The sequence below is a fragment of the Panthera onca genome, chromosome A2 (genome assembly GCF_046562875.1).
Source record: "Panthera onca isolate mPanOnc1 chromosome A2, mPanOnc1 haplotype 2, whole genome shotgun sequence".
Taxonomy (NCBI): domain Eukaryota; kingdom Metazoa; phylum Chordata; class Mammalia; order Carnivora; family Felidae; genus Panthera; species Panthera onca.
Genome location: NC_138340.1, coordinates 16,095,802 through 16,164,407, shown reverse-complemented (window position 1 = coordinate 16,164,407; position 68,606 = coordinate 16,095,802). Strand labels below are relative to the sequence as shown.

At 52.1% G+C, this 68,606-nt stretch overlaps 3 protein-coding genes and 1 long non-coding RNA gene across 11 annotated transcripts in view; 2 read left to right on the top strand and 2 right to left on the bottom strand.

Annotated features, from left to right (window-relative positions):
- Positions 1 to 7,892: 7,892 nt before the first annotated feature.
- LTF (lactotransferrin) lies at positions 7,893 to 38,767 on the top strand. The gene is made up of 17 exons (XM_060630830.3): positions 7,893 to 8,025; positions 13,905 to 14,068; positions 15,435 to 15,543; positions 15,854 to 16,036; positions 16,362 to 16,509; positions 17,412 to 17,467; positions 20,391 to 20,569; positions 21,036 to 21,210; positions 22,022 to 22,176; positions 23,695 to 23,785; positions 24,819 to 24,866; positions 25,975 to 26,130; positions 27,814 to 27,955; positions 33,435 to 33,502; positions 35,768 to 35,952; positions 36,979 to 37,168; positions 38,576 to 38,767. Exons 1-17 carry the CDS (start codon positions 7,983 to 7,985, stop codon positions 38,608 to 38,610), a joined length of 2,127 nt encoding a protein of 708 aa, XP_060486813.1. The 5' UTR covers positions 7,893 to 7,982; the 3' UTR covers positions 38,611 to 38,767.
- Positions 38,768 to 40,961: 2,194 nt separating this feature from the next.
- Positions 40,962 to 43,019, bottom strand: CCRL2 (C-C motif chemokine receptor like 2). 4 transcript variants are annotated; one of them, XM_078443150.2, is made up of 2 exons: positions 42,373 to 42,751; positions 40,962 to 41,909 (listed from the first exon to the last, which is right to left on the bottom strand). In XM_078443150.2, exons 1-2 carry the CDS (start codon positions 42,410 to 42,412, stop codon positions 41,215 to 41,217), a joined length of 735 nt encoding a protein of 244 aa, XP_078299276.2. In that variant the 5' UTR covers positions 42,413 to 42,751; the 3' UTR covers positions 40,962 to 41,214. The 4 variants fall into 4 exon arrangements, with proteins under 4 accessions (XP_078299276.2, XP_081649295.1, XP_060486817.3 ...); XM_081793169.1 differs by having other exon boundaries at positions 40,973 to 42,323; positions 42,521 to 42,749; XM_060630834.3 differs by lacking the exon at positions 42,373 to 42,751 and adding an exon at positions 42,764 to 43,019 and having other exon boundaries at positions 40,974 to 42,323.
- Positions 43,020 to 43,278: 259 nt separating this feature from the next.
- On the top strand, positions 43,279 to 48,242 carry LOC144615715 (uncharacterized). 2 transcript variants are annotated; one of them, XR_014136785.1, is made up of 3 exons: positions 43,279 to 45,676; positions 47,439 to 47,512; positions 47,985 to 48,242. It is a non-coding gene; the product is annotated as an uncharacterized LOC144615715 (long non-coding RNA). The 2 variants fall into 2 exon arrangements; XR_013554252.2 differs by having other exon boundaries at positions 47,439 to 48,242.
- A 16,905-nt stretch (positions 48,243 to 65,147) lies between these two features.
- Positions 65,148 to 68,606, bottom strand: part of LOC132678481 (C-C chemokine receptor type 5) — a 5,905-nt gene continuing 2,446 nt past the window's right edge. For 2 of the 4 annotated variants that reach the window (XM_078443149.2, XM_060630831.3), the window contains exon 2: positions 65,148 to 66,874. In XM_078443149.2, coding sequence (XP_078299275.1) covers positions 65,805 to 66,863 — 1,059 coding nt within the window. In that variant the 5' untranslated portion in view covers positions 66,864 to 66,874 and the 3' untranslated portion in view covers positions 65,148 to 65,804. Of the gene's footprint in view, positions 66,875 to 67,791; positions 67,943 to 68,222; positions 68,360 to 68,606 lie in introns of those variants that run through there. The other 2 variants (XM_060630832.3, XM_078443148.2) reach the window with 2 other exon arrangements.

Sequence of the window (68,606 nt, the reverse complement as noted above, 5' to 3'; positions counted from 1 at the left end):
ATAGCACCGAGCGAGTGAAGGAGAGGGGGAATCCGAAAACACACACAAGTATTGATCTAGAGAGATTGGGAGCCAGGCCCAGGCCTGCCAGACTGGAGGGAAGAGAAAGCTATAAGGGGGCAGGAGTGCACGGAGAAGGGGCAGGAAGGACCAGCAGAGAGAAGCTCTTTGATTGCTGAGTTTCCTTTACGAATGAGGCAACGTTGGGCAACAATGTTATTGGTCAGAGCCTTGCTTCCCGTACCCCGCCCCCCCCGCCCCCCCCAGCTTCCCCCAACCCTCCCTCAAACACCACACACGCCAGGATGGGGGGTTGGTTTCAGCTCTCTCTTCAAGAGGGCCAAGCAGGCGGCTGAGCTTTGTCTTTTCCCAGATGGATTTCTCTGGAAGTTGTTAATACTTTATGGAGGAAGATTTTGCTTGGGCTCAAGACCCATTTGGTGGATCCGGAAAAGGGGGCATCTTGCTCCCGGCCTCTGCCCCTCCTTTCACTCCACGTGAGCACACAGGAGGTTAAGGAGGAGCAGACAGGGTGACCCAGAGAGAACCCGGCTAGTGCTCTCTGCACCCTTGGCAGAGTGCAAGTTCAGTGATAACATCCATTTGTGGGATTGAATATCGCACCTCACGTGCAGGCACCCCCTATAGGGACCTGGGTTAGTGCAAGCTTTACCTCTGGTTTCAGCTGAACCAAAGTAGGTGGGGGGTGGTGGGGTGGGGAGGAAGGGGACTGACTCTGGAGCTGGGAGGGAGAGGTGGGGGGACGGGAAGGGTGGGTGTCCCTGGAGAGAAGAGAGCACCGAGAAGGAGCTAGAAGGAGAGGTCATGCCAGTGGGCCTCTGGCTGCAAACCAATTCCCTAAAATAAGAGTATCTCTGGCCTGGAGAGGGGGGTGCATTAGAGCTGGGAGGGGTCTGGCCCCCCTGCCTCCGCAGTCCTTTCAGCTCATGTCTGCTATTTCCCCGGTGCTCTCCTGGTGCTCCCCCTGCCTCGTCTTTGGAAGCTGATTCAGGCTGTGGGGGAGGGGAAGAGGGCTTTCAGTAGAAGGGGGTCTTAGCCTCCCTGTAGGAGAGGGGGCCGGGTGCTGGGCATGACAGAGGAATCTCTCCCCCAGCTTTTCCCATCACCCCCCTCCCCCTCACTCCCCCCCTCTCCCCCCAGCTGCTGTCCTCATACTGAGGCTGCTCAGATGCTGTACAGGGCAGGCCAGGGGCAGGACTAGAATGCCCCACCTGCTGGGAGGTTTCTGCAGGGCACAGACTGGGGAGAAGGAAAGATGGGGTGGCCGCCCCCACACCTGCCGCGCTGGAGCTCAGCGCCCCGGTCACCCTCACAGGCCAGCCTTCCTACCTCGTGAGGATGAGAAGGGTGCTGTCAGACTTGTAATTGAAGGATTTGGGGGTGGGGATTTTGGCCTCCCCACCTGCCTCTCTTCACACTCAGCCACTGAACGATCCCCCCTCCTCTCCCTCCCCCCAGCCGCGAGGCTCTCCTCTGGGCCAGGCCGTGAGCGGACCTTTGTCCTTGAGGATCCAGAGATGGGTCTGCTGCGGCCCTTTCCTCCAAGAGCTCAGCATCCGGGGGCAGGTACAGGCAGGTGGGTCAGTGCTACAAGCACCTCGACAGAAGGAGGCTCAGCTGGGGTGGGCAGGGAGGAGAGGGGAAGAGGCCGGGATCAGACAGGGGCGCGGAGAAGAAGCTGGAGAGAAGGGCAGGGTAAGACCCACACTCGAGAAAATTCGGGCAGCTGAGGGCAGCCACGTGCTCTGTTAGAAGGAGGGGCATGTGGGAAAAATAACTCTGCCCTGGTCTCCGCTCCGGGGGCCACCTCCCCTTGCCCGCCTGCTCCCCCCGGATGCCCGTGCCCAGCCAAAGCCCACTCATCGGGGGCTCGTGAGTGTCTGCTGAGCATTTCGTAAGCATCTCAAACACCAGAGTTTAACTCTGCCCACTTCATGAGGTGGGTATCATGTTTATGTCTCTTTGACCCGCGGGGAAACTGAGGCTTAGACAGGTTACGAGACTAGCACGGGTCCAGGTGGCTATTTAGAGTGGAGCCGGTTCTCCCGTGCTTCTAACCGTGTGTCCCTGTGCCCGCCGGCCCGAGAGGCTGTCCGGTGAAGCAGTGAATGGGGGGGGGGGGGGGGGCGTTGCGGAAGAGACGTCTACTTGGGAGTAGGTGGGGCTGGCCACTCCCGGCCTCGGGGAGCTGGGGAGGAGCAGCGCCGGCCTTGCCCAGCGGGATGGAGACCCACAGTGGCTCCTGGCTCCTCCGGGAGCCCGCTCAAGCTCCTTCTCCTTCCCGCCAGAATGCGGCCCCCTGGGACAGGGGGCTGCGGTGGCCTCAGGCTCAGGTGCTTCCTTCCCCGGGGCTTTCTCTGGCAGGGACCTCATTCCTGCTGGGAAGAAATTTGCATGGTTGACGCTGGGCCAGCCCCTGCCACCTTCCAGACTGCCCTTGACTGGCACCTTCCAGGAAGACTTTCCCTGGGCCTGGCCTGCTGCGCATTCTCATCTCCGTGGATACGGTGATTAGGAGTTCGTGGAGTTGGGATTTCTGCCAGGGACATGGGGTTCTATTCTGGCTGGGAGAATGGAAATCTGCAAGTGGAAAAGCCAATTTCCGCTGCCCCTCGGACCATCGGGCAGAACGGTGCAGTGGCACTCAGGAGGTCTGTGGGGTGCTGGCCCTGTGAAGGGAGGGTCCAGAGGGGCAGGGAGGGTCCCAGGAAGGGAGGGTCCTGATTATGAGGGGAGGTAGGTGAGGAGGAGAAGGAGGAAGAGCGCTGTCCAAGGAGACAGAAGCTCTTTGTCTCTGTGGGTTCTTTGTCAATTAGGCAAGCTTTGGCAACAAGACATATTAGTTAATAAAGCCACCATTTTCCTGCCCGCCACCCTTCAGCTCAGCTTCTCTCCCCATAGCAGCCCCCACCGCCCACCGACACACCTGAAGACTCTCCAGGGCCTTCGGCCACATGCAGGGGGCCGCCTTGGGGCCGAACGTTAGGGCCTTGTTCTGGAAATCATGACCATCACACTGGCCAACGAGCAGGGGGTTCTCTGTCCACCTCATCCTCAGTTTTGCTCGCTTTCTGCTCTCCCTTCAGGGTGGTCAGCAAAGGAAGGGTCGATAGCAATAGAGGATCACCGGATAAGGGTCAGGGGTCCGTGGTGGATTTCTAGATCTGACCAACTGGGTGACCGTGAGCAAGTTGCCTTGCCTGATTCCGCCCCGTTTGGAAAGCAGGCCTAATGAGGCAGGTCACGGTGCTTCGATGAGGACCAAAAGCCCCGGCCGATGTGCGGAAGCATCTGGATAGCGCCTCTGCTCCACAGAAGGGGCTCAGGACCTGTGGGTTTTCCTTCCTGCCGAGATCAAGAGCTAGGGGTATCCCCGGATCTCAGCTTGTGCATCCTGAGCTCTCAGGGAGTTCTGGGCCCTTGAGGGTGACGGATTGGTTGTGGGCCTCAGGGGAGACTCAGGGTTTTGGGTTATTATGTTGTCTCTCTCCTGGGATGGCACCCCAGCCCCAGATACCCACGCTAACGTGGGCACTGCATGCCTCCAAACAGGGACAGACCCAGGCAGCGATGTGCTGTGAACTGGCTCTCCAGGAGGGAAAAATGCCCTGATGCATAGCGTTTGCTAGTTTCCATGGTGTAAATCCTCCCACCATGAATGATTTCAAGCTACTGATGGTCCAACAACCCGCCACGAAATTCCTAAATATTTAACAGGTGGCTCTCTGCCCAGCCGGTAACCTCACACATCGGCAGGGGCAGGATCCCTGGTCTGGGGTCTCTCCTGTTGGCCAGGCTGGAGCCCCCGGGTGAGTAGCTATCTCAAGAACTCCTTTTCTCTCGTCTATTCTATCTAGAGTGGGTTCTGCCCAGATCGGGGGTTCTTCCCAGAGCTCCTCTTGGGTTTGAAGCTAGAGGACTCCATGGAGGGCAAGGTGCGGGGCTTACGGCATGCCTGTGGGGAAGGGCTTACCTTGTGCCAGTCCTTGTCCCGGCCAAGGGTCCCCGTGTGAGTTTCAGGGGTGGAGAGGAAGCCAGGATGCGGGAGGATTTAGCTGACTTCCCTCGCCTGCCTGCCAAACACCAGCTCCCGCCACGGCCCAGCGGTTTGTACCACAGCCACCTGGCTTCGCACTCCTTATATTCACGCCATGCCACCGTCTCAGCATTGGGAAACCCGTCCCCTGCTTCCCTGCAGGCTGTGCACGATCCGGCCCCGCTGTTCAACGCCGGGCAAACAGGCAAATTAATGACTCCATGAACACTGGCTCTGGGGAGGCCCTGGCATAGCCAGCTCTGGGCCTCACTGTCTTTCAGACTCGACACACTGCCAACAGGATCCCTCACCTACTTTCTGGCCTTCCTCCCCATCCATTCACTCATTCATTCAACCAGTATTGATCATCAGCTGCCCATCACACATACAGGGCTAGCTCGTCAGAGGATTTGACCAGTATTGATCATCAGCTGCCCATCACACATACAGGGCTAGCTCGTCAGAGGATTTGAGGACCACTCTGAGGCTCTCTGTTTGGAGGGCTTGGTGGGGGGTGGTAGGAAATCCGAGAGAAGACACCGGGCTGGAGGGGGGGTGGATGCGTTTCGTTTCAGACGCACCGAGTTTCGGTACCTACAGGCCCTGTGAGAGGAGTGGTTCAGAGGCAGACAGACACGTGGTGTGGCGCTCAGGATAGAGGAGGTGACTTTGCTAAGCCTTCTTGCGAGACGAGTTCCCGGCCAGAAAGCCCCGAGTATTTTCCCGTTGTTCCTCGCGCTCAGCTAATTGGTCACGGCGTGCTCACGCTCCCGAGCCTTTACTCCGCTGTTTCCTCCACCTGAATATTCTCCTTACAGAAATGCTGTCCTTTCTCCAGGTACCCGGGTCAAATGTTCTTCCTTGAACTCTTCTGGAACCCTCGTGACGGGAACTGGTCGGTCATTTCTCCTGCCATCCTCACCTTTTTTTTTTTTTTTTTAAGATTAAAAAAAAAATGCTTATTTATTTTAGAGAGACAGAGTGCAAGCGAGGGAGGGGCAGAGGGAGAGGGAAACACAGAATCCAAAGCAGGTTCCGGGCTCCCAGCTGTCAGCACAGAGCCTGATGGGGGGCTTGAACTCATGAACCACGAGATCATGACCTGAGCCGGGGCCGGACGCTCAACCCACTGGGCCACCCAGGTGGTCCCCACCCTCACTTTGTTTATGCTGCCTGGTCTTTTCCCAGGTGCCTGTGCCTGGCCCCCGCTCCTTGACTGTGCTGTGGGCTCCTGAGGGCAAGGACAGCCCCCTCTTCTCCGTGTCCCTCCTGGAACTCACCAGTTCTGACATGCATGAATGAATGCTGATAATACATCAGTTGAACCTCGTCGTCTTTTGGGTAGATCCCTCCCTTATTATCAGCTTCCTCTGTGGATGGAGCCCTGCTCTGCGTGTGTGCAGCTGAGCACATGCCTGGCCTGGGGCTGGGCCATTCCCTGCAGACACAGCATAAAACAGTCTGCCCTGTGGCCTAATGGATCCCAGTCCTGCCTCGAGGGCATCCCCGAAACTCAGCCTGCTGGTCGTGGCCACAGGTTCTCTGTGTCCCTGCCAATGCTGTAGCAGACATAAGAGGGTCTAGGGGCCCCTCATCTCACAATCCACCTTTTTTTAGAATTTGCACTCAGGGACAGACACGTGGGATGTGACATTTCTTCATTCTTCTACAATCATGGAAAGGCAGAGCCGAGTTGTTGATTGAGGCACAAAGATGCTTCGGCACTCTCGAGAATTAGTCAATTGCGTGTTTCTTCACCAATTTTGAAATGGCTTATTGCAATTATTGATGAAAGCAACTTTCAAGGTTGTGACACTATGTTTCCAAACCATAGGAGACCCTGGATCTGTCACCCCCAAACCCAGGTGTTGCTTCTAGGGCTGAACCCCAGTCCCCACTCTCGTGTCCGGGCAGCAGGGTGCCCGATCAGACCTTACTCTGTGCCTGGCCAGGATCCACACCTGGGGCAGAGGGGGCCCGCGGATTCCTTGAGGGTCTCACGGATTCGGGCCAGGTCTGCTTCTTCGTGGCCGAGAGCCTGCTGTACCCCCACCCTACACAGTGCTGCCTCCCTAGCTACTGCCCGGCGGCTCCAGGAAATCCTTGGTGCACCACGTAAGCAAACAGCCCAAAGCAACTTGCCCGGATGAGCAGATTCCAGACTAATGTATTGGCAAGATGGACCTGGCAAGAGCCAATGTCCAGGTGCCTCTGATCTCCCTCCCTCCTGCTGCCTTACTTCTTCACTTCATATCTCTGGGCGCCGAGTTCACATGGATACGTACAGGACGGCCCGAACTTTCTGAGGCTGCAGGCGTGTCCCACGGCATGCGTGGCACCACACTCGGTGACCCCGCCCCCCCCCCCCCCCAGGCACGGACATTTAATTTGCTTCCATTTGGTTAATGACACACAGTGCTGCCCCGGAGACCCTTGTATGTGAGCCGCTGTGCATCATGGGGGTGTATTTTTACAAGGTACATTCTCAGCAGAATCCTAGCTTTAGACTTTAAAAGCATCTTTCTGAAATACGGTCCGCTGATGCATGAGGACAAAAAGGGGGATTTATCAAAATGAGGTTCCCACGATAGCCAACTGTGGAAAGGGCCCAAATGTCCATCGACGGATGAATGGATAAGATGTGGTATCCATATATGATGGAATACTACTCAGCGATCCAAAAGAATGAAATCTTGCCATTTGCAACAACGTGGATGGAACTAGAGTGTTTTATGCTAAGGGAAATAAGTCAGTCAGAGAAAGACAAATACATGATTTCACTCATCCGTCGAATTTAAGAAACAAAGCAGGTGAACATAGGAGACGGGAAGGAAAAATAAGATGAAAACAGAGAGGGAGGCAAACCATAAGAGACTCTTAAATACAGCGAACAAACTCAGGGTTGCTGGGGAAGGGGTGGGTGGGGAATGGGCTACATGGGTGATGGGTATTAAGGAGGGTACTTGTGATGGGCACTGGGTGTTGTATGTAAGTGATGAATCACTAAATTCTACTCCTGAAACCATTACTGCCCTATATGTTAACTAACTTGGATTTAAGCGAAAAAAATAAAAATAAAAATAAAATAAAAAACGAGGTGCCCATCTCCCACCTCATGCTGCCACAAAACAAAACAAAAATAAAACAAGAGTTAGGACAGCCTTCTCACTGGCAAATGAGGGGCCAAGGGGACAGCCGGTGGGCAGTGGGTGGCGGTCACTTCCTCTGAGACCGCTGGCTCTGGTTTCTGGGAGCTGTACTGTGTTCTCCGTGGGGCCAGGAGAGACCCGGTGGGCAGCTGGGGTCGGACTCTGGGCAGCGTCTGTCACCTCCGCTAGCTGTCCCAGGCCGCTGACCCCAGGCAGCTGGGTCCTCTGCAGAGTTGTGGGCTGGCTGCTGGCCGGGGTGCCGGGGAGGGGGGGGGGTCCCCCTGCCTTGACCAGCTCCCCCGCGCTTTAGACCCATCTGCTAAAGGCAAGGCGAGTCCCACAGTTTTGATCACAGATGATCACAGATGACCACAGATATTCCCCTTAGGATCCCGGCTCTGTGTCCAACCGTCTAGGAGGCGCTGAGACCAGAGGAAGGACCAGACTCAGGGGCCGCGACTCCTCAGGGCTTGCAGACTGACAGAGGGAAAGACCACCCCAGTAAGCAGGCGGGACCAGCGGCACAGGGGCGGTGGGCTGGGTTTTCGGAGCGGCTTGGCACTGGTCCTTCTCCCCACCCACCACTGTTCCCCCTCACCACTCCCCCCCTCTTGGTCTTGAGGAACCAGTTGGGGGTTGAGCGGGGGAGGGCAGGGGGTGCCGATTGGGCCACAGGGCGGGCCACACCCCGTGAGGTCACCCAGCCCTGGATAAAGGGGTGCAGAGACTGCTCAGGTGGCAGAGCCTTCGTTCGCCGGTCGCCTCCGGAACCCAGAATGAAGCTAGTCTTTCCTGCCCTGCTGTTCCTTGGGGCCCTTGGTGAGTGCAGGGACTTGGGGGTGCGCCCGCCGGCTGGGCGCCGCGGTCGCCATAACCCGCGAGATGGGCGCGCGTGTCCCCGCGCCCTGCGGGGTGGGCGCCCGTGTGGCCGCGTCGCACGAGATGGGCTCCTGTGTCCCTGCGCCCCGCGGGGTTGGGCGCCCGAGTCCCCGCGTCGCACGAGATGGGCTCCTGTGTCCCTGCGCCCCGCGGGATCGGTGCCCCTCTGTCCCTGCGCCCCGCCGGGTGGGCGCCCAGAGCCTGCAGCGTGGGAGGCTGCGGTGGTGCGGGGGTGCTGGGGGTCTTGGGGCCGGGCCCCGCCCACCTGCCTGGGGAGGAGCCAGAGCCGAGCTCCTCCAGGCGGATCCGGGAGTTCCCAGAGCTGCGCAAAGCGTCCCAAAGAGCCTTCTGGGACCCTGTCCCATTGCGTCCCAGCAGGACCTCTGGTAGCCATAGGACTGTTGCAGGCTTTTTGCATGGGAGGAAAATGAGACCCAGAGAGCATGAGCGACTTGCCCAAGACACACAGGAGACGGGAGTCAGAAGCCAGCGCCGGCAGGGCTGTGCGACATGGGCAAGACAGAGCCCCAGTTTCTTCAGTTAAAAAACGAGTCCAGCCACCTGCCCACACAGTTGTGAGGTGGAGGCTGGCTGCCCGCTGCTCAACCGTGGGCCAAGGTGCGCACGATTCCCACCCCGGAAGGGCAGCGCTGGTGGCACAGACAGCCCCCCACCCCCACCCACCCCACGGCCACCGGACCCCACTGTCAGAGGGTCTACGAGAAAGATGATTGATTTCTGTTCTATTTTTAAAGTTTATTTATTTTGAAAGAGAAAGAGTGCGCGCACGAGTCGGGGAGGGGCAGAGAAGAGAGAGAGGCAGAGAGAGACAGAGAGAGGGAGAGGGAATCCCAAGGAGGCTCCGCACTGCCAGCACGGGTCCCAATGGAGGGCTCGAACTCACAAAACGTGAGATCATCACCTGAGCCGAACTCAAGAGTCTGATGCTTAACTGACTGAGCCACCCAGGGGCACCCCCCTCGCCCTGATTTCTGGTTTTCAATGTGCCCAGACGAGAATTATTTGAAACAATTTCTGGGAGTGTACAGAGGGCACTCACCAGTTGTAGACATCAGTGATGTTAATGTGTGAGGGCGGGGCTTCCGGCAGTGGAGGGGCGGAGCTGTGAGGGGCATGAGTGCCTGGGAAGTAAGTGGGGGGTGGGGGGAGAAGGACAGGTGTCTCCCAATTCCCAGGCCCCTGCCAGCCCAGGTCAGCCTCCTCTGAGCTGGGCGCTCCCTGGGTGGAAAAGACTAATAGGGCGCACAGTGACCTTATGCCCCCAAACCTAGGGACTGTGAAGCCATCCCTGTCCCCACCTCTGGTCCCCTTCTCCAAGTTCCTTCCTATGGTATTGTCATCCCTGTCTTCTCTGAGGCAGGATCGGGTCTGCCAAGACCAACTTCCCTTCTGCCCCCTGACCTGGGGCTTGCTGGGTAGCACAGCACAGGGTTGGGGCTGCTTGGGAGAGATCGAGAAGCAGGAAACCTTGCTTTCCTGGATGTGGTCACAGGTCGCAGCCACAGATCCTGGCTCAGAGTTGCACCCTTGGGTTCCACTTTCACTTGAATCTTTGGTTGCCTCGCCCCCTCCCTTCACCCCCTCCCCCCTGCTGAATCTGCAGTTTAAGTCCTACAGTCAATAGAATGGTGGCTAGCATCCTAAAGTGTCACTGAAACCCTGTCGTCCCCTGCGGAAGGAGTGGCACCTGCCCTGGGGGATTCCTGCCCTGCCCCCATGGCTGTGCTGGCTGGCAGAGGCTGGCTGGGCCGAGAAGGGTAGTTCCATCCCAGCCCCTGCCCTTTGAGGTCAGAACACCGCATGTCTGCATGGAAGCAATCACAGGATGCCTACTTTCAAGAAGTTTCCATCCAGGCTCATGGGGGCAGCATCTGAGGGGCAGATAGTTCAGATGCTAGGTTGGGGATACAGGAGGGGCCAGCCCTACACCTGCTTTGGGGAACATATCATCTTGAGGGGGGGGATGTGTGGCTTCAGAGCCGGCTGGTGAGAGCTCTTGGTGGGGGGGGGGGGGGATGAGCTTGTGGTGCACTTGGTGCCCCTGGGGTTTGGGGGGCTGGGACTGTGGATCTTGGAAAACCCCTCAGTGGTCCTTTAGTCTCCTAGTTCAGCCAAGGGAGAAATGAGCTCTACCCGTGGGTTCCCCATTCCTGCTGCTGTTCGTGCCCTCCCCCCACCTTGAAGCATGCCCTTCTGTTTGGCTCTCCCTCTTCACCCCCAGATCCCATCCGTCCCCGAGCTAACTTCTGACACCAGCTCCCTATTCCTGCCCCTTCTCCATTCCCGGTGCTTTTCTGCTTGGTTCCTGGCTTTCAGTCCACTCCCTCCCCCATTCTAGGCAGAGCCCTTATCTCTACTCTCTTCATGAGCGAGCTCTACTCCCTCTGGAACCAGACCTCCCCTGACCAGCTTGGAGGGCTTTCCACGCTCTGGCCCCAAATCCTTTACTCGCTGCATCTCCACTGCAGCCCGCTTCTAACCTAGCCAGCCTAAATAGACTGGCTAGCCTTGTGGCAAGAACAGGGCGAGCATCCTTAGCTTATCCTTAGCTTCCTCTTTTTTGACTTTTTTTTCCTCTCCGGATGGGAGGGGAGATCTTGTCCCGTCTGCTTACATGAGACACAGTGCTGTGTATACAGACTTCCAGTAAATGTTACTGGGTCACGAGTGGCCGGATAGGACCAGGTTAATATTTGTATGGCAGGACAGTTCCCTGAGGGCCTCGGGATCGATTACATCCTTTGGGATTTCCTGGGACGACGGTCAGTGGGGAAGGAGTGTGGCAGCATATGCCCCTGAGCCCCCGCTGACTCAGCCTGGGAGCCGCTGCCCTCCTCCCCTCACCCTCCCAGGGAGCCTCAAATACCTTGGCGGGTCTGACTGCGCAGGGGATGGTTCATGAACAGGAGGTAGCAGAGGGCTGCATGTACCACTCTAAAGCGTATCCAAGTGGGAAAGGGGCTTTTGCAATCACGTGTGTGCACGTGTGTGTGTGTGTGAGAGAGAGAGATGGCTTTATCGAGCTATATTTTACATATCATAAGATTCACCTACTTCGAGTGTACAATTCAATGCTTTTTTTTTTTTAATTTTTTTTTAATGTTTTTATTTATTTTTGAGACAGAGAGAGACAGAGCATGAATGGGGGAGGGTCAGAACGAGAGGGAGACACAGAATCTGAAGCAGGCTCCAGGCTCTGAGCCGTCAGCCCAGAGCCCGACGCGGGGCTCGAACTCAGGGACCGCGAGATCGTGACCTGAGCCGAAGTCGGGCGCTTAACCGACTGAGCCACCCAGGCGCCCCTACAATTCAATGCTTTTTAGGAATTTTACCAAGAGGCACAACCATCACTGTAAAATCTTTTTAGTACATCTCCGCCCCGCTGATAAGATTCTTCATGTCCATTTAGAGTTACTCTCCGTTCCCGCCCCAGCAGCCGGCCAATCGCCAGTTACGTTCTGTTTCATCAATTTGCCTTTTAGGACCTTTCACATACAAACGGAGTCATACAGCAGGTGGTGTCGTGTGTCTGGTTTCTTCCATTTAGCGTGAATGAGGCTCATTCATGTTGTAGTGCATACTGCTGGTTCTTTCCTTTTTACTGCCAAATCATACTCTGTTGTGTGCATGCACCGCATTTTGTCTAGCCATTCACCCGTGGCTGGACTTTCAGGCTGTCTCCACTTTTTGGCTTTCCTGAATAATGCCGCTGTGAATATTCATACAGGAGTCTTTATGCAGACATATGCTTTTATTTCTTTTGGGTACATATCTAGAAGTGGAATTCCTGGGTCAAAATGTTTAACATTTTGAGAAGCTGCCAATTTGTTTCCCAAAGTGGCTTCAACTGACTGAGCACCCCCCCCGCCCCCCCCAGGCACCTCTGTGTTTGTATTTTCTTAACTGACTTTTGAAACACAGAAGTTTTGGATTTTGAGAGGTCACTTTATCAAGTTTTTTCATTTATGGACTGTGCTGTTGGTGCCATGGCTGATTAAACTTTGCCTATCCCAAGCTTGCAAAGTTTTTCCCTGTGTTTCTTTCTAAAAGTTTAATTGTTTTATCTCTTATACTAAATTCTATGATCCACTTTCTGTGTATGGTGTGAGGTAGGGTTCTAAGTTAATCGTTTTTGTATGTGGATATATGTTAGGCTAGGACCCTTTGTTAACAGACTGCCCTTCTGCCAATGAATTGCCTTAGTGCCTTTGTCTAAAATCAATTGAATGTACATATAAGCATTCTATTTCATTGATCTATATGTCTGTCTTTATGCTAATATCACACCCTTTTGATAACTTTGGCTTTATGGCATGTTTTGAAATTAGGAAGTAAAATTTCTCGAGGTTTGTTCTTTTTCAAAATTGTTTCACCATTATATATAAATTATACAAAAATAAATTGTAAATATAAATTATACAGAATTATTTTGGCTAGTTTGCATCAATTTATTTATCTTATATAAATTATAGAATCTGCTTGTCAACTTCTGCAAACCTCCCCCTCCTCCTAGCCTGCTGGAATTGTGATAGGGTTTGTGTTGATTCTCTATCTCAGTTTAAGGAGAATTACCATCCTAACAATATTGAATTCATAAAGCGTGCACATAAACGTTTCTCCATTTATTTAGATCTTTAATTTCTCTCAGCAAAGTTTTAATTTTCAGTGTAAGTTTTGTATTTTTTGGTTAAATATTTCCCTAAGTATTTAACTCTTTTTGATGTTTTTGCGAATAGAATTATTTTCTTAATTTTATTTTTGGAGCATCCAGGGCTTATCTGCAAAAATATAATTGCTCTTTGTATATTGACCTTGAATCCTGTGACCTTGTTATATTTGTGTATTCGTTCTAATAGCATTCTGTGCACTCCTTAGGATTTTCCAGAGGATCGTGTCATCTGCAAATAAAGACAGTTTTACTCCTTCCTTTCTGGTCTGGATGACTTCTATTGCATTTTCTTATTATTATGGCTAGAATCTCCAGTATTTTGTTGCACAGGAAACCTGAGAGTGGAGACTTGATCTTCCGGGGGCAAGCCTTCAGTCTTTCACCATTTTAATTTAATGGTGAAAAACTGTAAGTTTTTCATAGATGCCATTTATCAGGCAACCATGTGTTGGTTAAGAGCTGTGAGCAAATCTGGTCCAGGCTCCTTCCTAATTGCATCGACCCTATCAGCAAGGTAGGAGAGCCAGTCTTTCTGATACAGAGGCGAATGGTGGTAACTCGGGCACATTGACCCATTTGGTACACGACTCGGTGTAGCTACTGACAAGGAGTCTGGTGCGGTTAAGTTGCCTCGGCATCAGCGGGGGGCGGTTCTTGCAGTTACAACCGTCTAGAGACACCTGGATTCTTGGCTAGATTTTGCCACTGTTGAGCCGTCAGTCCCTCAGCCTCCTCAAAAGCCAGATTCCACATTAACAAAACAGGAGCAAGAATCCCTTTCCTGCCTACCTCCCAGCTTCAAGCGGGACAAAGCTCCACCAACTGAGGCAAAGGAGCATCACCAGTTCTTAGAGGTAGGAAATGTGTCAGTTACAGGAAGGAAGATAACCCAGAGTCTCTGACTGTCTCCTTGAATTTGCGGAGAATCAGAGCCCTCTGGCCGGCAGAGAACGCTTGTTAGACAGTCAAGACACTTCCACTTGAGGAGACTGGCCTGACCTAGTGGCCGAATGGGGCAGAAGGAGGAGGAGCAGAGAGATGAAGGAGTCTGGATAAGTCTGGCAGGGGGCGAGGTGGCCTCTCCCATGGGCAGTGGTTGAGCCCTTACTCCTGGGTTTCTTTCTCCCAGGACTGTGTCTGGGCACCTTTAGGAGAAGTGTTCGGTGGTGCACCATATCACAAGCAGAGGAAGCAAAATGCACCAAATTCCAACAGAATATGAGAGAAGTGGGTGGTCCCAATGTCTTCTGCACAAGGAAAAACTCTCGCCAAGAATGTATCCAGGCCATCAAGGTAAGTCAGTACCATGTGTTGGTTGGAACCAAATTGAATGGAAGGGAAGGGAAGGGAATAAAGTAAAAAATGTATTTCCCCCTTCTTCTGCTTTTCTTCCTGGGCACCGATGGGTTGGGAGTGCTCCTTCCTCATAGGACACAAGACTATTTGGAAAGCAGATACTAACATTCTAAAGCGGAAACACCACGTGTGGGGAAACTGTGGTTGCAACACAATTTTTTTTCTTTTTTTTATTGTTTATTTATTTATTTTGAGAGACAGAGGCAGGGAGGAACACAAGCAGGGAAGGGGCAGAGGGGGAGAGAGAGAGAGAGAGAGAGAGAGAGAGAGAGAGAATCCCAAGCAGGCTCCATGCTGCCAGCTGCAGAGCCCAACATGGGACTCAAACACCTGAACTGTGAAATCATGACCTGAGCCGAAACTGAGTTGAACGCTTAACGGACTCAGCCACGCAGGCGCCCCGGAACTTGCATTTTCTAAAGTAATGGCAATAAAATGAATCCTACCTTGCTGGTGATTTTATAAATAAAACGAAAGCCTACCTTGCTGGTGATTTTATAGTGAAACTGATCTTCGTGGTTGGTGGCCTTCCAAATTGGCATTACAAATCTTCTGGAAAGTGGAATAACAAGAACAGCCAGGGCCACGAAGATAAACAAGGTCACTGTCTGAGCGAGTCCACGCTTAGTTGCCCATCCCAAGGTGACAGGCCATCGGAAGGAAAAAATTCTACGAGGACAAAGCTACCCATGAGAGCATAGATTTCATAGCAAAAAGAAAGTGCTGAACATCTGAGGGGTTATTTGACAAACTATGGAACAACCACATTATGATAAAATATTATGAAGTCAATAAAGGCCCTGCAGAAGTATGAAAATGCATGCCATTTTAGAAGAAGAAAGCAGTCCACAACATATTATCTGTACCAGAGAGGGGCGGAGAGGAGAGAGAGAGAGAATCCCAAGCAGTCTCCACGTTCAGCTTGGAGCCTGATATGGGGCTCGATCCCATGACTCTGATCATGACCCGAGCCAAAATCAGGAGTTGGACACTCAACCGACTGGGCCACCCCGGTGCCCCTAGAATAAACAACTGTAAGTATAAATGACCGTGAAGGGCAGGAACGATGAGACGATACAGGCGGGGACGCTTATAAGAAAGAGACAATATGCCAACGTCCGTAGTTAAAGCTATTGCCCTCAAAAGAGGGAACTTTGACTCGTGCCACCAAGCGAACATGAGTGAGTATGCCCCAAAGGAGACCCTTTTGAAGATCCTTCTAGATCTTTCTGACCTCCTGAAATCCAGTTGCCTGGGTTGCCTGGGCTCTCTCCTGAAGCTGGCCTGGCCTCTTTGCTTTCAGGCGAACAAGGCAGATGCTGTGACCCTTGATGGTGGTCTGGTGTACGAGGCAGGCCTGGACCCCAATAAACTGCGACCTGTAGCGGCTGAGGTCTATGGGACCCAAGCGGGTGAGTTCTCCCTGGAGACCCGGAAGCTGGGGTGACCCTGGCCTTGGCCCCGGGCTCTGTGCAGGGTGGATGAGATCTAGAGGTGGGCTCACGGACGGCATCCCACTTGCAGGGAACTGAGTCCCTGGGCTCTTTGGGCCCGATGCTGACCCGCTGGGGGAGGACACGTGTGTGCTCCCTGGGGAAACAGAGCAGGTCCCAGGAAAAGCTAGCATATGGCTTCCTTTTCCACCAGGGCAAGGTCACGTTGGGCTGTTTTTCTCCCTCTGGTCTGGGCTAAGAGCTTTCAATTCTCTCTGTCCCTTTGCAGAGCCACAAATCCACTATTATGCTGTGGCCTTGGCAAAGAAGGGAACCAACTTCCAGCTGAACCAGCTGCAAGGCAGGAAGTCCTGCCACACAGGCCTTGGCAGGTCCGCCGGATGGAACATCCCTATGGGGTTGCTTCGTCCATTCTTAAACTGGGCAGGGCCGCCCGAGCCCCTGGAGAAGGGTAAGATGACTGGAGGACTGTGGGCAGTCTCTGGGCGGGGGGAGGGGGGTCTCCACGCTGGCTGCACACGCAGGCCACTTTGTAAACGTGGGATGAACCCCAGTGGGCCCACCGCACCAGCGGCCCTTTGGGAGGCGGCAGCAGAGTCTGCTGTCGGCCAAGGTGCGGCTCTGAGAGCCCAGCCTCACGTAAGAGGCTGTCCCGCAGGGGTGGAGGAAGGGGCTCTGTCTCCACCCCCCTCCCCTCCCCAGTTCGTGCCCGTCCCTGGGAGATGTGATGAGCTGCTGGCTCACACATCTGTGGCCTATTTCTCTGTGTTCAACAGCTGCGGCCAACTTCTTCTCTGCCAGCTGTGTGCCCTGCGTGGATGGGAAAGAGTACCCCAACCTGTGTAGCCTGTGTGCGGGGACAGGGGAGAACAAATGTGCCTGCTCCTCCCAGGAACCATACTTTGGCTACGCCGGTGCCTTCAGGTGAGTGAGAAGGCCCTCTTCTCCCCAGCGGCCTGAGCACCCTGTGTCCTCAGGCCGGGAGTCCTTTTCTCTGGCCGCAGTCACAGCTCAGCCTGCCAGCAGGGACCGCAGAGCAGGTGTCGTTCTCCTGAGTCCAAAGAGGGCACTGGCTTTGCCCAGTGCACGTGCCCCTCCAGCCCCCTCCCCCCCAGACCCCCCTCTACGGGCCCCTTACCTCTACTCCAGCCTCGTGAGCCGTCACCCCGACAGGGGTCATTCCTTGTCCCCATAGACGAGACCGTGGCTTTGTTTGCACTGGGATGTCCTGTGTTTCCCTGCTGACTTCCGCCCTCTCCCTAGCCACAGAGGGACTGAAGGGGTCTTGTCATGAGACAACCAGTCCCTCGCTCCCGGAAGGACAGCTGGAGCGTCCAGGCTGATGTGGTCTGCCCCGCGCGGGCTTCTCCTCCAGCCGGGAGACAGTGAGCTCTGCCCGACTGCCCCCTGCACCCCCTGCCCCCCCATGCCCCGTGCTGAGGCGGATGCTGCTTCTCTCCCCACATCTGCCTCCTGAGCTCAGGCATTTTTGCAGACGGAGGCCTCCCCGCTTGGCCGCAGCACATTTGCCCACTCGGTCCTGGGAGAAAGGACCACATACTCAGGCATATAGAGGCTTCAGATCCTTTTATATAGAAAGACCCGTTTTGCCCTTTCAGGCCCTAACGCAGGACGTGGGGGGCTCCGGCCAACCCCTAAGCCGTCCTTCCTCACAATCTATCTGGAGGTGGCCGCCTTCCCAGACAGGTGCGCTCCAAAGCCCCAGAGGAGGGGAGCCCGGGGCCCTGCTCCCCTGGGAGGCCCGAGGAAGAAGCTGGGGACAGCCGGCTCTGTGCTGACCCTTCTGCGACTTTCTCATTTCACAGGTGTCTGCATGAAGGAGGTGGAGATGTGGCTTTTGTCAGGCACACTACAGTGTTTGGTAAGAAGTGGGAGGAAAGCTAGGGTACAGCCTCCTTTTCTTTTCTTTTCCCATAATTCTGAGCACTGAGCAAATTGGACTCTTCACTTCCTGGCACGCTATTATCAAGGTTCTCTACGGGGCAGGCCTCTTGTTTGATATTATTTCCTGTTTTACTTTTCTTTAAAAAAATGTTTTACTGTCTATTTGTTTTTGAGAGAGAGAGACAGAGCACGAGCGGGGGAGGGGCAGAGAGAGAGGGAGACACAGAATCTGAAACAGGCTCCAGGCTCCGAGCCGTCAGCACAGAGCCTGACGCGGGGCTCGAACTCACATACCGTGAGATCGTGACCTGAGCCGAAGTCGGACGCTTAACCGACTGAGCCACCCAGGCGCCCCCCTTATTTCCCATTTTAAGCCATCGGTTTTCTCTAAATCCCCCAATACCCACTGCCTTTCTTTTCCTCAGAGACACCCCCACCTCTGTCCCCAACACAGGTTTTTGGGTTCTGAGACCACAAAAGTTTCGGCATTAGAAACCATGCTGCTGCCAGGATTTTCCATTCAGCATCTTGTTTTGGAGATTTATCTGCGTTGTATGTCTAGTTCAGTGTTTCTGACAGCTGAGGAATGCTCATCGGGTTCTACTTATCTGTCACCCTAGGTCACCTTGCCCTTCCCTCTCCCACAAACAGCTCCATGACTCACGTTCTCCTGTGTGTCCTCTTACTGTTGTGCAGGAGAAGATTCCTGAAATACCACATGCTGATGCACCCTGCTGGGTGTGCACGGGCTGAACACATGCTTACCAGGACCACCAGAGACAGACCCACCCCACTGACCTGAGACCTCCGGAGATAGGCTTACATTGATCATCTCAATATATTTGCTAGTCATTTTCTAATCTTGACTATTTTCCTATTGAGTTTAATGCCTGTTTCTTCATGATGTTGATTCAAGGAGAGGCATTCTTTCTTTAGTTTATTTATTTTGAAAGAGACAGAGAGAGTGCTCGCTTCGGCAGCACATATACTAAAATTGAAAGAGACAGAGAGCGAGCCAGCAGGGGAGGGGCAGAAAGAGAGGGAGAGAATCCCAAGCAGGCTCTGCAGTGGGAGTGCAGAGCCTAACGTGGGTTGGTGGAGAGAGATCTCACCCTACACTTGGCTGTTCGTTTTCAAATCTCGTTGAACTAAAAGTGTAGAATTCTTTTGCTGGATTTCTAAAAACGTCATCCTTTAATTTTAATTAGAATTGTTTTGAGTTTAAATTGGTCCATGGGGAACTATATTTAATGTTAAGTTGTCCAATCCCTGATCACGATGAGTTTTCCTCCTTTGATCACACCTCTTCTACGTCCTTTAACAGAACTTACAAAGTTTCTCTTTGTTGGTCTTATTGTGCGAGGTTAGTTACTAGCTCTTTCATGGTTTGGGTTGCCATTACGGTCTGATATTCTAGGTTAGCTTCTGCTTGGTTGTTGCTAATGAGGATAATACTTGGCTTTGGAAGTTCTACCCTGCTGGATACCGTTATTGGTTTTATTCCTTCTTCCTTGGTTTTGTTGGCTTTTCTATATAGATGACCACATCACCTTTATTTTTTTATTTTCGGTTTTTGAGGCGGGGTAGGGGAAGGGCACAGGGGGAGCGCGAGAGAGAATCCCAAGCAGCCTCCACACCCAGCGGGGAGCTCAGTCTCACAACCATTGAGATCATGAGCTGAGCGGAAGTCAAGAGTCAGACGCTCGACAGACAGAGCCACCCAGGCACCCCCGTGGATCGCATCATCTTTAAATAGAGTTGGCCTCCTTCCTTCTGGCGTTCCATCTCGTTTCTTTTGTCAGTTGTGTCCAGCACTGTATTGGCAATATGACAGCTGACATTTTTGCTTTGTTCCTGATTTTGAAGCGAATGCTTGCATTTTCTCCTGCTAGTATGATTTTGCTGCAGCCATTTTGATGAAAGGCATTTCTCAAGTTCAAGAACTTTACCGAATTCTCCATATTACTAGTTTCCTGAAACAAACAAACAAAAAACCCAACCACAACTAGATGTTGAACACACACCTGCTTTTTCTGCATCTGTTAAGATTATCTCATGGTGCTTATTAATGATGTGGAGTACTCTGGCTTTTTAGATGATTGACCGTTCTTTATTAATGAAATAAGCTGATAAACCTTAACCCTGATCTATTAGTTTTTAAAATACTCTGTTAGGTTGAGTTAGCTAATGTATATCTGAGATTTTTGCACGTATGCTCATAAGGAAAATAGGCCTGTAATTCTTCTCTCCTGTACTGCTCTCTCTGATTTTGAGCTCAAGGTTGTACTACCCTCCTAAAAGGACTTGGGCAGGTTCCTGTCACTTTACATATTGTCACTATACATGCTCATATATGGGATACATTGGCAGTTCCAAATTGGGCTGAACTCACTCATAAAAACAGACTTTCCCCTTCTTTTGGTAACACCTCATGTTGGGAAGTGATTCAACTGCACATCCTGCCTTAAAAATGTTTGTAACTTTTTATTCTTTCTAGAGAGGTGGGTAAGGCAGCGCCCCCTGGCTGGTGCGCTGGGATTGCCTCTACCCTGGGACCCTTTTCTAGGAGGGGTTGCCATGGAAACAGATGGGGTCTGGTTCAGCCTCCTTGGCTGGCCAGGCAGAAGGTGCAACAATCCCAGAGCAGCCTGTATGATCCAGAGGAACACTGGGCTAGCCCCCAGGGCTTTCTGGTTACTATCTTTACTTTTTTTGAGTGTTCCGGAGCAATCCACTGCCTTTCTGACACCACCACCCCCCCCCCCCACCCCCCACCAGTTTTGTAGAATACCTATGATGTCTCCTCTAGCTCACGATGTGGGAGAAGGGGAGCTGCAGCTCACGGTTAATGCCTACAGTGGGCTCATCCGGGCTCCCCTCCACCTCCACCTTTCCTCCAGAGACCCTGCCAGACAAGGCCGACCAGGACAAGTACGAGCTGCTCTGCTTAAACAACACCCGGAAGCCAGTGGACGCGTTCAAGGAGTGTCACCTGGCCCGGATCCCTTCTCACGCTGTCGTGGCCCGAAGTGTGGACGGCAAGGAGGACTTGATCTGGAAGCTTCTCAACAAGGCGCAGGTGTCCACCTCCTCCACCCCTCTCCCACCCCCCCCACCCCCGCTCCCAAGGTCCTCCCCGCCTGCCTGGATTTGCCGTGGGGAGCTTCCTTCCTTCCCGAATGTCCTGCTGCTTTACAAGTCTTTCTGCGGCCTCTCTGCACAAAGGCTAACGGATTCAATGGGCTCTGGACAGCAGAAACAATAGAGGTCTCTCCAGCATTACTGATGAACGGTGTCTCAGGGGCTGGAGCAGCAACAGGGGGACGATGAGGCAGTATTCTCAGGACTCTAAGGTGCCTGGGCCCTAGCGGCTTTTGAAGCCACAGCTGAATGAGCCACGGGGCCAGTCCCTCCACACGAGGAAGTGAACCAAGGTCCCCAACGCTCAGAATCATCCCCAAGCTCCGGGCGCTGTGGTTCAACATTGTGCTTTTCTTTCCTGTCTATTTCCCACTGACGCTGTGATTCCATTTTTCCTTAATCAGGAAAAGTTTGGAAAAGACAAGTCACCTGCGTTCCAGCTCTTTGGCTCCCCTAACAAAGAGAAGGATCTGCTGTTCAAAGACTCTGCCCTTGGGTTTTTGAGGGTCCCCTCGAAGGTCGATTCTGGGCTGTACCTTGGCTTCAACTACCTCACTGCCATCCAGGGCCTGAGGGAAAGTGAGTGAGGCCCGGGCAGGCCCTGCGGGCAGGGTGGTGGGGGTGCTAAGCCAAGGGGCAGGCCTTCCAGAAAGTACTCTCCCTTCTCCGGCAGCAGAGCTCTGCTCTGGAGAGGCCCTTGTCCATTCGAGGCAGATGCCAGTGTGCTGTGAAGCAAGGCAGGGCATTTTAACATGCGGGAGAGTCTCTAGACTAATGTGACAGACACCCAGTTAATGCGGTTGTATGTCCCCGGCTCCCCGGCCTGGACAGAACAATCAACTTGCCTCTTTATGAAGTAAGAACTACGCACATGAACCGAGAGAGCCAGGGCCCCTCCTGGGATGAATCTGGAGGCCTGGTGAACGCAGTTCTGGACTGGGGCCCTGGACTTGGCCGGGATACCACAGGGGGCCAGCTCAGCCATGGCTCCTCCTCTCCTGGGGGGCTGAGATGGAGTCAGCCTGAGCGAGGACACTGCACTGCAGTTAATGGTGGTGCCTGACTGAGGGGAGGTCAGTCCCCTAGGCCATCTCTTGGGGCTGCCGCTGTCCGTGTCCTGGAGCTTTAATCCCGCGGGACCCCGATACTAGGCAAGTCACCGCACTAAGGCTTGAAGGGTGGGTTAGAAGCCAGGGAAGCCTCCAAAGGAACCGAAATAGGAAGCCCGGGGTTACGCGCGCCTGGCGAAGGGGTGGGGCCCCGGAGAGTGGAGGGGGAGAGCGGCAGGGGGCAGCGAGCGCAGGGCTCCCGGGCGGTGGGCGGCGCCTGGGTGTCCCCGCCAGGCACTGGGCCCCACGACCGCTGTGTCCCTGTGTGTCCCTGTGCGCAGCGGCTGCCGAAGTGGCGGAGAGGCAAGCGCGCGTCGCTTGGTGCGCGGTGGGCGGAGAGGAGGAGCGCAAGTGCCAGCAGTGGAGTCGCGCGAGCCTCGGGAAAGTGACCTGTGTCTCGGCGCCCACCGGCGAGGACTGCATCGCCCTGGTCCTGGTAGGGGCGCGGGCTCCGCCGGGGGTGGGGGGGGCGATCGGGACCGGGAGACACCGTGCAGGCGGGGCACGGGCCCAGAATGCTTGTGGCCTTTCCACTCTCCTGCTTCGAGGAACAGTCGTGATTGTTGCAGGGCGCTGGGAGGACATAGAAAGGTAGCTCGTAGAAAAACAAACAGCAGAGATACACCACGGCTAAAGTCCTGATAATTTCCTAGCCCCGGATTTCTCCGGACACCTGTGCGCGTGCCCCCAACCGTCCTGGATCGTGCCAGTTTCGGTTGGTTTTGAGTCCTTGCCACTTAACGGTACATCGTGGCCATTCTCCCACGTGAATATCTCTTCCCTGAAAACACTGAAAAATGATTTGAGGATGTCTTTCCCGTGGCTGTGGCTGTTCAGCCACGAACCTATTCTGCTTTGGCCCGTTATTTTGTTACTACCATTAGACCCCCCACCCTGCCCCCCGTGCTGCATCCCTGAATAGAAATTTTCATCCATATCTTCATATCTCCAGTTTTTAAAAAAATTTTTAAGTTTATTTATTTTGAGAGAGAGAGAGAGAGAGAGAGAGAGTGTATGTGTGTGTGTGTGTGTGTGTGTGTGTGTGTGTGTGCAAGTGGGGGAGGGGCAGAGAAAGAGGGAGAGAGAATCCCAAGCAGGCTCCACACTGTCAGCACAGAGCCTGATGTGGGGCTCGAACGCTCAAACTGGTGAAATCATGACTTGAGCCCAGATCAAGAGTCAGAGGCTTCACCGGCTGAGCCACCCAGGTGCCCCTCCAGTTTCTTTTTTAACGCTTATTTATTTTTGAGAGAGAGAGAGAGTGGGGAAGGCGCAGAGAAAGAGGGAGACATAGAATCCGAAGCAGGCTCTGAGCTGGCAGCACAGAGCCCGATGTGGGGCTCGAACTCACAAACTCATGTGGGATCGTGACCTGAGGTGAAGTCGGACGCTTAACTGACTGAACCACCCAGGCGCCCCCCAGCTTTTTTTTTTTTTTTTAAATAGAGTTGTAAGAAAATTATTACTGAGCCGAAGAGCGAGTTTGCAGTCTTGATGAATCCATAGTCGAATGTTGGGGTGCGGGTGCGTTCATTCCCCTGGCGGGGCAGCTCAGTCGTTTCTGCTTATTTGTTGAACAACTTCTGTGTCGAACTTGAGCGTAACGCCAAGGGGCTGAGACCAGACAAGGCAGCTTGTTCGATCTGTCTCCTCACTGAGTGAGGCTGGTCCAGGAGGGCGTCCCAAGAGCGTTTGGGGGACAGAGGGTCAATGCAACCTGTGCCTGGTCTGTCCCTTGGGAGCGACCGCACGAAAGGTGCACGGGGCTGATAATCGAGAGTGTGCCAAGTGTTTCCTTGGGTGCTCAGTTCAAACAGGCCCTGTCTCTTTCTGCTACCTCGTCAGAGCACCTGACATTCTCTGACCTAAAGCCATTCTCTCAGACAGCCTAGAAATAGGCGAGACGGGAAAGCGCCTCTCTGTATGGTGCCGACGATTTGCTTTGGTTTTACAGAAAGGAGAAGCCGACGCCCTGAGCCTGGATGGAGGACTGATCTATGTCGCGGGCAAGTGTGGTTTGGTGCCTGTCCTGGCCGAGAACCAAAGTAAGTCGGTGTTGAGGGGGGGCGGGGGTGTCCTCTCTGGTTTCTTCCGTCTGGCCCATGGGAGCAGTAACCCCACTTGGTGGGTCCAGGGGCAGATGCTGAGATGGACGGATGCATTCAAACAGGAGAATCGGGGAGGGTGGGGGGCAAGAACGGATGAAAGGGGCCTTTACCCACACGGCCTGTGTGTTGAGAAGTGACAAAGCACAGATTGGTTTCCTCTTCTTCATGTAAAACGGGATTTTAGTCAAGTACAATATACATACAGAAAAGTGCCCGTAAGTGCAACTCAGTGACGTTCACAAACTGGTGGGTCCCCATGCCCTAGTGCCCCGATCACGGCAAGTTCCAGATGGCCCCCGGCGCCCTCCTGCCACCAGCTGCCTTACTCAAGCGAGGGCAGTAACCCCTGACTTCAAACGGCACAGATCAATTCTGCCTGTTGAAAAAAAAAATTTTTTTTTAATTTTTATTCATTTTTTGAGAGAGAGATGGAGACAGAGCGTGAGCAGGGGAGGGGCAGAGAGAGAAGGAGACACAGAATCCGAAGCAGGTTCCAGGGTCTGGGCTGTCAGCACAGAGCCCGTCGCGGGGCTTGAACTCACGAGCTGCGAGATCATGACCTGAGCCTAAGTCGGACGCTTAACCGACTGAGCCGCCCAGGCGCCCCAATATCTGCCTGTTTTTAAACCTTCCGTGCGAGACACGTGCTTTGTACGTCTGTTGCTCAGTGTTATGTCCGTGAGATTCATCCAAAGAGTATTGAATCTCGCTGCTGTATGATATTCTGTCCATCTATGGGGGAGAGGCGTTCGGGTCATTTCCAGTTGGTGGCTGTTGTTTGGGTCATTTCCAGTTGGTGGCATCTGCGTCTGTGTCTTCTGCTGAACACACGCATCTATGCCTTTCTGCTGCATGGGATTGCTGGACGGTCTCTTCGGATTTGATCCCGCATCGCTGAGATTTAACAGTTTGTGGCTTCTCAGTAAAGCTGAGTGTTTAATGACATTTTGCTTGTTTTTGCTCCTTTCAGAATCACAGACCCCTAATAATGAACCTTGTGAGGATAGACGAGTGGAAGGTGAGTTGGAATCTGCTAATTTCAGGGTCATGGGTAAGTTCTCATTGCTGGAGGAGGAGGAGGAAGCGGCCAGGAACTTAAAAGAAAAAAAAAAAACCTCACAGAAAGAGATACAGCCACAGAAGCCGTAAGTTCTTTTGAAGAGGCAAATAATTCATAGACGAGTAATTGTAATTAATGTTGTATTGACCTTCACACTTGGCAGAGAACTGTCAGAGTTCTTCACTGTTCTCACAGCCATGGACGGTACTGCGGCAGATCCTGGCCTTGAACCGGGTCTCCCGGGCTAGATCCCGTGCTCTGAGCGTTACCCCCACCCTCCCGCTGGAGCCTGGGCTTGCTCAGCGCCAGAGGAGCTCTGCACTTGTCCACGGCTGGAATCCGTCAGTGACGCACCGTCAGGAGAGGGATTGCCACCATGTGGACCCTCTCACGGTGCAGGGCTGGTTTGGACTCAGCATGGGGGGGTCCTTGCAGACACGCTCCTGCACCTACACAGCACTTAGTCTGGTGGCCATCGTGGCTGTGGCCCAGTGTCTGTTGCAGCTGGTGATTTATGCACTATTGGGGTCACGCTTGTTCAGTGGTTTTTTTTTTTTTTTGCCTTAGTGGCTCACGTCTAATTTAGTAGCTCACAATGTGTGCCTGGCCAAGGACAGTCCCTAGCAATCACTTAAAGGATCCGCTTTTCCTGGGGCGCCTGGGTGGGTCAGTCGGTTAAGTGTCCGACTTTGGCTGAGGTCACGATCTCCCAAGTTTGTGGGTTCGAGCCCTGCCTTGGGCTCTGTGCTGACGGCTCAGAGCCTGGAGCCCGCTTCGGATTCTATGTCTCCCTCTCTACCCCTCCCCTGTTCATGCTTTGTCTCTTTCTTTCTCAAAAATAAATGAACATGAAGGATCAGCTTTTCTTATTATTTCGTTTCATAGCCTAGATCGTTCTCACCTTCCCAAAGAACAGCAGCCGAAGCTTCAGGCAGTGGCCGGATACCTGGGGGCATCATCGCCTGGCGATGCTTCTTGACTTATTTTGGCTTGGGTTGCAGAGGGATGCGCTAGAGTCCCATGCCAGGCACCCTGGAGGTTAAGTCCTGCTCTTCTGTTGCTCAAGGGTACCTGGCCGTGGCAGTTGTCAGGAAATCAGATGCGGATATCACCTGGAATTCTCTGAGAGGCAGGAAGTCTTGCCACACCGCCATGGGCAGGACTGCCGGCTGGAACATCCCCATGGGCCTGCTGTTCAACCAGACAGGCTCCTGCAAATTTGGTGAGGCCTGAGGGCGTCGTGGGTGGGCCACCCTGGGCGGTAGGCACATCGAGCTGTGGAACCTCAGGGAAGGGCAGAGGCGGGGATGTGCAGGCTGACTGCGGCCCGCGGGCCCCTTTTGGGGTAAGCGTGTTCTCTGTGTGGCTGAGGAGGGTCTCTGAGTGGGTCTCTACCCAACACGTCCCATGCCCCAGCCACCCCAGCCCAAGATAAAAATTCTGGAGTATCAGTCTATTTCTCTGCACCCTAAGAACGGAGGCAGGTTCTGAGAAGTACGGATGTTATTATTATTATTATTATTATTTTTAATCTCTTGGAGCTCTGGATCCGAATTTCTCTTAGGCGCCGGCTTTCTAACTTGGGGAAAGGCACCTGCCTGCCTCATGAAGCTGACTTCTTCCTCCACATGGCAAGGAAACCAAATTAGACCTCCAGGGTTCTGGCTCACCTGCTTCCGGGGCCTTCTGTCCCGGCCGTACCCCAGGCTCACACCCCGTGCCCTACCTGCTGTGGGCCTGGTGACGTGGAAGTATGTGACATGTTCCCGCCGGGGCTCACCTCTCGTGCAGGGGTCTCCTCGAGTGGGGCCCTCCTGCATTTTGGATGGGTTAGGGACCCTGGTTCAGGCAGCTTTCCACGTGGCTCTGCTCCTCACCGCGAGCACTCGCTGTGGTTGCTCTGCACAAGCCCCGCGGCCTCCTCCGAGCTGGGGGGAAGCCGCCAGGACCCTAGCGGGGTGCTCCCCAGCCTCCTCCGGAGTTTGGCACGCGGGGTGGCTCTTCCGGGGGCGGGGGCTGCACACGTCTCAAAACGGGCTCTAGCTGCTCATCGAGGCGGGGCTTTCTTGTCCGCATCGTGTTCTCTTTCCTCAACCCACATTAATCCATGTTGGCTCCCTAACGCGGGTTAAATCACACGATGGGCTAGTGCAGATTACGTTTAAGCTGGCTGGGAGAGAAAACCCGGACTGGCAGAGGCTTATTTCCCTCTCGTGCAAGTGCGATCCAGAGGTGGATTGTCCACAGCTACTGGGACAGCAGCACATTGTCAGCAACCCGGGCTCTGACAAGGTGGCTTCCATGCTCAAGGTCACCTCATGGCCCGTGGAGGTCTAGTTCCCGCTTCTGCTTTCCATGTGCAGAATGAAGGAGGGGAGGGAGAAGAAGAGGCAAAAGGCAGGTGCCAACTGTCTTTTAAGGGTGTTTCCAGGACGCTGGCACACAGCGCTCCTGCTTGATGCTCACTGGCCTGTCCCTAGCCACATGGCTCTACTGGGCACGGGGTGGCGGGGGAGGCCAGTCTTTATTCTAAGGGACCAGGAGCCCGGGTCGAAAGCTGGCTTTCTATTTCGGAGGCAAAGGAAAATCAGGTCCTGCAGGGTGCCACCAAGTTCATCAGCTGAGTCCCCAGCTCGAGGCTGTCATCGTGGGACCCTCTGTCCAGTGACAGACTCTTTTCTCTGGCCTCGGTCAGGTTTCCCGTAGGTGCCTACAGGGAGAAGTTTCTCCGATTTCCGGCGGGCCCTCGGTGGGTGGGTCCGTGTTGCCGTTCGCGACGGTGAGCGTGTTCTGTCTGTCCTGGGCCGTGTAATGAACCCAGACCCAGTGGCATCGCCTGCTGGGCGAAGGCCTCTTACATCGACGCAGGCAGGAAGAGCTGACTCCCGGTGTTCCTTCCCCGCAGATGAATTCTTTAGTGAGAGCTGTGCCCCTGGGTCCGACCCGAACTCCAATCTCTGTGCGCTGTGCATTGGCGACGAAAACGGTGAGAACAAGTGTGTGCCCAACAGCAGTGAGAGATACTTTGGCTACACTGGGGCTTTCAGGTGAGTGCCGCGGCCGAGCCTCCCCAGGACAGGGACTTGTCCTTCGTCCGTCATCCTCTGGCATCTTGGCAGTGCATTTCTAAGGGGTCAGATATGGCCTGTCACGGCAGAGGCAGGGAGCAGCCTGGAGGTCCACTGATGGACTGTTCCTCCCCCACATAAGCCACGGCAGACAGTGGAGGCTGACAGGGTGCCGCCTGACCTCAGCTCAGCCGGGCGCCTCCCTGTGGCCTGGGGCCGACGTCGGCCCCAGTGGGCCTCAGGGTCCTCATCCTCAGAATCAAATGGGGAGAGTACGTGGCCCCTTAAGTCCCGTCTATAATTCAATTTTAGGGGGAAGACTTCTCTCTCCTGTAGCCGCCACCCTCTAGGCCAACACCAAGAGTCGGCCAGTTAACCGACTGAGCCAGCCAGGTGTCCCTGAGCTTTTCAGTATATAAAATTCAGTAGCCAGGGGCGCCTGGGTGGCTCAGTCGGTTAAGCGTCCGACTTCAGCTCAGGTCACGATCTCGCAGTCCGTGAGTTCGAGCCCCGCATCGGGCTCTGGGCTGATGGCTCGGAGCCTGGAGCCTGTTTCCGATTCTGTGTCTCCCTCTCTCTCTGCCCCTCCCCCGTTCACGCTCTGTCTCTCTCTGTCTCAAAAATAAATAAAACATTAAAATAAATAAGTAAATAAAATAAAATTCAGTAGCCTTTTCTCTAGTGATGGGAGGATACAGAAGTAGCTTTTACTCTCGTCTCAATGGCCCATAAAAGTATTTTGCAGACGGACAAGAATATCTTTAAGGGTTTGCAAATGGAAGAGTTGTGATGTGATTCCGCTCAGAAACATTGAGTAGACACGTTTCTGATAAAAACCCAAAGGAATCATGTGGTTTTCTCTCTTAAACCTGTGGGAAGGTATTATTTCACTGGAAACACTTACACCTTGGTATTCCTGTTTATACTGGAAGGGGATGGTTTGTCTTTTGTTCACACTGAGAGCTGGGACCAGAAGTCCTGTTACCACTGTATTTCTAACCAACGTCCTTATATTGCTGGTTCTTAATTTTCAACCATCAGCTATTTTCCGCGGACTTTCTATTCTGGAAGAAGAGGTTCTAGCCACTCCTGTGCCTGTTCCGCTCACAACCACAAACTTCACCTGCTTTTGGCCTCCCACAAATTTATGTCACGTTCAGTGCTTACATGACCATGGATATGTAAATATTATTCTCCTATTAAATATGTGGTATAATAAGGTTGTACTTCCCTTATTGTACAAAGTTCCTGTTTACTGTAGAGTTAACCGGTGTCTCATTTTTTATTTGCTTAATTTTCTGTGCTTAAAAAGAAAAATCACTAATTCATCTCAAAACCCCTAGCCAGGAGCGTAAACCTCCTAACAATAACATACCCAGAGTGAGTGCTGGCCGGGCTTCATCAGGTGATGGGGAATATTGCTCCTGCCCAGTCTGGACTGGTTTTCTCTAGGCCCCCTGGATGTCTGTGGTCCTGGGATCCCCCTTGATGGTCCTTCTGGGATTTCCTTTTGTTGTACTTCGTGTTAAATTGCCCACTTCCCGGATCCCGTATCTTTCACTTTTTTGGTTTTGTTGGCACAGAACACATCTTTTTGAGAAGGGGTGGCTTGGATTTGCTGTGTTTTGAGTATTACATGTCTGGAAACGTCTTTCTTCTATCTTTGAAATGATTTCTAGTTTGGCTGGATAACTAAGTGGGGGTTGAAAAACATTCTCCCTAAGGATTTTGACAGGATTTCCATGTCTGGGAAATGGCAGTGTTAGCTGTTTTGACCGATTCTCTCACTAAAAACAAGCAGAAATGCTGGATTAGTGCACATGTGCGCACGCACACACACACACACACACACACACACACACGTTCTTTTTTAAAAAACATTTTTAAGAAATATTTTTATTTATTTTTGAGAGAGAGAGACAGAGCACCAGCAGGGGAGGGGCAGAGAGAGAGAGAGAGAGAGAGAGACACACACACACACACACACACACACACACACACAGAATCCGAAGCAGGCTCCAGGCTCTGAGCTGTCAGCATAGAGCCTGACACGGTGTTTGAACCCACAAACGGTGAGATCATGACCTGAGCTGAAGTTGGACACTTAACTGACTGAGCCACCCAGCTGTACCTTCACACGCGTGTTCTTAAGAGTATTGAATAACTGACAAAGTAGTAAAGGATTATTAGACTAAAATCTAAGGGAGACTAGGAATTCAGAGAGAGCTAAGTGCCCACTTTTTCCTCAGGACATTTACCTCCATGACAGACATGAACCTGGAGGTTACCTACACCTTTAAGGTAGGGATGAACCAGAAGTAACTTCCACTCCTACAGGGCATCAAGTTGCTGGATGCCGAGGAGAACAGGGAGGGAGAATGCATACCACCCCCCTGAGAACCTGAAACCATGAGCCAGCTTCTGCATGGATTTGTAGCTCAAACTTGTATCCCCTAGGATGGTCCAGAAATTCTCGACTCACAAATATCTTTAAAAATGATCCCAGGGCACCTGGTGGCTCAGTCGGTTAAGTGTCCAACTATTGGCTCAGGTCACGATCTTGCGGTTTGCAAGTTTGAGCCCCGCGTCGGGCTTTGTGCCAACAGCTCAGAGCCAGGAGCCTGCTTCGGATTCTGTGTCCCCCTCTCTTTCTGCCCCTCCACCGCTCGTGCTCTGTCTCTCTCTCTGTCTCTCTCTCTTTCAAAAAATAAAAATAAACAAATACACATTAAAAAAGAAAAGATCCCAGACTAGTGGTCCCTCTAGAAACATGCCTGGAAGACAGCACTTTCATGGTGGGCCTCCAAAGACTGCTCAGAAATCCTGTCTCAATAATGATGAGCAGTACACAATAAAAAATAATTATAATAATATTAACCAACACACCAGGCTACCAAGCTACCAGAAGCAAAATCCAGCAGAAAAAACAAGGTAGTATTTCTTTTAATAGAAGAATAAACAGAACTTCTGGAAAGGGAAAAAACACAGCAGCTAAAATTAGCCATGCAATTGACCAGATTAACAGCATAGACACAGTAAAAGGAGAATGAAGATTTGTGAAAAACCTATCCAGAATTTAGCAGAAGGACAGAATATACAGCAAGCTCAAAAAATTAAATGCGTTGATCCATTGTCTTCTAAGTCTAGAGTTTCTGTTGAGAAATCGGATACCACTTTGGACTTCTGATTCTTTGTATAGGACACTTTCATCTTGAAAACACTCTGTTTTTGAATTTGGAATACTTTGTGTATAATTTCCCGAGAGAATAAGCTTTAGAAGGCTTAGAAAGCCTCCTGGACACACAAGTCTATGCAAAGGATATTTTGTGAAGAGTGAAGAAATCAGACACCTAACACATCTCTCTTATATGTGTATTTCTCTCTAAATTTACAGAGATTTAGCAGTAATGAAAAATACGTTTAGGAAAAATTCATCTGAGGTTTTATCCAATGTAACATGTTTCGAAAACGACTTTCTTACAAAGTTTCTGAGTTTTTAAAAACATGATTTCTTTTAATCTCCAGTATTCTGAAACTTCACACTAATATTTCTGTACGTGGGTCTCCTTTTCATCCTTTGGGATTGGGCCATTGGTGGGCGCATTTCATCTGGAAGCTCAAGGTGTTCCGTTCTGGGAAATTTTACTTCATTATTTTTTGACGATTCCTACGCTGTTTTCTCTGGTTTCTCTTTAAACTTTGATTCGTAAATTACAGACTCCTGGGTTAGCATCTCATTTTCTTCTTCTTTATTTTTTCATAATTGCTTTTCTTTATCTCCCAGTTTCTGGGATATTTGCTCAGCTTAACCTTCTAATTGTTCTATCGTTTTTAAGAATTTTTATGATGATGTTTTTTTCTTTTTTTACTTTCTAAGAACTCTTTGTTCCGACTGCTCCTTTTTTAGACTTTGCATTCTTGTTTCATGAATGCTGCCCCTTCTCTCATCCCTTTAAAGACATTCATTGTCGTTTTTTTTAAAAAAGTGTTATTCTCTCTCCCATATTGTCTCTGTGTTTTCTGAGTATTGCTTTGGTCTCCATTTATTTTTTCTGGTATTTCTTCAACTATCCAGCAGTTTCTGGCCCTTTGTCCCTATTTAAGAAGGAAATAATGGCGCTGTCACAGTTCTGCATCAGTTACCACATCTTGGCAAGTAGGGGCCTCACCTGTGGTGCAGTTGGTTTGTGTCATTTCACTGTGGGGCATCAAATATCAGAATCGATAGGCGTTTTTCTTGGGTTGATCAGCTTCTCCAGAGAAAGAATCAGCCTGTATGCTTCTCGGGAGGCTGAGTGGGGGAAAGGGGCTATGATTTAATCTTCCAGAATAGAGATTTTCAATCCCCTTTCTTTTCTTTTCTTTTTTTTTTTAAATGTTTTATTTATTTTTTGGGAGCGAGAGACAGAGTGTGAGCAGGGGAGGGGCAGAGAGAGAGAGGGAGACACAGAATTCGAAGCAGGCTCCAGGCTCCGAGCTGTCAGCACAGAGCCCAACGCGGGGCTCGAACCCACAGGCAGTGAGATCATAACCTGAGCTGAAGTTGGATGCTTAACCGAGGAGCCACCCAGGCGCCCCTTTCAATCCCCTTTCCGATTTTAGTGTTGGGCCTCTGGCCTCTGCGGTGCTTGGCTGTCTGTCTGTAGTGTTGTTCAGGTTCAAGTTCCTGTGAACAAACCTTCAATCTTCTGCTGGGTGGGGGGAGGGGGAGTGCTCTCCCGGGTGCATGGGATAGGAGGGTACCTGCCCAGTCCTCCTGTGTCAGCCACTCTCAGGTGTGCCTGGTCCTTCTAACTGATGAGTCTTTCTGGAGTTCTGCCGTGCACATCCGTTTTCTTCTGGGCTTCCTACACTTCCGGCTTATGGTACCGCTGTTCTCTGCTCTGCTGGGGAAATCACTGCTCATCGATTTGCTCTCCACCTTCCAAACATGGTCATATTATCTTCTCTCCCTCCTGCCCTCCTCTTGCTCATGGTTTATGGCTTACAAAAAAAAAAAAAACTCACTACTGTAAAAAAAAAAAAAATCTCGCCAATGGTATTTTATTGGGATCTTAGAAGCAGGGAAGGTTCACATGTGTGTTCAAGCTACCATTTTATTTATTTATTTAAAAAAAAATTTTTTTTAACGTTTATTTTTGAGACGGAGAGAGACAGAGCATGAACGGGGGAGGGGCAGAGAGAGGGAGACACAGAAGTGGAAACAGGCTCCAGGCTCTGAGCCGTCATCAGCCCAGAGCCGGATGTGGGGCTCGAACTCACGGACCGCGAGATCGTGACCTGAGCCGAAGTCGGACGCTTAACCGACTGACTGTCCAGGCGCCCCTCAAGCTACCATTTTAAATCCTAAGTTCCAGGAATATTTGTTTTCGTCTGTGCCACACATATGACAAATATTTATGAAAACCCTAATAGTTTTTCCTCTTGGGCAATGTGTTTCTTTTCTGGAACATTTTAGGTGCCTGGCTGAGAAGGCTGGAGACGTCGCCTTTGTGAAAGACTCCACTGTCCTGCAGAACACGAATGGTGGGTGAATACATCCCAGTATTCAGATGTGCAGTCAGGAAGCTATTATAGAACCTTTTCCAGGCTTTGGATCAAGTTCATTCCAAAATCCTTTACCTCATATGCAACATGGTGCATCTGTGAGTGTCACGTTGACTTTGAAACCAAGTTCCCTCTGTCTCACTCTCTCTCGGACACACACACATGCACACAAACACGCACCAGCCGTGCTCAGTAACAAATGTCTCCCTGGCGTTGTCTAGTCACCCACGAAGCACACCATCTGCCTGTTCCTACGTGGACAACTGAATGTGGATGCTACCAAAAAAAAAAAAAAAAGGAAGAAAGAAAAATTGATATGCGCAAATACAATGAATACAATTTCCTTTTTTTAAATGTTTATTTATTTTTGAGAGACGGAGACAGAGTGTGAGTAGGGGAGGGGCAGAGAGGGAGACACAGAATCCGAAGCAGGCTCCGGGCTCCGAGCTGTCAGCGCAGAGCCCGACGCGGGGCTCGAACTCTCGAGCTGCGGATCTTGACCTGAGCCGATGTCGGACGCTTCACCGACTGAACCCCCAGGTGCCCCAAACTTCCCTTTTTAAAAAAGGAAGTAAGGGCCTTCATTGGGACCTCATGGGAGCCCTCAGTCTGGAAACTCCTTGGGAGTCACTGGAGACAAAGTCACAGGCAGATAGAGATAATGGAAGATGAATGGTGACAATTGCCAACTTCCGCACCCCTACATCCGGCTGCCTTCCGAACGGCAGCCCCACTCGGCCCCCACGGCCCCCAGCAGATAACTTGCCACTTCATCCCCTGAGGAAGAGCCACCTGGACTTCCTGCCTCTGTCCTTCAAACATCGGCACTCACAGCCGCTCTTCCCTCCTCCTGCCCCTCTCCATGTCTCTTGGGAGATGGACTGAGGACAGCCATATAAATTTGGAATGATCTCAGTATCAAATAGACAAAGCCAAGAGAATGGATGAAGTGTTTTAAAAATTTTTTTTTTTTAAATTAGACAGAGAGAGAGAGAGCATGCAAGCTGGGGAGAGGGGCAGAGAGAGAAAGAGAGAGAGAGGGCCTCATAAGCAGGCTACATACTCAGCACAGAGACTGACGCAGGGCTCGATCCCATGACCCTGGGATCATGACCCGAGCCAAAATCAGGAGTCCCATGCTCAACTGACTGAGTCACCCAGGCGCCCCTTTTTTTGAGGGGAGAGAGCGGAAAGAGAGACGCAGGGGTCTGAGCAATGAACCTGTATTTGCACACACTCAGACGTGCATACAATTACATTTTGAACTTGTGAACCGTCACTCTAAGTGATGTCCAAGGATCAGATTGATGTCAGCTTTTTTTTTTTTTTTATACTGAAGGATAATTAACATCCAGTGTGATAACAGTTTCAGATACACAGTATAGGGATTCAACACTTCTGTATACTTCTCAGTGCTCTTCCCAATCAGGGGACTCTTGATCCCCTAGAGTGATGTCAGATTTAATTGTCTGTAAATTTCTTTGGGATTTCACAACGGCGTTTTATTGGAATTGACTGAATGTTTGAGAAATGTATAGAGGTTCCTCACCTTTTCTTAGTGACAGTAAGACCATCCGAACACGAAAGGAAGGAGAAAGCAATTTCTTCTTGGACATCAACCAGATGGTTCTTTTTCTGGAGCTCACTAGAAAATATGGCATAGATGGAAGGTTTTCTTTTTAAAAAATCAACAGCTCTATTGAGAGATAATTCATGCCATGAAATCTGTCCGTTCAAAGTGTGCGATTCAGTGGTCTCCAGCACATTCATGGAGCTGCGTGACCCACCCACACAGTCCGATTCTAGAATACTCACACAAGCCCGTAAAGTGACCCTGTGCCCTTCCCCTCTCCTCCGGAGCTGGCAACCTTCAGCTTGTTTTCTGTCTCTGTAGATTGGCCTGCTCTGGACATTTCACACAAATGGAACCATGTGGCCTTCTGAGACTGGCTTCTTTCACTTGGCATCGTGTTTTCAAGGCCCATCCACGTTGTAGAACGTGTCAATGATTCCCTCTCTTTGGTTGTTGACTCCTAATTCCCTTGAATGGAAGCAGCACTAACGTTTGATATGTTGGAAGTTCGTATCGTTGGTGCCGACAAAGCTTCCTTCCCTCTCTCTCGCGTCACTGAGACCCGCCTGTGCGCGTTTCAAGAGGCCGGTGGACTCGTCCAGCCCACCCAGGGCGGACCTTTGACTAAGCTGGACAGCCGTGGCTGATGCCGCCTCTTTTTCTCTCCCCAGGAGGGAGCTCTGAGGCATGGGCTAAGGATTTGAAGCTGGAGGACTTTGAGCTGCTGTGCCTGGACGGCACCCGGAAGCCTGTGAAGGAGGCGGAGAGGTGCCACCTGGCCAGGGCTCCGAACCACGGCGTGGTGTCTCGGGAAGATAAGGCCCAATACCTGGAGCAGGTGCTGCTCCAACAGCAGGTGCGGATCCCCAGGGCCTCCGGCCCTTTCTTAACTGGCCGGGCTCTTGGGGGGCGGGGCGGTTGTAGGTAAAGCCGCCTACCCACGGCCCTTCTGTCTTGTCCCTCTGCCTGGCGCCGGTGGCTTCATGTGTTGGCTTCATGCTGAGGAGCTGCCCGGAGTCTCCGTGAGAACAGCAGAGGCATCTGCCTTTAAAATCTCGAAGGACAACAACAGACCCAGAACTCCCATAGATTGAAGGCTGTCTGTGGAAAGTGGTTTGAAGCAAACTGTGCAATTTCCTTAAAGTCTGGGATTCTCTTTTGTTTTTTTAAAAGTATTTTGTAATGTTTATTTATTTTGGAGAGAGAGAGACAGAGACAGAGCATGAGCGGGGGAGGGGCAGAGAGAGAGGGAGACACAGAATCTGAAATAGGCTCCAGGCTCTGAGCTGTCAGCACAGAGCCCGACGCGGGGCTCGAACTCACGGACCGTGAGATCGTGACCTGAGCCGAAGTCGGACGCTTAACCGATTGAGCCCCTGATAAGAGGTCTTTAATCATCGAGGTGTTTTGCTCTGATTCCTGGGCATAGAGGAGGATCTATGGCCACGGGAGGCTGAGTGGCCCGCCCAAGGCAATGACCTGCTCAGTGGCAGAGAAGATTTCCGATGCAGACAGTTTCTCTAGGAGAGCTGGCCTGTGGGAATGCCGTAGGTGATCTCAGAAATCCTCAGCTGTCACCTGGCCACCCAGAGGTTCTAAGGGAAGAGACCACAGATTAACAAGGAGGGGACGATGGTGGGAGGTGGGTCAGAGGTAGTGGGGGGGCCCAGGCCCTGCCCGGTGGGTCGGCCACCCGGGGCACAGGCTGTGGGATGACACGGGGGTGGCAGGAGGCTCAGCTGAGGCAGTTGAAGGACTCCAGAACTCAGCTCCAGAACTCAGGGCTGAGCCTGGCTGGAAGGAATGTCCTTGGCCTCTCCTGGTCCACACGTTCTCCTGTTTCCCTCGGCGACTCGCTTACTTGTCTGCCCTTTTGGTACAGACTCAGTTTGGGACAAACGGAGACAGATGCCCGAGTGAGTTTTGCCTGTTCCAGTCCGAAACCAAAAACCTCCTGTTCAATGACAACACCGAGTGCCTGGCCAAACTCCAAGGCAAAACGACGTATGAAGAATATTTGGGATCGGCATATGTCACGGCCGTTGGTAATCTGAGACAGTGCTCAACCTCCCGTAAGTAGGGCGTCCCGGAGACACCACTGCGCGTGAAGGGCAAGGTTGGAGGGCCAAACAGCATTCCAGGAGGGAAGATGGGAATAAAAATGTGAAGGCAATGCGATATCCCCCGACCTTGGGAAGTTACAGCCTCACTGATGGGGTGGAAACACTCAGGAAAAGTAAAGCAGTAGATAATATGCTAAGTTTTTATAATCCTGATTGTAAGTGCCTGTCAGGGAGGTTTTAGACACTGAGAATTCATTGTATTCAGTAGAATGAAGCGTGTGTATATCTATATGTAAGTATACACACCTGCACACATATATATATATGTGTATATGTGTATGTATTCAGAAAGGACAAACCCCGGTCTCTAGACAATTACCATAAATGCCAACTGTCGAGGCTGCAAATTCTCAGAAAGTATCTTAGCCAGGAAAACATATTGACAAATAACTTGGCCCTCCAAAAACATTTCTAAGACATCGCAGAGCGTTGTAAGGCTCCAGGCGGTGATTCTAAAATTTCAACGGGCACTGCCTCCCCTGTGCCGGGGGAGGCCGGGCGGGGAATCACCCAAAGTCTTATTTCTGGCACCTCGTCCAGACAGCTGGAGGCATCGGGTGGTGGTGGTCCGGGGGTGGGGCGGGGCCAAGAATCTCTGTATCAGCTGTTCCCAACCAGGCACAGTTCCCCTCCCCCGCACCGAGGGGACATCTGGCAACGCTTGGAGGTGTTTTTGATTCTTACAACTTAGGGGGGTGCTGCTGGTGTCTGGGGGGCAGAAGCCAAGGATACTACCAAAGCACAGGACGGCCTTCTCGATGAAGAATTGCCCGGGCCCAAACGTCAATAGCGTCACTGTCCTTTACCACCCGGTGTCCCGGGATCGTGGTCGGGTGGTCCTAGCACTGACGACATTTTGAGAAAGAGGCTGTAGGGCTATTCTTGGGAGCAGCCAGCTCAGGATTGCACAGACTGCCTGCCCCTTGAGGGCGGGGCCTGTGTGTCCCTGCCGAGCCCCCAGCACTTAGCGCAGTGACTCACGCAAAGCAGGCCCCCGCGAGTATTTGTGAAGGGCTGGGCGAACACGAGTGGGGACAGATTTGCACAAAGACGAGGGCGTGGGTTGCCCACATTTCAGAAGTGAGAGGACCATCGTGTCACGTGAACTTGAGGGTGACAGTTGGTTCCGTTAGAGACAAATGGGGTGGGGGCGGCGTCCGTCGGGCCAGGGCGGGACATCACCCGGGTTAGCGAGGGCCCGAGCGGCTGGGCTGGCGTGAGGAGGAAGGCACAGGGAGACAAGTGAGCCAGCACCGCCGAAGGCAGGGGAGGGTCTGTTTCTTAGTGCCCTCCTTGACTGATCTATTGATTAAAAGAAATCAGTTACTGACTCTTCTGCTTTGGTGTGTCCCACAGCGCTTCTGGAAGCCTGCGCCTTCCTGAGGAGGTAAACCCACCCGCAGACTCCGTGGCCTCCCCTCCTGCGGCATCCCAGGCCTGCCCCGCTCTCAGCCCCGCCTGGGGCGCTGGGCTGTCCCCCTTCCCAGCCAGTCACCTGCTTTCGCGGCCCTCAGCGGTCATCCCAGCAATAAAGGAAATGAGAAAGGCTGTCGGTTTTCATTCCTTAGAAGGCGTCCTTTTATCTTCTCTAGAATTTTATACTGAAATCCTGTGTCTGATCGAATATGAGCACAGCTGGGCCTGTCCTTGCGTGTTTTCCAGGTTTAGCGCCTGGAGTTTTGGGTTCGGGGCCTGCTGGTCTGGAGCCAAAGGACAGGCCCGGCAGCTGGCTTTCTCAGGGGCATCTGGCTGGTCGTTCACATGATCGGTGCCATGTGTGTGCGTGTGCTCGTGTATGCGTGTGTGCATGTGTCTGTGTGTGCACTTGTACCTGTGTGTGGGTGTGCGTTTGCGTGTGCATGTGTTTCTAGGGCAGAGCGAGGGAATAGGGAGTAGGACTGGTGAGAAAAACTGGGTGTCACAAAGATTTTTGAGTACTTGGTATTTTAAATAAATTGCATCAGGTACAGTGAATGGACAACTACAAGGGTCATAGGGAAAGGTGAAAACCTTTAAGACATTTTAAAAAAATATTTATTTTTGAGAGAGGGAGAGCGCAAGCACAGGAGAGAGAGGGGGACAGAGGATCCAAAGCAGGCTGCAGGCTCTGAACTGACGGCAGTGAGCCCGATGCAGGGCTCGAACTCACAAACCTCGAGATCGTGACCTGAGCCGAAAGCAAGAGTTGGGCACTCAACCAACTGAGCCACCCAGGTGCCCCTGTTTTGATTTTTAGATTCTACTTATGAGTGTGGTCCTATAACATTTGTCTTGAGTCTGACTTATTTCACTTAGCATAACACTTTCTAGGTCCTTCTCTATCTTTGACTTAACTTTGATAGCACATGGCAAGTATATAAAGTGTCTTGACGTTTCTTGTGATTCAAACATTAGCTGTCAAGTGACTTTACTCCAGTGTATGCTTCATATGGAAGTGCTATTTTGCCTCGTAACGTCAGGTTGCGTTTATTAAGAACCATAATGAATTCGGCAAGAGAAATTTAGTTTTCAAAGCCATTCCGTGTTCTATAAAGTAGATACGGACCATCCTTCTTTTGTTCAGAAAAATTTCCGTCGTGGCCCTGAACTCAATCTGCCACTGCTAAACCACAAAACTGCTGCGTGGTAGGGTGAGTCACGATATGAAATTTTTATTTCTGAAAAAAAAAAATCCACAGAATTAAGGATAGGTAAGCCCATGGCAGCCAATGAACCTCACTGTTGAGACTGCTGGTTTAATTCACATCGTAAATTCCAATTATTTCCCACAAAGATCCGGTAGCGAATGACCATTGACTTTACCATTTTTACAGATTTTGTAAATTTGGCCAACTGAGCCTTTTCCTGCTCAACACAGACTTGAACTCCCATCGCTTATAACACGTATTGGCAGATCGCACTTCAGATTGTACTGAATTAGTGTTCTCTCAACTTCCTTGAAAATATTTTTGCCTGTAGTTACTTTGTGCAGGCTATTCACGTAGCAAGAAAACCTAGTGAATTCCACAGATCAGGTCGCTTTTACCTCTTTACCCATAGTTCAGCTGGCCAGTTCTTTTAATTACCTGCAAGAAAATGTGCCTGAACAATTGCTTCTATATGAACAGGTTGCTTCTAATTTGGAATGTGGTCTGGTTTTAAGAGTACATATTTGGGGCGCCTGGGTGGCTCAGTCGGTTAAGCGTCTGACTTCAGCTCAGGTCACGATCTCACGGTCCGTGAGTTCGAGCCCCGCGTCGGGCTCTGGGCTGATGGCCCAGAGCCTGGAGCCTGCTTCCGATTCTGTGTCTCCCTCTCTCTCTGCCCCTCCCCTGTTCATGCTCTGTCTCTCTCTGTCTCAAAAATAAATAAACGTTAAAAAAAAAAAAAAAGAGTACATATTTATTTCATGTGTTTTCTTGCCTGGTGTTTGGAAGTTTGGGGTGCTGGACAAAGCATAGATTCTGCAATGAGTGGCAGTCATATTTGGGTCCCAGCCTTGCCACTTTCTAGCTGTGTGAGCCTAGACCAATTTCTGAGCCTTAGTTTCCTCCTTGGCGAAATGAGATAAATGCCGTCTACACCCACGGACAAGCACTGAGCCGCGGAGGAGCTCACGTTTGCCAAGGGCCTGCCTCGCACGACACCTAAGACAAATTCAGTGCTCCCCACTTGTCTTCTCATATCTTATTTTTAAAAATATTTTTAAGTTTATTTTTTATTTATTTTGAGAGAGAGCGAGGGAGAGAGCACACGGGAGGGGCAGAGAGAGAAGGAGAGAGAGAGGATCCCAGGCAGGTCTGGCACTGGCAGGGCAGAGCCCGATGAGGGGCTTGAACCCACGAACCATGAGCTCATGCCCTGAGCTCAAGAATCTGACGCTTAACCGACTGAGCCACCCAGGCGCCCCTCTTCTCGTATCCTATTTTGTACACAGATGTGTAAAAATAAATACACACACGATGCAGCAATACAAAACCCGATGTTTATTTATCCCGCCGTTGACGGAAGCCTGTTTACACTCTGGTGGAATCGTCATGTTCTTCCACTGACGCGTCTTGTGCGGAGCCCTCCGTGCCCCGAAGCAGACTGTCACCCCGCAGACGGCACAGGCGGCAGAGGGGTCTTCGGAACGTGGTGTCGAGGACCGCGTGGAGCACGGGGTTGACGCAGCAGTGGGTGGCGGCGACGATCCTCACGATCTGAACGCTTCTGTCCAGATGGTAGTTGCTCTGACAGTCGTGCAGGGAGAAATGTTCTCTGAACGCGGACAGGAAAAGTGCGATATTGTAGGGGCCCCACATCAGAAGGAAAACAACCACTACGGCAAACACGAGCTTGTGAGGGTCATACCTCCTCCCCCTAAAGCTCAGCGTTTTTCGCAAACGTGTGTAGCAAAACGTGAGAGCGCACAGTGGGAAAAGAAGGCCCAGGATGTTCATCTTCAGGGTCAGAAAATGCTTCCAGAAAGTCTCATCAGCTGGCAGGAAGGGAGGGCTGCTAACAAAGCACTCGTATTTCTGGCTCTCCATCTGAGGTTTGTAAAACACGGATTCAGGCAAAATGACCAGCGTGGCCAGGCCCCACGCCAGAACAGTCGAGGCGATGTTCCAGTGCATCGTCCTGGTCCGGGGAAACCTTCTCGTGTTGCAAGACACCAGGTACCTTTGCACGGTCAGAAGGACATTGAAAAGAGCCTCACTGTACAGGCCTATAGAGGAAAATACGACGAGAGTTTTACACACGGGGCTGCCCAGAACCCCCCCATGGGACCCGGTGTAGGCCCAGAGAGGCAAGGAGAGCGAGAAACATAAATTCGAAACTGCCAGGTTTAGGAAATAGACATTTTCCGTGCGCCTGAGTCCTTTGTGCTTCGCCAGGATGAGCACAGTCAAGATATTGCCCAGCAGTCCAGCCAGGAGCACAGGGATGAAGAGCTTGGGGACCACCCCGCTCAAGAGAACCTTGGCGTCGTATGGGTGGCATGTTTCTATTTCGTCGTCATTCAGGTCCCCCTCTATGAGGACGTCATAGTTATCCTCCGGGGCCAACGTGTAATTAGCCATCATCAGCCTGCCCTGTGGAGAAGTGAAGGATTATCTTCCCTTCATACAGCTGGGTGGTCCTGCAGGGGGAAAAAAAAATTGGATTAGCATCCACACAGCCATACTTACCCTCTCCTGGTGCTTCCTTGTACCCAGAGTAGGTCTGCATCTCAGGAGACTGAAACCAAACAGAGTGTGCTGACACCCCCGGGGGAATAAAAGGAAGCCTTCCACGTCTTGAGAGAACTTCAGCTCTCCTGGTGGAAACAAGACTTGCCTGTCCGAAGACACCATCTGAGAAAACAGAGCTCTAAAGAGAGCCGAGAACTGTGGTCTAGTTTCCTCGAAGTCGGTCCCGGTCCTAATTTCTACGTGTGCAAAAAGCCTGCTCACCCTGTGAAGGAGCTTCCTGTGACGGGCTGGCTGATGACTGAGTCTTTCTCTCCAAGGAGAGAAACAAAAGGTTTGCAAAAGTGAAACCGTCCCCAAGCACCAACAGGAACGTCACTGGATGACTTACCACTTGACCGAGTTCCAGGGGGGCAGGGCACAGCCTCTTGACCCACCATCCGAGCGGCTGTGGGAATGGCCTGGGGGCAGCTGGGAGACCGGCTTTCTTCTGAGCAGAAGGTCCTGACCTTGAGGGGCAAGAGAAGCCACTTTTAGCCCTTGGTAGGTCTGTGTCTACACCACAAGTGCCCGGTCGCGGGGAGTAACCCAAATAAAGCAGCTCGAAAGCTCCTCCAGACCCCTAGAGTGTTTCTCAAGCCTTTGAGCCAAACCAGGAAGTTGTTTTCTCCTCCCGGTTCCCCCCCAACCCCGCCTTTGATTTCCCTGTGGCCTTTAGACAGGCGTCCGGCTGGCTGCCCTAGATAAGGGAACTGAGTTGTCACTGCTCCCCAGTGATACTAGGTGGGGTGGCAGGAGGGCTCTTCTGAGCAGGTAACAGCCAGCAGCGGAGGAGAAAGGGTCCTGTGGTAGCTCTATGTCCGGACCCCAGGGCCCGGCGCTCCCCTGCAGCGGCTCATCCACAGCAGCAGAAACCACTGGGCATCTAGAACGCTCGGGGAGAACCACAGTGAGTGGCATGTGCTTGGATTCTCCTTGTCATTGTTGAGAGACACTGAGCTGTGGCTGAAGGGGAGGGGGGTCCCGAGGGAGAACTTGGGGGACAAAGGAAGCCACGGAGGGGTGTCACTAGGGACAGGGAAGGGCGTTTCTGCCGAGATGCTCAGTACCGGTGGGTGTGGGGCCGCTGTGGGGATTTGAAGAAAACTGACAGTGGGGAAAACCCGGAGTTAGGCAAGCCATGAGGTGCTGACCCTGCTCTGAGAAGATGCCAGGAAGTTCCACAGAAGCAATGCCAAGTCTGGGCTACAGAGGCGGCGAGGGATCGTGCTACCCCCTGACTGAGGCAGGGGTGGGGTGAGAGGTCTGAGGCCAGAGAGGAAGGAGGCCGGGAAGATTCCAGATTTGGGAGAGTGGGAGGAATTAGCGGGCGGGGGGCTGCACGGGGGTGGCTTGGAAGAAAGGTGGATGGAGAGGAGGAACGTGAACCAGTTGGAAAGTCTGTATGAACTTCCTCCGGATCAAGTCCCTGTACCTGTGAGTGACCTAATTTGGGGACCAGACCTACACCGTGGTTTAGCATTCACAGAGTTGGTTAAATGACATCCCTGTCAACGAATGCCAGAAACGTGTCCGAGGTGAGCATTCACTACAGAGAGTGGACCTGTGGAGATGGAAATAGAAATGAGCACACTATTAAAAGAAAAGGAAAACAAAGATAAAAGAGCTCAGACGAACATGTGGTCGAGCATTAAATTTGCCTCGAAGATGATGTTCCTCTGCATGGAGGGGTTTGGTGCCACTGGGAACCCCTCTGTGAGCACTTCCCAAGCAAGGCTTGCCCCACTCACTCCCCCCCCGCCCATCCCCCAGGCTTCTGTGAGTGAGTGGGAGTTGCCCATCCCCGGAAGCCTTGCCCCCTGGGCACAGCTCTGGGACCAGCAGACACGCCTGGGCTATTTGGAGCCACACCAGCCCTACGACCCCAGGACCTTGGTGCCTTACTGTCTGATGCTCACTGATCCATCCGGGGTGAGGCAGCAAGTAGTCAAGTCAACTCTGAAACCTAAAAAAGCCCCGTGGATACACACACACACACACACACACACACACACACACACTACATGATTAATGATTATTTCCTCTATTTAAAGGAAAATAGCAGCCAGCAGGACCGCACATATGTCACAGAATTACTTGAAATTTGAATTTCCCCAGGAAAAACACTAGAAATTCAGGCTCACCCTAACTTCCTGATATTAGTACAGGCTTCGCTTTCAGTATTATTTTCTTTTGGCTTGACTCCCAACATTCTGCTTATTCACACTCAGGCCAGGGAGCTCTTCCCTTTTTTTTTTTTTTTTTTTAAATTGAGATATAATAGACATATACCATTGTGTAAGTTGAGGGTGTACAGCGTATTGATTTGATATGTTTATATTGCAAAAGGATTGCCGTTGCAAGGTTAGCCAACACCTCTGTTCCCATCACGCGACCATCATTTCTTCTACTAGGAGTGGGAACAATTCAGATCTACTCTGCCAGCAAGTTCGAGGTTTATTGTACAATTTTGTTGCCTCTAATCACTGTACTGTGTGTTAGATCTCCAAGGCCATGGGATTCCAGAAACTTCTAAATTGGTAGGAAGGAATGGTTTGGAGGTCTGAAGCGGAGGCAAGAGGAGAGTTTCGTTACCATTCCACTGGCTGGAACCATAATAGGGTCTCTTCGCTATTTGTGAAACCTCACCACATTCTGTGGCTTTGGCATGTGGCTCACAAACCTTACTTGAGTTCTTTATCGCTGTCATTTAACCCCGATTTCAGTCTAAGAGAGTAACAAACTAGAACTCTTGTTTTCCTATACACGCAGATCACTCATCTATTCAATTCGTCTTTTCCGCAAATACGTATATGGAGTGCCTGGCGTGTGCCCAGCGCCATCCTGGGTGAACAAGGTGAACATCAATGAACGAGGTAGGCAAACATCCTGAATTTCACGGAGCTTACGTGCTACAGACAAAAGCAGAATACGTAAGTAAATTGTAGGGTAGTGGCAGAGACGTGCTATAGGGAAAAAGCAGGAAAGAGGGTAGCAAGGGCCAGGGGGGTGCAAGAGTTCACATTTTACACAGGACGGTTCAGAGAAAGCTTGGCAACAGGTGTGCACAGGAGCGGCACATGATGGGGCCCGATAACTAATGCTCGCGATCTCATTTTTCCCTCGTTACTAAGGGACGTTGGAAAGCACATGATTCAGTCGGTTGCAGTCATACCACCTCGAATCTCAGCTCTGAATCTCAGCCTTGGGAGGGAAGGCACCTTCCAAGGGTGTTCCTTCTGGGAACTAAACTGAACTAAAAAATGTAAGCAAGTGTCTTTACTACAGGACTTCTCAGAACTCGATACGCTAATAAGTATAGCGATTCTCCCTGAGGAAGAGAGGGTCTGCGGTGTTTCCCAAAGTGGTTTGATCGCGGAACCCCCTTTGAGGTTCGCAAACAGGTCCTTACGGGCCAACGGTTCTGTAGAACACAATTTGAGAAGTGTTGCCTTTGACATACACACACTACAGTGTCGTGGGGCGGCCATGGGGACGGGCCGCCGCCACTCTGAAGGGGGTGTAACTGAGGGTCCCTGCTGCCTCACCCTGGAACACATCCTCGCGCGCCCTCCAAAGGCCATGCTTACCGGGGGCTGCTCCGGCCAGTGACCCTTTTAGGGACACCGGAGCAGGCCCAGTCCTGGGAGGTCGGCTCCTCTGACGGTGACTTTGGCCGGTGCTTCCCCTCACCCCCAAGCCTTGACCCTCCTTCTCTCCTTTACTTGAGGCTCAGATCCGCTTTGTGACCTGGGGCTTTCCCAGCTTCTTCCGGCTCCCTACGATCTCTCAGAGACATTTCCTCTAATGCATTTCTTCTATGCCACATCATCCCACCTCGAAGGAGCCAAGCTAACACAACCTCAGAAGGGCGGCATCCGTCTCTAGGGGCTTGAGCCCTTGGCTTGCTGGAGAAGAATAATGCTTTGCAACACTTCTTTCCTCTCTGACCATCTTGCCCACCCCCCATCTACCTGTGGCCTGCCAGGCTCGAGCTCTCTGGAACACATGAGACCAGGGATTGCCATCATGGCCCATCCTGCTCAACTCCTCAGGTCATGTGCCTTCTCTGGTTCTCATCACCATCTCCTTCGTGCCCTCTTTGCCTTCAGCTCACTTCTCCGTGCTCCCTTTCCCCCCCACGCTCTTCCTCTGTGCCCTCTGGAACCTGAATTCCGTGATAGACACTCCTGCTGACCTCCTTAACGTATCCCAGAATATTCCTAACGTTTCTCATCCCTTGGGGGTACCCCTTCCCTCTCACACCTATCTTGGGGGTCAGGAGGTGACATCCCTGGCCCCGGTGCAACTTGCCGACCCTTGTTCCCAGGTATGTTTCCGGTCCCCAGTCCTGTAACTGTATCACCCTCTGCTCCCCTGCATCCCTGCCACCGCCTGCCTGCCTGCTCCCTCCCCCACCCCACTTTTTAAAAATTAAAGCCATGGATAATGAACTTCGGTCCATTCCAATTTTTTCCATGTCCCTGGCGACTTAACCACCTGTGTTGACCCTCGTCCTGTACCAGCTCGTAACTTCCATTAACTCACGAATTCGACTTCCCTCAGGTCCGTAGACGCTGATTCACCACCGAAGCCTTGCAGTACATTTGCTCACTTTCCTGATTACAGCTTCCACTGCTTTGACCCCCTCCCCCTGTTCACTTTCTGCTCCTGCCCGTGCTCCTTCCTCGAGCCCCCCAGCCTCTGCCCGCGAGCCCCTCGGGTGGTCACATCCCTCCTGTCTCGCTGGGATCCAAGTCTATCACTTAGCCACTCTCTCTGGTCAATATCTGGCCCTCCCTTGAAGCCCTGGCCTTAGATCGACCCTCCCCACCTGCTTCTCCTTTTCACTCCTTCTCTGAGTACGTGAGTCTGAGGGTAGCTGGTTGAAACCACCTAAGCCACAAAGAGAAGACCTATCACTAATTTGTGGTCTCCCATCTCAGCTAGCTTCCAGAAACTTCTCTAGTCTCCCTAGTCACTCTTCTGAGTGTCCCAAATTGTCCCCTTCTCCTATTTTCCATCAGCTGTTCCAAGCACCCGAAACCTCTTCCTGTGCCTTCGAACGCCCACCGCCACCGCCCACACTTACGCTCAGGAGGTGACCCCATCTCTGTTTTTGTCCACCCCCTGGGCTCCGGCTTCAAATGCATGGTGGCATCTCCATTCTTCCCTCCTCCATAGAAAGAGTTGTTCCTCTGATAGTAAAGGTTCATTTCTCCTCCTGCACTCTGATCGCCAGCAGCCGGAATCTATTAGATTCTTCGCGATATTGAAATGCTCTGGTGTCTCCCTTAAAGGTTTTTTTTTTTAATGTTTATTTATTTTTGAGACACAGAGAGAGACAGAGCGTGAGCGGGGAAGGGGCAGGGAGAGAGAGAAAGACACAGAATCCGAAGAGGCTCCGGGCTCTGAGCTGTCAGCACAGAGCCCGACGCGGGGCTCGAACTCACGGACCGTGAGATCACGACCTGAGCCGAAGTCAGACACTTAACCGACTGAGCCACCCAGGCGCCCCTGGTGTCTCCCTTAAATAAAGACTGTAAACCCATCTTTCCCAATGTTTACAACAGCAGTGTCAACAATAGCCAAATTATGGAAAGAGCCTAAATGTCCATCGGCTGATGAGTGGATAAAGAAGATGTGGTTTATATCTACAATGGAATACTACTTGGCAATGAGAAAGAATGAAATCATGCCGTTTGCAGCAATGTGGATGTTACTGGAGGGCATTATGCTGAGTGAACTAAGTCGGTCAGAGAAAGACAGGTGTCATGTTTTCACTCATATGTGGATCTTGAGAAACTTAGCAGAAGACCATGGGGGGGGAGGGAAGGGAAAAAAATAGTTACAATCAGAGAAGGAGGGAGGCAAACCATAAGAGACTCTTGAATACAGAGAACAAACTGAGGGTTGACGGGGAGGGAGGGGTAACTGGGTGATGGGCATCGAGGCGGGCACCTGTTGGGATGAGCACTGGGTGTTGTATGGAAGCGATGAATCATGGGAATCTACCCCCAAAACCAAGAGCACACTGTATATACCGTAGGTTAGCCAACTTGATAATAAATTATATTAAAAAAACAAAAATTTAAAATAAAAAAAAAAACCAGAAAAAAAATAAACCCATCCTTAACCCCACACCCCGCTCTAACGACATACCCTCCCTCTTCTTGGGGAGCCTTCATTCGTCGTCCAAACCCACTCTTCCTACATTATCATCGTTCACTCCCCACTCAGTCCCCTCCAGCCTGGCGTCTGTCTCCACCATTCCCCTGAGATCGGCCTCCCCAGGGTCACCAACAGCCTCCCGTTGAGAAATGTCATCCACTGCTCTGTGAAGCTGGGGCAGCTGACGCATCGCGTGCCGGTGAGTGGGAGGTGTCCACTCTCCCCCTACTCGCGATACGGTGGACAACACGTAGGCACCGTTACCTCCTGGGCTGCCCCAGCTGAAGCCACGCTTGGAGTTTCTGAAACCCTCACGCAATCTAAAAAGACATCCGCACAGGCCTTTCCAGTAAAGGTGGCAGAGGGAAGCAGGGTCACGGCCTCTCCCCCCATCGGTACCTTATAAAATGACCACACGACAGCTTCACCAGCAAAAATTCTCAAAATCTGCCAGTAGCAACCGAACACGAAATAAGGTACAACCTTGTTTCAAAACTTTGAGCGGTGGGCATTACAGTTATGCCTAAACCTAATCCTAATACAGGCACAGCATTGAAGAAAGAGGGAAAATCAGTGAATCCTGAGAGTTATCCTAATCCGAACACTCTCCCGTTGGGAGACAAGTGGGTAGAAGGGGAATGTGTATCCCTAGGAAAAGACAGGAAAAACACCTACTGAGTAAAAGCCCTCCTGTTCCAAAAGGGTTTCTTGGGCTTCTCACATTCTGGGGCACTGTGTTGAGCGAGGGCCAGAGGACACATTGCACAAGAGTCACATACACCCTTGTACACACTGAGTGGCTCCTGGTAATGATATTCCGGTTTGTTTTTGTTTTTAGGATCTGGATTCCTTATAAAAATGTTTTTTTGCGGGGGGGGGGGGGTGCGGCTCCTGGGAAGCTCGGTCGGTTGAGCGTTTGACTCTTGGTTTTGGCTCGGGTCACGATCTCATGGTTTCTGGGGTTTGAGCCCCACGTCGAGCTCTGCGTCGGCAGCGTGGAGCCTGCTTGGGATTCTCTCTCTCCCTCCGTCTCGGCCCCCTCCCCGCTCACGCTGTCTCTGTCTCTCTCAAATAAATAAATACACTTAGGGGAAAGAAAGGTTTAAAAATACTTAAAAACATTTTTTAATGTTTATTTATTTTCGAGAGACAGAGAGAGACAGAGCATGAGTAGGGGAGGGGCAGAGAGAGAGAGAGAGAGAGAGAGAGAGAGAGAGAGAGAGAAGGAGACACAGAATCTGAGGCAGGCTCCAGGCTCCGAGCTGTCAGCACAGAGCCCGATGCGGGGCTCGAACTCACAAACCGTGAGATCGCGACCTGTGCTGAAGTCAGACGCTCAACCGACTGAACCACCCAGGCGCCCCTAAAAATACTTTTTTAAAAGTTTGTTTATTTGTTTATAAAAGACAGAAAGCACAAGTAGGGGAGGGGGAGAGAGAGAGCGAGAGAGAGAGAATCCCAAGGCTCTGTACTGTCAGCTGGAAGCCCGATGTGGGGCTCGAACTCATGAACCGTGGGATCATGACCTGAGCCAAAGCTGGACGTTCAACCAACGGAGCCACCCAGGCACCCCTGTAAAAATACCTTTAATCTACGAGTGACTTACTGAAGACTTTCAGGGTTCTAATCCGAGGGGCCGTTAGGCCTGCCCACTCATGGTGACTCATCTTCTCGTGTGTTTTGTAGTGCCCGTGTGAGTTCCTATTTATTGGGGGTTTCCTGGCTCCGCAGCAACGGTCTGTGGCCCTGCAGTGGAAACAGTCCCCTCTGGAGCACCGTTGCCTTTGTTTCTTCTGGGAGCACGAGGGGGCATCTGTGGCCTGAGCTGAATCTTAGTTTGGGGGTCTCCCATTTTGAGGGTATTATAAAATTGAACTTCATGTTTGCATGAGACACAGGTTTTGGGGTCTCAGAGATGGTCCCTCTACCATTTCGAGTCCAGGCAAAACCAGACGAGCCTCCTTATTGTCCCCGCCTGTGGGCGCATTTCCTCCAACCCCCTCCTCCCCGGCTGCTAGCTTTCTGTGGGGACCTCTCGGCACCGGGTCCCCGTTACTCGTGGCCTGAGGCCTTGCTGTCTGCTCCCGTGTCAGAATGAACGCTCCGTGGCCTTTTTTCAACGCGTGTGCCTTTCGTTTACATCAGACAGTGATCAAAACACTAAATACCCATGGAGCGAAGGCGCAGTGAGTTATTTGTTGAGAGGTGTTATTTGTTCATTTCACAGACATTTCACGTCTGCTGTCTGGGAAATCGCTCCCCTTTGCCCTTCTGTATGGACTCTCCACCGCCTTCCGACCCGCTTTGGGTCCTGGAGGCTCATCTCCTTAACAGCAGGCTCCTCTGCCTTCTGAGTCCAAGGCGGGTTTGGCCAGTGGGGGCTTTGGGCGGGAGGTGAGAGACTGAGGTCAAGGGGTTTAGCTCCCCGGCTCCTTCCCCGGGGGGGCTGGTGTGTCCCTTGACCTTGACCTAATGCAGCTCTTGTTACAGAGAGCCCCTCCCCGATCCGTGACTCCTTAATCTTAGCGGTGGGGATGGCGGCCTGTTCTCTCCCTCACCAGGGACTACGCTATGCACTACGCTTTCCCTGCACCGTGGGGAGGAGTCCTCTCACCGATCTTCCTCAGTGGCCTTACTTGAGTGTGCCGTCGGTTTCTTGCCAAGACTCTGCAGGACACATGTCCCGGGTTCCAGGAACTTTGCCAGGCCCCCGGAGAAGATGGTGAGCAAAGAGTCCCGTCCTCTGCCCTCCCGGCATCGACGTCCTAACGGGAGCCGGTCAGGTGCATAAGTGATTATAATCCGGGGAGTCTCGTGCTGTCCCGGGGGAAGCACACGGGAGCTGGGGAGCCGTCAGCAAGGGTGCCTGGCCCGGTCCAGAGGGACCGGGGAAGGTGTCCGGCTGGAGGGGCCATCTAAGCAGAAAGCCTGGGTGGGAGTTAGCCAGGTGGGGTGGCCATGGCCTCTCCTTGCCTCCCTTCTCCTCCTAACGTCTTCTTTAGTCCCAACCTCAGAGATGGGGCCAGGGGGACACATTTTCTTACTTATCGGCGTCTGGGGCTGAGCTTCTGTGGAAGAGGAAGTTGAAACCAGGAACCAGACCATTTTAGATGCATTTTTTAAGAAGTTTATTTATTTATTTTGAGAGAGAGTGAGCGAGAGCGAGTGAGCACACAGGTAGGGGAGGAACAGAGAGAGAGGGAAAGAGAGAATCCCAGGCAGGCTCTACACTGTCAGCACAGAGCCCCGATGTGGGGCTCGAACTCACGAACCGTGAGATCATGACCTGAGCTGAAATCGAGAGTCAGGCTCTTCATTGACTGAGCCACCCAGACGCCACCTCCCTTTTTAAAAAAATGCATTAAAAAAATTTTGCTTATTTATTTTGAGACAGAGAGACAGAGAGTGCAAGTGGGGGAGGAACAGAGACAGACTATTTTAGATCTAATTCCCGGGAGTCCAGAGCTCAGCGGGACAGCTGCAGGGAGAGAGGCCTTGTTGGGGAGGGCTTCCAGGAGGCATCCCTGTCAGGGAGTAGGCGAGGCAGGACCGGACACAGGGTGAAGCGGACCCCGAAGCCCCAGCTGACCCTGCGAGGGGCTCTGGGCCTGGGATGTCCCCGCAGTGCTGTCCCACGAGGAAGAAAGGAGGCCGGGCCTTCCCAATCACACACCAGACAGCTGCTGGCCTCAGTTGTCTCCGGGAGGGGAAGGTCCCAGTGGCTGAAGGTGGTCCCCGTCCCCAGCAGCCGGGAGGGTGAGTGCACTGACCCTGAAAGGGACATCCGGGCAGAGCCCCATGGCACCCACTGCAGGGGCGGGGTGGGCAGGCCCTGGGTTTCCCACAGATTTCATTTACCCTGCATAACAAGAACCAGAAACTAAGATTTCTGAAACCTCCGTGTCATAAGACCACAAGCCCCCCGTGTGCACAGGAGGGGGAGTCACGTGTCCCGCGAGGGCACAGGGCCCACTCACTCTGCGTGACCATCCTGGTGTAACTCACCCGTTGTTGTCTGAGAGTGAAGAGTCGAAGAGGAACTTGACCTTGCCATCCCCTGCCCCTGGCCCCATCCTCCACCTTTTTCTTTCCTCTTTCTTCTTCCCCACCTACGTGGCCACACTCCTGTTTCCATAGGGTCAGGCGGGTTGGACAGTCACTCGTCTGAGAGCAGCCATATTTAAAATAGATTTTTAAAAATCTCTTTTTGTGAATAGAAGCAAAAGGTAATAAACCAAGGGGCATTCTCCTTTTATTTTATTTTTTAATATTTTATTTATTTTTGGGAGGGAGTGCAAGCGAGGGAAGGGCAGAGAGAGAGAGAGAGAGAGAGAGAGAGAGAGAGAGAGAGACAGAGGATCTGAAGCGGGCTCCATGCTGATGGCAGAGATCCTGATGCGGGGCTCGAACTCAAGAACCGTGAGATCATGACCTGAGCTGAAGCTGGATGCTTAACCGACTGAGCCCCCCAGCGCCCCCCCCTTTTTAACAAAATCAAATCATGACAGATTTTATGTGCATAGGACAGTGTTTTCCCTGGTGGTTGTCGGGGGACCCTTGTAGGGCCTAGGCCCCTGTGAGCCCCTGTGGTTGGACTGAAGGTCTGCCGCCTCCCAGCCCAGTGCTCCCCCAGGGACGGGATGGCCCCTGGGGCTCCTATCTCCGCACCAGAGTTCAGAGCCCCCATCACCTTCCCGTCCCAAAGGATTCAGCCACACCCTCTGGAGGAGGTGGTTGAAAGGGACCCCTAACCAGCTGACCGGGACCTTCAAACCACATAGGCTGGTGCTGTCCCTTCTGGAGGGTCTAGAACTTGGGCACAAAGTGCGCGATTTTCCACGGGGAGCGAGGAAATACGATTCGGCGTCATTGGCCGTGAGTCGGCGCAGGAAGAGACGAGGCAGGGGCCATCAAGTGAGTGATTCTGCCTTTCTGATTGCATCACGGAGTCAGTGGATGTTTTTTCCGCCCTCACCTTGCTTCATATCTCTGCAGCCCTTGCCGCTGCGGACACTTCCTGTCCCTCCCAAGGTGGCCTCCTCTCTGCACGGCCCTTCCTTTCCCGGCATCCCTTCTCCTCTTTGCTGCCCTTCCTCCTCTGGGTTCTGTCTGGAGCCATTGGTCCTCCCCCATGTCCACTGCCTGTGACTGTGGGTCTCCTCCGCGCATGTGCTCTGCTGGGCCCAAGGCAGCTTCTCCTGACACTGCCCCTGGGTGTCCCCCGGGATTTCTACCTCAACCTGCCCTGAAAATTGCACCTGAAGCTGGTACTTCCATCTGCCTGGGCTGCAGCCCAGGCCCTGGCCTCCCCCCTCCCTTCCACCCTCAATCCAAGTCCTGATGAGTCCTTGTCCCTGGGAGCTTTTGGATCCATTCGCTTGTCTACACCCAGGGCTTTGTACCTTGGCGGGGGCCTCTGCTGTGTCCCAGAAGGAGCACAGCCAAACCTCTGCCTGGGGTCTCTGACTCCATCCCTGCCTTCCTCTAGTACATTCTCTGCAAGGCGAGGCCAATCAGATGTCTTGAGCACCCTGGCTTCAAACCGCTCCTCCCACCCCCCACCCGGCCACGAGCCGCACTCCTCGGCACCCTGTGTGAGCCTCGGCCTCATTTGCCCTCTGCAGTCCTGTCTCTTCCCGCTTTCTTCTCTCCTTCTGCTCTCACAAAACCATTGACGGTTCCCTGCATTTCCTCTGTGTTTCTCATACACTGTTTCCACTGAAATTTCCTCCCACATATACACACTTGTCCTTGTACTTCCTCCTTGTATGACCACCCCCCACCCACACACACAAGCTGGGTCACTGAGAAAAATGCCTGCCATGGCTATGTTCCAAGGGCACCTTGCCGGGGAGACAGGGGACACACGCTCACAAATGTGGGGTCAGAGGGCATTGTATGCTGCCCCCAGTGGGACTCAATGTGGGTGTGTGGGCTCAGAACAAGGAAAAGTTCGCGGGCGCCTGGGGGGCTCAGTTGGTTAAAGCACCTGACTTTGGCTCAGGTCATGGTCTCGTGGTTCGTGGGTTGGAGCCATACATTGGGCTCTGGGCTGAGGGCCTGGAGCCTGGACCCTGCTTCGGATTCTGTGTCTCCCTCTCTCTCTCTGCCCCTCCCCTGCTCACATGTGTGCTCTTTCTCTCTCTCAAATATAAATAAACATTAAAAAAAAAATTAAAAAAAAAAAAAAGAACAAGGGAAAGTCGGTTGGGCTCTAGACTAGTTTCGTTTGTGCCTCTGTGTACGGGCCTGATGTAAATAACCCTGAGACATTGGGTGGCTCCTTCTTGTTCACAGGCTGCAGCCAGGAAGCCAGTTCTGATAGGGCAGCACTGGGCGGGGTGTGTGGGGGGGAAGGGGTAGAATGATGGGGGGGTGGAGGCAGGGTCAGGACAAAGACACCTCCTCGGCGGGGTGGGGGGGGTGCGGAGGGCGCCACTCCCCGCCCTCCTTCCCTCACTCTCCCTGGGACTGTCCGGTTGGCTCGCTGGCTCCTGGCTCTAGATTCCCTCATTCCTTGATCACAGGACTCAGCCCACGTTGTGCCCTAGCAGCATGGGCAGCTTCTCACTAAACATTAGGTAAATAACTGAATGATTTAAAATGCAAGTCCCGAATTCGTGACCCTTTCCACTGTCATCTGTGAGTTAACTCTGTGCCGGGTGAAGGGGGGAGAGGAGCAAAGACGAGGGGTACCGTGGGGGGTGGGGGCAGTACTTTGAGAGGGGTGAAAGGGCTCGTCTTCCAAAAGCCATAGTCTAGTGTAGTTAACATAAGGTCCCCTAAGAAAGCGATTTCCTAAAGGACGCACACCTCGTAGAAGAGAGGGCTGGTGTCGCAGCTCCGGCTCCCACAGACCGGGGGGGGGGTCTGAAAGAACAGAAGCTCTCCTCACGCTCCTGGAGGCTGGAAGTCCAAGATCAAGTTGCCAGGCCATGCGGTGTCCGGTGGGAGCCCACTTCCTGGTTTGCAGATGGCCGTGTTCTCACTTTATCCTCACAGGGGAAGGGCAGAGAGAGGGGCAGGCTCTCGCGTCCCTTCGTACAAGGGCACCGATCCCGTTTGTGAGGTTCCACCCTCACGACCGAATCGCCTCCCAAAGCTCCCCCCGCAGCACCGTCACATCGGGGGGCGGGATTTCCACATAGGAATTTTGGGGTGTCGCAAACACTCAGTCTACGACAGCTGGCAAACAATCTGTGCGTGAAAACCCATCAAGTCGTCTGGAAAAAGAAAAGGGCAGCTAAAAAATATGGAGTGGAAAACCTTGTTGAGTGTGGGAGAAGCGGGGACTTTATGCCTGCACTAGGGAGGGCTCAGGCTCCCCTAGCAGTGATGGGGACAGCCGGGACACCCCCGGGGTTGATCACAGGAGAGAAGGAATTGCGAGGTGTCTTCTCTTGGGAAAGACGGGGCCCCAGGTGATGGGGTTTCGGGGTGATGGTGGGGTTCAGAGCCGAAGGCCAAGAAGGAATTCTTGAAGACATCTTTGGTGCACGTAGGTGATTTTATTAAAGCATGGGGACAGGACCGTGGGCAGAAAGAGCTGCACTGGGGTTGTGACAGGTAACTGATTACATACCTTCAGGCTGGGAGGGGGTTAGAGACAGCCTAAGGGTCTAAGGAATTTTCGAAGGGGGGGGGGTTTCCAGGACCCTGAGGGCCTCAGTGTTGTTAGGAAAACGTCATTTATTACCATTCAGTAAAACCTCAGTCATGAGACCATTCAGATGTATATCAGGGGCCATATGCTTGGAGTATGATTGCCAGCATATATCTTGGGGGAGTTGAGATAAAGGAAGTTTCCAAAGGACTTTTTATATGTTAAAGGAGACTTATAGGATGGGGGGGGGGAGGGGTCAGGATAATGTGAAGCCAAGATTCCTTTTTGCCCCCAGCAAAGTGTCGTCACTGAGGCAGCTGAGCTCCTGGAGGGAGGTCACGCTGTCTGTTTCAAGGACTCGCCAACGGGCTGCAAGCAGTAAAGGAATTTCATTTTTCATTTGCCTTAGTTTCCCACATCACCATGGCAAGCACTGAAACCCCTTTCCTTGGCTCTTGGGTAGCCAGGAGTGTCCGAGGAAAATCACACACATTCCCCTCCCCGCTGGGGGCGGGGGCTGTGCTGTTAGCCCGGACTTTGCCCGCAGCTTACCCCAAGGTCCCTCATCACCAGGAAGCTCTGCATTGGGGCATCGCCCCCGGCGGTCTCCAGTCCCCCCTCCGGGGCACTGCCGGCCACTCTGGGGTGCATTCGTGGTCATCGCTTTTAGGAGCAAGAATGTGATTGGCTCGCCTCGGGCAGCACACGGCACACACCTGGACTTTGTGGGACCAGGCATCCGCTCTAATTTGTGACCACTGCAATGACAAGATCACCAGTCCGGGGTGGGGGGGACTCTGACTCCCTGGCTCCACTGGTCAATGTTCACATCACGGAAACGGTGGCCGTGTGCCCTGTATGGGGCACCAGAAGGACTCGCCCCACGCATTGAGGGGCCTCCCCGAGGAGCAAAGCACCTGAAATGATGCTTGGGCACGCAGTCATTTAACTGGAAATACAGAAATAGGGCCAACCCTGGGGGCAGGAGAGAAAATATTATAAAAACGGCATTTAGGGGGCGCCTGGTGGCTCAGTTGGTTAAGCATCTGACTGCGGCTCAGGTCATGATCCCACAGTTGGTGGGTTCGAGCCCCGCATCGGGCTCTGTGCTGACAGCTCGGAGCCTGGAGCCTGCTTCGGATTCTGTGTCTCCCTCTCTCTCTCTGCCCCTCTCCCCACTCTCTCTCAAAAATAAGTAAATAAAATGTAGGTTAGAGAAGACATATGAGTCTCAGAACGGGAAACGGGGAAAGCATCATTTCCACTCTAAAAAAAAATGGCATTTTAAGTTAGTAGGAAAATAATTTAATAAACCATCTTGGGAGGATGGGGTGCCATCCGGGGCAAAAACCTTGGATCCCCGCTTTACTCCGCGCTGCAAGATGAATTCCAGAATACAAATTGTAAAAGATGAAGCCATAACAGCTTTAGAAATAAAAACGGGAGAGTTTTGCAATCTCAGCATGGGGAAGGCTTTCCTAACCATGTCATAAAACCCAGAAATCAAAGAAAAAGTTGATAAGTTCCTTTGTGGGGCGCCTCGGTGCCTCCGTCGGGTAAGGTCCGACTCTTGATTTCGGCTCAGGTCATGATCGCACGGTTCGTGGGTTCCAGCCCAACATTGGGCTGTGGTGACGGTGCAGAGCCTGCCTGGGGTTCTCCCTCCCCCTCTCTCTACTCCTCTCTGCTTGCGTGTGTGCGCACGCATGCTCCCTCGCGCGCAAAATAAATAAATAGACATTACGAAAAATAAGTTCACTCGCATGAAAATAAAATCTGCCTGGCAAACCATACGAAATACTAATAGCCAAAATTCACTGGGTGGTTGTCATGTGCCAATTAGCCTATTAACTCATCTCCTCCTTGGAACAATCAGTGAGGTTGGTATCATTATCCCCATTCCACAGACGGGCAAAATGAGGCACGGAGCGCTTAAGAAGTCTGCCCAAGATCGTAAAGTGGAAAAAACCAAGGTGCGGTAAAGAATACTACGAGCATTTGTGATTTGTGGAAACACAGGAGATAAGGGGATAGATGTGATTTTGGTTAGATGCGCAGGAAGTACCTCCCAAAAGATAAGAGACTGGTAATTATTGCCTCCAGGGCAGACGACCTAGCAGGCAGAAGCAGGGGTGGGAAGGAGACGTTCCACTTATTTCCTGTGGTACAAACAAACTGAAAGCAAACGCGGAGACAGGGAAACTACAAAACCAGCCCCAGGAACCCAAGGAGGCTGGTGTCTCGGTGTGTAGACAGGTCCTCTCCCCACCCCTCGATGACCGCCCCCCCCAAAGGGCAGCGGGTGCCGGGACAATCAGAGACAAGAACATTCTGTTCAGCGTAAGCTATTTAAGGAGGCACGGAACCGAGAGACAATTGTAGCCAGGCTTTCTTTACGGAATGGTCAGAGGACGCACTGACTGTCCGTCTGTCTGTCTCACTCACAAGGCTGTGCCGTTTTAGGCACCTGGATGGTGCCTTGCCCCGTTTTGCCTCTTTTCGCTGGCATAGTTGTGCCTTCTCGTAGCCTCTACCTACGGTGCTTCTATGCAGCTCTCACTCAACCACACAGTGCCTCCACTTACCCCATGGGCAAGCTCCCTTACCCCATGCCCCGTGTCTTGCACAGGCCCTCCACGAATGTTCACTGAATGAATGAATGAATGAATGGGCTGCCCACAGTCAACGCACATGAGAACTGTGTTCCCACCTTGCTGCCTCTGTCAGAATCCCAGAGGGAGGGGGTGGGGAGTTGGCCTGCCTCCCTCATTTCCCAGTTTGCTTAGAGCTGCATGCCAGACTTAGCCTTGTCCGTTCATAGATGCATTGAATGTTTTAAAATGAAATGAAATTAAAAATCCAGTCCCGTAGTCACATTAGGCACGTTTTGCACCAGTCTGGAGTCATCTCCGTCGTTACAGAGCGTCCTTCTGGTCAGGGCTGGTCTAGATACTATACACCGATATAACTTTCAGATGTTAATAGACGTGAATAGTATCCAGAATGACAGGAAAGGACTCTGAGGTCCACAGAGGGACTCTGAGTCACCTCCCCAAGCTCCTACAGCCTCAAGGCTGGACCTCAAATCAGTCTGACTTTGAACTCCCCACTCTTTTGTCCACCAGGCTCCACTTTCCACCCTTTGGAAGGAGTGAGATAATCAATCAACAGAGAGTCCCGATTTGATGATCTGTTGGAAAAAAAATCATAATTGTCTGGGGCAGCTGGGTGGCTCAGTCGGTTGAGTGTCTGAGTTTGGCTCAAGTCATGATCTCGTGGTGTGTGAGTTCGAGCCCCCACGCAAGTCTCACTGCTGTCAGACTGTCAGCCCGTTTTGGATCCTCTGGCCCCCTCTCTCTGCCCCTCCCCCGCTGATGCTCTTCCAAATAGAAATAAATATTTTAAAAAAATCATAATTTTCTTAAAAGGGGTTTTTGAGGAATATTAGCGAGTGGAAATAAACCAAAGCACAGGAATTCTAGGGTGAATACAGGCCGTTGCTGTTTTGAGGCTGACTTGTTGCTTTCTCTGCAGGATTATCGTCGCCTTACCCAGGGCTCACACAGACTTCCAGAGTTTTCCAGGTCTTCAGGGATAATGCTTTACTGGACGCAGTTGAAGGGATGGCTCCCGGAGGGACAAGGAAATGGGGTGGGGAGGGGTGGGGGGAGAACTCTTTTGCCAACATAAGCAATACCAATATTCATTTGTAACACATCGCAAACAGACCTTTTCTACCCGAGAGACTTCTTCTGTCTTGAATTTGAAGCCACCAAGCTCCGCGTGGGCAACAGACACCCCATCTTTATTTACTCTTCACTTGGAAGGGACGGGTTAAAACATAATCCGAAAGCAGATATACATTTAGATATTTTACGTTGCCAACTAAAGCCAGATGCATATGCTTTAAAGACCAGCTTGTGGGAAGACGCAGTTAATGTTCTGCTGGGACGATCGAGGAGTCGAATCCGGACCCTTCCTGGCCTGTGTGCCACCCACTTCTAGGCCGGCAGGATTCTTCCTCAGACAGCAGCCCGCGTCCAGCAGGCTCGGTTTGATGGGCTGTAAGCAGTGGTTTCCGAAGTTGGCTGCGCTTAGAGCTTCCTAGAACTCCGAGCTTCTGCAGACCCATCAAATCGGAGTGCTGCGGGTGGGGCTGGGTATCACTATTTGTCCAACTCCCCCAGGTAACTCCAAGGAGCAGCTAAGATTAAGCCAGCGGCCGTAAGCACGGTCCCCACGAATTCCGGATCCCGCTCTCCCTCATCGACGTGGGTGCCGGCTGTCAGGGGAGTTAGAACGGCTCCCACCTGCTCTCCTCAATGGCGCATCGCTGGCTGGCAGGTGCAATGGAGGGAGCCTGTGAAAACTGAGGCCAGGCCTGTTATGTCACACACCTATTGTGTCAGTGCGTCTGGCACTGGGGGCGGGCTCCGCTCTTCTTCCATAAAGTGAGGGGTCGGGCTGACTGGTCCTCAGCAACCTTCCCGTTTTCAGACGATGCGATACCATCAAGAGGAATCGAAGTGAGGGGAACACAGTAATAGAGAAAGGGAAGTGTGAATAAAGAAGAAATCCACCCACACCGCAACCGTATTGGATCGCTTCGAATACTAGGTACCCGCAGCCATTGCTGGATACACATGGGAGTCACGCGAGACGGGCTCGTGGCATTGGATGGCGAAAAACGCTTTGTCACAAAACAGTTTGTGACTTTGTGGCAAGGCTGTGGGTTCAGGGATCCGCAGAGTTTGGCCCGAGAGAGCTGGGACCTTCAGTTCACCGCAGGCATCGACTTGTGTCCTCCACTGGCGTTCCTTTTCCTGGTCAGTGAGTCGAGCATTATCTACCCTGAGCTGCTGTGGAACCACCTCTCGTCCACAACAGGAATGGTAGCAGCAGAGACCAACATGAACCAGCCGAATGTATAACCACCCGAGGCAAGGCTGGCTGCGGGACGCCCTTGTTGGATACCAAGGTGACCACAGGGAGGCAGTATAGCCCAAGATTCTCAATGGCCTGGAAGGCCTTTCCGTTGGTTCCTTTGAAAAGACTTTCAAGCGTTTAAAACACGAGTTACCATCGTAAGAAAAAGAAACTCAACCAAGTTCCTGAAACATGACGGAACCACAATGCCACAGAACTTATGATCAAATTAAAGTAGTGACAATATGAAGCCAAAAATAAGTAAGCCTTGGAAAAAACGCTTGTAGAAAAAAACCTAAGGCACGGCGCGCCTGGCTGGCTCAAGTCAGTTGAGCGTCCGACTCATGATTTCGGCTCAAGTCATGATCCCAGGGTCGTGGGATCAAGCCCCAGCGTTGAGCTCTGCGCTGGGCATAGAGCCTGCTTAAGATCCTCTCTCCCTCTGCCCCTCCCCATATGTGCTCACTCTCGCTGTCTCTCTATCTAAAAAGAAAAAGAAAAGAAAAGAAAATATGGCACCGTCGCAACATCTATCTACAGAAATATTCAAGTTTGACTGTGTTTCAGGAAAATACCAAGCAAGACTTTCATAGTGAGTTTTACCTAAAAGCAAAAGAACTCTGTTTCCTCCCGGGAGCGGCAGCATCTCAGGGTGTGGGAGCTCTCCACGCCCTCAGGTTAAGCAGGGGGGTGCGAACAAGCTATGAAGGAGAGCAGTCTGGTAGTTCACGGCCACGCCCCTTGCTCACATCTCCACATCTCCCCTGCCTTCATCAGAAAGTCAACAATGAAACTCCGATGTTCCTGTTGAGGAGTCTGTCCTTCCCTTGGATAGGAAAGCAGTGACCTGATTTAATCACAACAGTGGCGAGACTGGTAGCCTTTTAGCTGGAGGTATTTGGAACCTTGGGATGCACGTGTGAACGGAATCCTAATGTCTGAATTTGCACATTTTCCCTCCTCGCTCGGGGCGTCCGCTTTTCTTGGACTTTATCCGTGGCCCGTACGTAACTCTCTCCATGACAGACGCCCCTGGGCCGGGGAGCAGGTGTCTTCACCCAGGACGTGATGAGTGGAGGCGGAACCTGAACGTCACGATGAGTTCAAGCCTGTTTGTCAGTCGAAGGACTGGGGCAGAGGAGGGGTGGGCCCAGGAGGGCCCACGAAGTGAGGGGCGTGGGGTGGATGGACCCTTCCTCTACTCCGACTCAGTCCCCTCCCTCCCTTCCTTGGGTCACGCCTCCCGTTGAAGGAGGCGGAAGGCAGTCTTTCCGGTTGTTAAGGAAAAGCTGTCCTAAAACTGGCTCCAGCTGCCCTTGCCGTCTGCTCATTCCCCGGATGTCCAAGTGGGACCGTGACCTACCTGGGCTCAAGACCAGCCTGCGCCAGGCTGTAAATGCCACCTGGACCAGTCGCCTCTTCCCGGAGCACCTGTTCTCTCTGGGGATAAGAGACACGTGCACAGAAAGCCAAACGTCAAGGACAAATCCATGGTCATCACTGCAATTACAGGCAAGTTTTTAGAAGGGATTTGAAATGAAAGAAAAGCGACCTTTATAGCAGCCAGGTCCTCGCGTGTCATGTGTCTGCAGTTTGGGATTACAGAGCAAGGACCAGACTGTGACATCGTATGTCTTCTTCATTTTCTTGTTGTAATTTTTTTTTTTTGAGTTTAGTTATTTTAAGAGAGAGAGAGAGAGAGCATGCACATGTGCACATGTGAGCAGGGGAGGGGCAGAGAGAGAGAAGAGAGAGAGAGAAAGAGAGAGAGAATCCCCAGCAGGCTCCGCACCATCAGCACAGGACCCGACTCAGGGCTTGAACCCATGAACCACGAGATCATAACCTGAGCCAAAATCAAGGGTCAGATACTTAACCGACTGAGCCACCCAGGAGCCACTAGGCCTTCCTCATTTTCAAACATAGACAACTGGCGTGGGCTTACACATACATCGATTTTCTTTTTTTCTTTTTTAAATGTGTCAATTCTTTTGCTCCAGTAGTAGAATTAGATTAGAAACTGGAAAGTTTTCAGTGTCTGTTGCTCAGAAATGCCACCCTTAAAGGCAGCATCTTCAGACAAAGTATTCTGGCAATTTGACCCAGGAAGGGGGGCAACTTTTAAAAAATATTTCAAGAGGAGTATAGCTCTCTGTGCGTGTACGTACGGAGTTTTCCAAAGCAGTGACTTAACAAAATCCTTTCCCGGTTTTGTTTTGCTTTGTTTGTTTGTTTGTTTGTTTTTTAAATTTTTTTTTTCAACGTTTTTTATTTATTTTTGGGACAGAGAGAGACAGAGCATGAACAGGGGAGGGGCAGAGAGAGAGGGAGACACAGAATCGGAAACAGGCTCCAGGCTCCGAGCCATCAGCCCAGAGCCCGACGCGGGGCTCGAACTCACGGACCGCGAGATCGTGACCTGGCTGAAGTTGGACGCTCAACCGACTGCGCCACCCAGGCGCCCCTGTTTTTTAAATTTTTAAAAATGTTTATTGAATTTTGAGAGAGAGACTGAGCAGGAGTGGGGGAAGGGCAGAGAGAGAGAGAAGGAGACACAGAATCCGGAAGCAGGCTCCAGGCTTTGAGCTGCCAGCACAGAGCCCGGTGTGGGGCTCAAACCCACGAACTGCGAGATCATGACCTGAGCCGAAGTTGGACACTTAACCGACGGAGCCACCCAGGCGCCCGGCTTTCGCAGTTTTGAACGCTATTCTCTAAATGTGCGCTTGACGGAAAGAATAGGAATCAAGTCAGTTATTTTACAGGGCGATTTTTTTACTGGGCAAGGGTTTTCTTCCAAGCGATTTGTAACTTTCTATATACATGAGCCGTATCACATCATACATGATACATATACTACACCCAAAGATATCAGAGTGCCTTTGAGTTGACCCAGAGGCTAGGTCATAGGATACTTGTGCCCTTGAAACGACCTCGAGAGCACTTCCGGTTGCTCCCCGTCGACACCCGCGCTCTCAAGGTCATATTTCAGAGCTGAGAAACATCAGTAGCACCTCTTACTATTCAGATACCTTCATCCTGTGAGGGGGTCTCACTGCTTTGATGTTGCCTCACCTAATCTCTCCCAAACGGTCTTAGCTCCTCCCGGGTTCCGAACCATCTCGGGCAGGTACAAAAAAGTACAAGGAGCAACGGCCAAACACGAAATCATGACCCTCTCTTTGAGAGGAAAAGATCCCTTAGTGTTCGGGGGTGTGTCGGGAGAAGGCGTCTGGAAGGAGAGTCTCAAGCCACCACACTCAGCCTGAAACACCGAGTTCCGTAAAATGGTGCTTCTCGGAGCTGAGTCAGCTGGAGGCGGCCTGTTTCCAAATGAATCTGTCCCTTCTCCCCTCTGCCCACTGCGAGTTAACTCCGGAAGACAACGCTTAGGGAGGCAGTGGTGTGTCCTGGGCGGGCAGAAACTTAGTCATCCCGGCTTCCCTCCCCCCTCTGGGGCTTCTTTGCTTAATGCTTATAAAAGTCCTGGATGTTCATTAACTACACAGTCGGCCCCTGGATGTCGTAGCTGACGTAAACGTGTTCCCAGGCCTCAGACTCCCCGCATTTCCTAAACCTAGTGTTTCCAAGCCCCCTGGAGACGCCCCCTGGTTGGAGCTGGGTTGGGAAGGACAACTCCAAAGGCAGGAGCGGCCACCGCTAGAGAGCCCAGGTTCTGTCTACGGAAGGCTGTGTTCAAGCTGGCAAAACCAGAGGCTTCCTCTTCCACCGGCCCCTCCTGGTTTCAATGCAAGCCTTGGCCCCTTTCCATGCCTGAGGTTTCCTTAAGGGCATCTCCGGTCCTCGTGCGTGAAGCCTAGAGGTTCCCTCTGCCTCCCCACGGCCCCTCACCTCCAACCCCAATCCACCCCAAGTTCTGTTGACTCTCACCCTGCGTGCTGCGAGGGTGTCACCATCCCTGGTGCCTGGACCTACATGGAAAGCCTCCTCGCCTCACCCGACCTAAAGGCTCACCTTTCTAGGCCATCGTTCGGCCGCGCAACGAGCTTTCGGCGACAGTGGCCGGGGATCCCCCCGCTCTGCTCTGGCTTTGACAAGCGGTGCTGTGCACGCTCCCTATGGTCCGGGCTCGCCTTGCCTTTCCCCAGCCAGTGCCGACCCCCCACCGCAGAGCCGCCCCGCGCATGTGCGGGGCCTGCAGGCCTGGAGCTAACCTTCCTCCCCTCTCCCCTTCTCCCTGAAGAAGCCTTCGCAGCTCTCACCCGGTCCTGATCGCCCGTGGAACTTACCAACCACACCCTGGAGGGGAGATCGCTCTTGGAAGAGCTCGTTTCTTAACAGATCACCCACAAGCACCTGCTTTCAGCGCACTTACAACCTGCACCTGTTGCCTCGAGCAGATCAGAAACCGTACAATATGCATCTTGATTGGTTTTGTTATTCCTGTCTGGGTCACCAAACTCAAGAATTAGCAGTTCTCGGGATTTTTTTTTTTATAACGAAATTTTTGCAGCAAAGGAAGAGTTTGCCAATAAGTTGTTGTGTGTGGAGGGGAGGTGAGGGGGTTTGCTATGTCATCAACATATATTGATTCGGCTTTCCAGACATGACGGGCTTAAATGGTGGGATAGATGCCAGGTGCACGGATGACTCTTAGGCCCTCTATGACAGTAACTTCCCTTTTAAAAGGGTCACTCCCGCCCCTAGGCTGTGTACAAACACCTGGTCCAGGTCACAAGCCGACAGAGATTTCCTGCTCTCCGGTGGATCGGGTGTAAACGGAGCTCGCTCTGTCGGGGGCCTTTCCCCGGAAGACAGGACAATGTTTGCAGAAGCGCCTGGCGATGTGCTTTTGGAAAAACACCAAGAGGTAGCTTCTGAACTTCTCCCCGATGAAGGCGTAGATGATGGGGTTGATGCAACAGTGCGTCATTCCCAGGGTCTCCGTCACCTGCATGGCTTGGTCCAGTCTGTTGGAGCTACTGCAGTTATTGAGGCCAAAGGATTCCGGGAAGGTGCTCAGCAGGAGGACGATGTTGTTGGGGGCCCAGAAAAGAAAGTAACCGATCATGATCACGAAAATGAGCTTCACGGCCCTGTGCTTCTTCTTCTCGTTCCGACACCGGAACAGGGTCCTGAGGATGGCGGAGTAGCAGATGATCATGACGAGCAGGGGCAGGACCAGGCCCAAGATGGTCATCTTCAGTGTCTGGAAGTTCTTCCAGAAATGATACTGATTGGATGGAAAATGAGGGCTGCACGTAAAACGAGAACCCTCTTTTTGGGATCTGCTGAAGATACACCCCGGCAGAGAGGCGACCACGGCCACCGTCCAGGTGACCGCGCTTGTCACCGCCCCAAAGGTGACCGTCCTGGCCTTTAAAGCGAACACAGCGTGGACGATAGCCAGGTACCTATCGACGGTCAGGAGGATGATGAAGAAGTTTCCGCCAAAGTAACCGACGTGATAGAGCCCGGTGACCGTCTTACACATCACATCCCCGAAGACCCACCCGTTGGCGGCATAGTGGGCCCAGAAGGGGAGGGTGAAAAGGAAGAGCAGGTCGGAGATGGCCAGGTTGAGCAGGTAGACGTCAGTCATGCCCGTCAGCTTTTTGCAGTTGATGAGGATGAGGACGACCAGCAGGTTGCCCACGAAGCCGCAAATGAACACGAGTGAGTAGAGCGGAGGCAGGAGCCTGGCTGCGATTTGCCTCACGTCGGTTTTCTGGCAGGGCTCAGACAGCTCATATTCAATGTCATAGTAGGGGCTCGTTGCTTGGTAATCCATTTTGCTCGACACTGTGAATAAAGAAAAAGTGATTGTCTATGATACCCCAGAATGTACTTGGTGGTGGTCCGCCATGGGTGCAAACCATCTTATCCACGAACAGGCTTTTCAACATTGGTACATAGGTTTCTACATTTAACGGAGCTCCCTTGTTTGGCCAAAAGAAAGAAAGAAAGAAAGAAAGAAAGAAAGAAAGAAAGGAAGGAAGGAAGGAAAGGAAAGGAAAAAGAAAGAACTTTTTCAGGAAAAGGAAGGATCGCTATCACCTCTGCTCACTGGACAGAGACCGTGACTCTTGGGGGGGGGGGGCGGTTCACAAAAGCATCGTCTGACCCAATAAAACCTGGCGCTCTGTAGCCACGTGGGACGAATGAAGCTTAACAACGTCAAGAAACTGACTCAGGCGCTGTCTAACACTGTCTTACCGTCTCTGCTGCAGCTGCCTTCCCTGGGGTGAGCTTGTACAGAGCGTCCCCCGGAGTGTGTGTTGCTAACCATGGACGGTTCCCAAGGGCACCCTGTGGGCCAACAACTTCACACCCATTCATTCAGTTAATCCTCACGGTCACCCTATGAGTCAGGTCATGTTATCGTCCCCATTTTGCAGATTAGAACTCAAGGCACAGAGAGGATGAGTAACTTGCCCAACCACACACAGCTAGAAAGCAGCTGATTTTGAAGGCAGGCAGCCTGCACTCTCATCCAGCAGCTACCTAGTCTCTTGCTTCTTGGTGAGGGAAGTGGAGTGTGGTATCGTCAGCCTGGCACCTCGATGTGGTCCGGATGAAACGGGCCGCTGCCCAAGTCCCCCGAGAGGGTCATAGCAGCCAGTAGCCCGCTATAAAGTCCAGGCTGCCATTCTCACGTGTAGTCTCAAGTTCATGTTTACAGTGTCCGAATTGCTATGATTAAGAGCTCCCGCACATACCCAAGCAATCCAGGTAGAAAACATCTCAGGTGCCACCATGCATATTCTGGGTTTGCTCAGCCCCTCCATGACCCGCTGGCTAGCCTGGTCTATTTCGGTTCCACTTCCTGGTAGAAGTTTCTTTAACAAATCCTCGTGGGTTTCATGCTTCCTGTCCCTCGGGTTAGGTAGCAAGGAGACACATACAGAAAATTTCACCTTAAATTCTGAGCCAGAGCAAGAACCATACATTAAAGGACACGAAATGCGCTGTAGAGCTAGTATAGTAAAGGGAAAGTTTATTCGATATTTGTAGTCCAATATGAACTCGGACAATTTTTACCCTTCCCTCTTTTCTGAGAAAAACAAACAAACGAAAAACTGGACTTAGATACAACTCGTCTTGGACATACATTCACAGGGCATCCTGCCTGGTCAGTTTCAGTTCTTACCAGAAGATCATTCTGCCAAGATTTTGGCCAAGAATCATCTGTCTGAAAAGATTTCTTTTGAAAGGTGAAGTTTCTTCCTTCCTTCCTTCCTTCCTTCTTTTCTTTCTTTTTCCTTCCTTCCTCTTTCTTTCTTTCTTTCTTTCTTTCTTTCTTTCTTTCTTTCTCTCTCTCTCTTTCTCTCTTTCTTTCTTTCTTTCTTTCTTTCTTTCTTTCTTTCTTTCAAATATTGCTCCCTTTACAACAATCTTTCATTCACAATCATGTTTTGTATCTTTGATGTTATCACAGTCTGAAACTGATTCTAAATTCTAACTCTTTTCTCCTCTCGAAGATTATGTTTTAAGATAGCTCTATGAGCATCTGGTGTGTGTCCAGTCTTCTAGG

What these genes read in the sequence shown, in the direction of transcription:
- LTF (XM_060630830.3), top strand. Translation starts at nt 7,983, where the DNA reads ATGAAGCTAGTCTTTCCTGCCCTGCTGTTCCTTGGGGCCCTTG. An exon ending in AATGTATCCAGGCCATCAAG is followed by an intron (nt 14,069 to 15,434) that starts GTAAGTCAGTAC and finishes CTTTGCTTTCAG; the next exon opens with GCGAACAAGGCAGATGCTGT. An exon ending in GCCCGAGCCCCTGGAGAAGG is followed by an intron (nt 16,037 to 16,361) that starts GTAAGATGACTG and finishes TGTGTTCAACAG; the next exon opens with CTGCGGCCAACTTCTTCTCT.
- CCRL2 (XM_060630834.3), bottom strand. Translation starts at nt 42,267, where the DNA reads ATGATGGCTAATTACACGTTGGCCCCGGAGGATAACTATGACGTCCTC.